Source organism: Silurus meridionalis, chromosome 26, assembly GCF_014805685.1.
Source record: "Silurus meridionalis isolate SWU-2019-XX chromosome 26, ASM1480568v1, whole genome shotgun sequence".
NCBI classification, from domain to species: Eukaryota; Metazoa; Chordata; class Actinopteri; order Siluriformes; family Siluridae; genus Silurus; species Silurus meridionalis.
In genome coordinates, this window is record NC_060909.1 from 8238975 (window position 1) to 8302560 (window position 63586).

Genomic DNA, 63586 nt, shown 5'->3' on the forward strand with positions numbered 1-63586 from the left:
TAGTGTTCTCTAATTGGTAATTTGTTTTCTGATTCGTTAATGTGTTTTGCACTTCTCGGCCACCGTACGAAACACACACAGGTCTCATTCCACATCTCGTGCTTTATTTGTCCCGGAAACAGTGTTACTTGCATAAAGAAGACAACTTAAATGAGCAACAGAAAAAAAATTAAATAAAAATAAATAAAACCAACATCGGACTCACACATGCAGTACTCGTGACATATGCAGCTGCAGACTGTTCCCAGAATGCCGCTCTATTCTTAAAGGAGCCACGATATAATTCCCCCGTTACGTCACCATTTTTCTCAATAAATATATTTAAGTTGCTATTGAAATTAAATTTACCAGATGTTAGCAACAACCCATGTGAAGAAATCAAACCACACATTTCTATCAATTAAGTTATGTGTAATAATGTGAAATGACACAGGGAAAAGTATTGAACACGCTTACTGAAATGTATTTAATAGTTTGTACAAAAGCTTTTGTTGGTAATGAGAACTTCAAGACACCTCCTGTATGGAGAAACTAGTTGCACACATTGCTCAGGTGTAATGTCCCATTCTTTCCATAGATCTTCAATAGGATTCAAGTCAGGTGATTTCTCTGAAAACCAATTGAAAGTTTCCTTGGCTGTGTTTTTGGGATCATTGGCTTGCTGAAATGTACACCCTCGTTTCATCGTCATCATCACCAGCCCTACAGCATGTTCCATGATGCATCTCCAAACTTCACTGTATGGTGTTTTTGGGGTGATGTGCAGTGCCATTTGTCCAAACATGGTGTGTATTATGGCATTCAAAGAGTTCAATTTTGGTCTCATCTGACCAGACTATATCCTCCCAGTATTTCACAGGCTTGTGCAAATGTTGTGCAGCAATCTTTAAACAAGCTTCAACATGCGTTTTCTTTAGAAATGAAGACACAGACACAGCCCATGGCAGTTGAGTGCATCACTTATTATTTTCTTTGAAACAATTGTACCTGCTAATTGCAGGTCTTTCTGAAGCTTTCCACAAGTGCTCCTTGGCTTTTAGAGATTCTTTTCACTCCTCTGTCAAAACTTTTGTGAGGAGCACCTGGTTGTGGCCGGTTTATGGTGAAATTATGTTCTTTCCACTTCTGTATTATGGCCCCAACAGTGCTCACTGGAACATGCAGACGTTTTTTTAAATCTTTCTGTAACCAATGGCATCAGTATGTTTTGCAACAATACAGTTGCAACGGTCTTGTGAGCGCTCTTTGTTTGTACCCATCATAAAATGTTTCTTGTGTGACGCCTTGGTAATGGAACACCTTTAAATAGGCCATTGGTTTGGACTGAACCAACAGATAATAATTTGCACTCATGAGGAGCAGGATTGCTTTCTAATTACTGAATGATTTCAGCTGGTGTCTTGGCTTTTCATGCCTTTTTTCACCTCTCTTTCTTTGTGTTTAATACTTTTTTATTGTCATTTCACGTTATTATACATAACTGTAACTGTTTCTTACAAACATCTGGTAAAAATATAATGTCAATAGCACCTTAAGAAAAATATTTACTGAGAAAAATGGTGACGTGTTCAATACTTATTTTACTTGCTGTATATGTTAGTTTAAATCAATATTGACTATTTCTGAGTAAATCTGTTAACACTGACATTTTGCTGTCTGAAAAAGTGAATATATCATGATCAGTATTGTTATTTAGCTCCTAACGAAACACACACTTTAATGGAAACATTGATGTTTTTCTCACTTTTTGTGCTTGAACATGCCAAGTGCAAAAATTATGTAATTCCAAGTTCAGACTTTGTGGATAAGACATGAAACACGTTTAGAAATAATGCTGCATGCCATTGTCTCAGCAAAAGTTTATTAATTGGCTGAGAAAAGCTGTATAAGAAAACCTTACACCTTTGAAAACCTGTGTGCCTTCTGGTCCAGAATTATGAACATGTAAGGGTTTGTGGGTTGGGTTAAAGGAGTGAAAAGAAAAACATTCATGTCATATGAGCCTACTGAACTTTATTTATCACACCATGCAATCAAGTTCTAAATTTGTACATAAAAGCTGCCACTGCATACAAGACAATTATCATGGCTTGTATGCACATTCTAATTTGATGTGCTTATGCACAGGCACACTCAACAACGCCCCCAACAACGCACAATATTTGGTAAACAACTCCCTTTTAACAAAGCAAAAAATTGGATGTTTAGTGTTGATAGATAGATAGATAGATAGATAGATAGATAGATAGATAGATAGATAGATAGATAGATAGATAGATAGATAGATAGATAGATAGATAGATAGATAGATAGATATTATTTGACTCAAAGCCACAGCGCCATCTGCTGGCAGAGCTCGTATGTTATTGTTTATCGTATAATTAAAAATATTCAGTGAAATTATACTTATCAAGCTAGATAGATCACGCAATGCATTTAAAATAAAATGAGTACAGTTTACTCTGTATACAAGTTTAAAGGTGCTAAGATCTCAACAGAAGATTGTATCAAATTGTAAGCTTTTTTGACTGATCTGGCTCTAAAGCGCTTAGTTAAAGTGGCTCCCTCTTGTGGACACATTAGAATATAGACAGCATGCGACACATTAAAGTTTTTATTTCATCACTTTCTCTCAGTAAGCACTTTATCATGATTACAATCTCAGTAAAATTGTTTGAATCGGGAATGCGGTGGCAAACAGACACAAACATACGTGCATGCACCTAGCGGCAATGTATTGCAGCAAATTCATCTTCCACCTTGTTTTTGGGAGGTATGAGGAACTGGAGAGCCCACAGCTCAGGATTGAACCAGGAACACTGGAATTGCAATTGATATGTTTTTTCTTTTTTGTTTAAACTTTATATAAATAGACCAGCTATAAAAATGCTAATATAAATCAGTTTATTTGTACAGAAACACTGCACACCAGACAGTATTTTTTTTTTAATGTTGATTTTATAAAATTTTAAACCTGTGTTGTATAAAATGGGACTCTGTGGCACCGATATAAAGTGTTTCTTCATTATTTTATTTTCTGGAGAGGTTGTGCCATGACGTGTTGTTTTCTCTGTCACACATCATTATCTGATAGGAATTTGCAATTTAGGTGTAGTCTCATGTGAAACTTAATCACACCAAACATGCATTTTTCTCTCCACTGTTTGTATACACATATGCCTCTTTTTAAACTCTTTTTTCCCATATAATTTGAAAAAAAAACCCCACAATTTCTCTTAATTTGAAATCCCCTAGATGTGAAATGTACAGTCCGCCACTGCATACGCTGAATTGGAGTCAGTGGAAAGAAAAGTGTAGCCTGTCTCCATCACAAAAAAGGTTTTTTTAATTTATTGTTGTAACAATGCTTGCAAAGTATAGAGAAGGTCAAAAGGAGTTGCATTGTGTGTTTGTGGGTTTAAAGAAAGCGTGTGACAGGGTGCAATGTAAAGAGTTGTGGTATTGTATGAGAAAGTCAATGTGGCAGAGAAGATTGTGAGACTGTTTGCAGTTGTAATGGACAGGTTAACGGATGAGGTCAGACAGGAGTCTCCATGGACTTGATGTTTGCAGATGATATTGTGATTTGTGGTGAGAGTAGGGGGTCAGGTTTAGAAGAGCCTGGAGAGGTGGAGATATGCGCTGGAGAGAAGGAGAATGAAAGTCAGTAGGAGTAAGACAGAGTACATGTGTGTGAATGAGAGGGAGGGCAGTGGAGGGGTGTGGTTGCAGGGAGAAGAGGTAGTGAAGGTGGAGGAGTTTAGGTACCTGGGTTCAACAGCACAAAGTAATGGAGAGTGTGTTAGAGAGGTGAAGAAAAGAGGAAAAGAGGGTGGAGTGGGTGGGGAAGACTGGCAGGAGTGATTTGGGATAAAAGGATATCTTCAAGATCTGAAGAAGCTGAGATTTTCATTAGGAGTGATGAAGATGGACAGGATTACAACGAGTTTATTAGAGGAACCGCACATGTAGGATGTTTTGGAGACAAGGTAAGGTAGGCTAGATTAAGATGGTTTGGACATGTGCAGAGGAGGGACATGGGGAATATCGGTAGAAGAATGCTGAGGAAGCAGCCACTAGGCAGTAGAAAAAGAGAAAGGACAAGGAGGAGGGTTTTTGGATGTGGTGAGGGAAGACAAGCTGAAAGAGGCAGATGTAGAGGACAGGGTAGTATGGAGACAGATGATCTGTGGCAGCCCCTAATGGGAGCAGCCAAAAGAAGAAGAATAAGTTGTAACAGTTCTTGCAAAAATACATTTTATGACATTGGTACAACTTGCAAATGACAAAGCACAAATATTATATATAATATACTGTTATATTGTAATATATTATTTTAGTTTGTGGTGCTTTGTCATTTGCAAGTTGTACATATATATATATATATATATATATATATATATATATATATATATATATATATATATATATATATATTACTCGAAGATTCAACTTGAATGTTGACAATGATGATGATGATGGAAAAGTGTGCAGTACTAATGATGACGAAGGTGATGACGATGGAATGAATGTACTGCATACACAAGAAGAGTATTACAGTTGTTCTGAAACCTTAATTTTTTAGACTAGAAATAAAATAACAAGTAACAATACTACCTATATACCGCAAAAAAAATTAAATACGCAATGTAAAAACCCGCGTTACAGTGAGACCGCGATGTGGCGAGGGATCACTTGTATATACAAATTACAAAATACAAAAATTAACACAAATAAACTAATTGTATTTTGTTTTCTAGTATATTTTCTAGTATATATATATATATATATATATATATATATATATATATATATATATATATATATATATATATATATATATACTAGAATTTTCTTTTTAGCTGTGTCCACCAGAGGGCGTCGAGGGCTCTATTTGAACTTTTCCTTAAAAGCTGCAGCGGTAAATAGAGCCACAGAACCGCACATTTGTTTGGCGACACAAGGATCCGCAACGCGCAGCGCTAACGCGGTGAGTACTTTCAGAAAAAAAACCGTTTTTTAAAACTATTGTTATATTTTGGTGATGTTTGTATTTTGTAACTGATTATAAATAAATAACTGGATTGAATTCTAGTTGCTACAAAAAGTTCATTTAGTTTCAGTTAAACCTTTTTTTTTTTTATTACAATTATTCATCAATAAGGTTGTTAGATTATGTAGACTACATTGTGTGGATGGTGATATTAGATACATTACACAAACTATCTTCTTTAATTGTGAATGAACACCTTTGCTAAATAAACAACTTACTATGTTTTTTTTTTTTTATATATATATATTTAAAACGGTAATTTCACTTAAACACAGTTTTTTAGTTTCACTCAGATTACATTGTTCATTTACTTATTCCTAATGCAGTATAAACCAGAACTGATCCGCAGTTATAGAAAAGAAAAAAAAGGAAATGGATATCTGACTTTCTATCAAATGGTTAGGTACATGGGAAACATAAAGATCTGAGATCCTTTGACAAATGATGATGGGGTAGACAATCCAGTGTGGGGTTTGCTAGTATGTCATGTTTAGTACATACCAAAAGTGGTCCAGAAAAGACAACGGGTAAACCAGCAACAAGGTCACATCCTGTAATGTAGCTGCCGGGTGGTCAGAGTGCTCATGCTGACCCCTGTCCTCTATCGAAAGCAGCGAAAGTGAGTATCAGAACTGGACCGGTCACGCTTGGGATTTTAATTTTCCAGTCATCATGGAAGCATCTAGTTATCTCTTTTTATATTTGACTCCAATAATGAATGAAATTGTATTGGCACACACTTTATCCTGTAGCACTGCAACCTTTAAGTCTCATGTCAAGTAGAAATTTTCTAGACTAGATTAAAAATCACCTACAAAATGGATAAACAGACCAAACTTAATGGGAATTAAATGTCAAACTTTAACTTGCTAACAAGGAATTTCATATCATTTGCATAATTTGGTTTGGCTCTGAGCTAATGCTTTATTTTGCCCCCTAATGGAATTATTGTTTACTTATAGCCCACAAGATGATTGTAAACATATTTGCTGGGCCGAAAATAAGAAGCTTTGTTGGACCTTATGTATAGAATGCTTGGTTTGTGCAATCCATGAAACATGTTGAAAATTATGAACATGACAGTGTATGAACCTTTTCATTTTTATATATTTAGAAATGTAAAAAGTACACTATTTAATAAGAAAAAGGTAAGAAACTTCTTCTTCTTCTTCTTTCGGCTGCTCCCGTTATCGGTTGCCACACCGGATAATCCGTTTCCATAGTACCCTGTCCTCTACATCTGCCTCTTTCAAACGGTCTACCTCCATGTCTTTCCTCACCACATCCATATACCTCTTTTTCTCTTTTCCTCCTTCCTGGTGGCTCTATCCTCAGCATTCTCCTACCGATATACCCCATGTCCCTGTTCTGCACATGTCCAAACCATCTCAATCTCGCCTCCCTCACCTTGTCTCCAAAACGTAATGCATGTGCTGTCCCTCTAATAAACTTGTTTCTAATGCTGTCCATCCTCATCACTCCCAACGAAAACCTCAACATCTTCAGCTCTGCTACCTCCAGCTCCACCTCCTGTCTTCTACTACCTCCACCTCTCCAGGATGTTCTCAACCTCAATCCTGTCCACTTTCTGCTTCACCATGTCCACATCATCCAACCGTCTCCCTCTCATTTTCCTATTCATCAGCTGGTCAGAATACTCTCTCCACCTTCTCAACACACTCTCCTCACTAGTCAACACATTTACATCTGCATCATTTATTGCTTTAACATCCTTCCTTGCTCGGTCCCTCTGTCTGGCCAGTTGGTACAAATACTTTTCTCCTTCCTTAGTGTCGAACTTCTCATACAGCTCCTCATATGCCTTTTCCTTTGCATTTGCCACATCTCTTTTCACCTGCTGCTGCATCTCCTTGTATTCTGCTTACTCTTCTCATCTCACTGTAAATCCCAATTCTTTTTGGCCAACCTCTTTCTCCTAATGCTTTCCTCATTCCACCACCATGTCTCCTTGTCTTTCTCCCTCTTTCCAGATGTCACACTAAGTACTTCCCTAACTGTCTCCCTTATCACTTCTGCAGTAGTTGCCCGATAATCCATCACCTCTTCACCACCTCTGAGCCCATGTCTGACCTCTTCCCCGAATCTCACTCTACAGTTTTCCTCCTTCAGTTTCCACCATCTTATTCTTTTTTCATTCTTTATTGTCTTTCTTTTCTTCTTCACCTCCACTAATGCAATGCTGTCTATCTACACTATCCCCTGTTATGACTGTAAGGTGATAACAGGGGATAGTGTAGCTAGACAGCATCGGCAATGGAGCATAGGCAATGATGACATTTATCTTTTACATTCATATTTACATTTATATTTACATTTGCGGCATTTAGCAGACGCCCTTGTACGACATACAAATGTGCTTCGAGTCTATATCTATAAATACATTTACACTGGCAGGCTAGATTACATTGTAAGATAAATCAGCCTACTCTGTTGAGAGTTTTGCTGTTTGAAATATGTTATCATCACCCCTTCAACTTCCAGCTTTACATTCGTCACCCTTTCAGAAACTCTCTTCACACAACTATACTCTTGCTGTACTCTTCCTTCAGAATGACATCTACACCATTTCTCTTTCCATCCACACCAAGATAGAACATTTAAACCCCCCCCCCTCTTCCATGTTCCTGGCCTTACTCCCTTTCCACTTGGTCTCCTGAACACACAACATATCTACCTTTCTCTGCTCCATCATATCAGCTATCGCTCTAACTTTACCAGTCATAGTGGCAACATTTAACAGGCCCACCCTAACCTCCACTCTCCTCCACTTCTCCTTTCCCTGCTGTCTCTGTAGACTTCTTCCCCTTCTCCTTCTCCTCCTTCGGCCAAAAGTAGCCCAATTTCCACCGGTACCCTGTTGGCTCTAAATACCTGTGTCGGTTGTTGGTAACCAGGTCCTCGACTGATCCGGTATGTAATTCAGGTTTGTAATGCACATTTGCATGGATGCTCTTCCCTCACCATTTTTACGGGGCTTGAGACCGGCACTAACGGTGCACTGGCTTGTAAACCCTAATGGCAGGGTTTTAAAAAAGGTAAGAAACTAAGAAACTAAAACTAAAAATTAAATACTGAAGGTTCTATCACCCATTTCTATTATTTTTTTCTATTTATTACATTTTAATATAAACCTGTGTAGTAATACTATTTATTTGTTCCAGATCTGTGTAAAAGTTAATACATAATGTGCAATTTTATTTGAAGTGCACACCATGTAATTATGTCTACATAATCTGTTTTGTGCTTATACAGTAGCTGTTAATGAGAACCAGACCATGTTAGCTCTAAAAGCACTGGGTGTATATCTCCTACTGTTTGGAGTGCAGTCTGCTTCCAGTTTGACCCACAAAACTTTGGAGCTGATGTCTAAATACAGACTGATAGATGGGTAATGATGACCTGCTCCTTTCTCTCACTTTAGACAATTCACAGGCAGCATAAATCAGTTTATTTACTCCAGTCTTGGAAATGTTTTTCTTCCAAAATGTCTTCCAAAATTGGAAAACGTAAACAAGAAAATCAAGAAGCCACATTATTTTTTCATTTATTTATTTGTGTATTTATTATTTTTAATGCTATTGTTGCTTATGAAAATTCATATACTTTATTGGAATGTTAAGCATTAATGAATTACTGCTCAATTAAAATCCACAAGATTTAGAAAACCTTTTGTTGCTAATTTTAAACTACAGTTTATACAATTGTAACAGTAGTTGAGAAACATTTTGGGCAAACTGGCTCAGCATTTTTAGTCTCCTTAAAGTGTAATTTTGTCATTTGCTGTTGATATTTTGCTGGGTTTCTGTTTTCTTTCTACTCTGCTAGTAACAAGAATATGTTTTATATACAGTATTTATAAAAAACTGAATTAAATAAATCCACGAAATCTCTTTAAACACATTATGCTTTCCTCTAAGGAGGAGTTGTGTTGCACATATGTATTGCGAGAAGTTGCTCAGAAATGAGAAATACAGAAGGGAACACTAGCTGGAAAAAACATGCTGTTAGGAATAAAATTATAAAAGTGTAGCATTCTTTACTTTAAATTCAGAATTTCTTTCCTTCCTGCTTACAGACACAATGACCTCCCTTTGCACATCCGCATGCTCAAGAATAACAGACTCAGCAAGTTTAATTTGTACAACAACCCAGAAACTGCTACGGATATTACCCGACTCAAAGCTGCACATGTTGGAGGACAGGTAGTGTCTGTTTTATGATGTTCCTCTTGAAAATATTCTACTGTGTTTTTCATCTACTGAGAGTTTAATATGACCAGAATGGTGGCAGCGGTTCCTTTCGAGGTTTATTATCGATTACGTATAGCAAAAAGATGCATTTGTGTCAGGAAGTTGTAGAGGAAGCATTAATGTAGCACTCAGAACAACAAAAAGCTACATCCAAAACTTTGGGTGCATCTCAGAGATCGATGTAGCTCTCTAGTTCATTAATCAGTAGATGATGTAGATGAGTACTGGAAAGGTTGATGGCTCACTAGACATCGACAGATAACTTACAACCCCAATTCCAAAAAAGTTGGGACACTGTCAAATGTAAATAAAAACAGAATGCAATGATTTGCAAATCTCTAGAGTGGGGCTGCAACAACTACTCGATAATAATCGATAACGAAATTTGTTGTCAACTAATGTCATTATCGATTAGTTGGGCTACACAAGTTATGAGTTAGCGTGACGGCAGGAGAACACAGCTGCTCGCAAAATGGCGGAAAGTACAGGGTCAACCTGCAGCAGGAAAAAGTGTGCCTCCCAAGATACGGATGAAGGTCGTCATCAGCATGGTAAGCAAAAACTGTATAATCCTTATCATGTGAAAATGTTATCGTTTAATAATGCTATTGTGTAAACTGTTTGTTTGCTAACTTCAGAACAGTCGCACTAGATCTGTTTTGCCGTGATTCGCGAGCATCGGGTTGCCCAGTCAGTTCGCTCAAGACATAGTGGTGCAAACAAACACTAAATCTAAAAGCAGCAAATAAGAGCAGCAGTAAACTATAACATTTTAGTCAATGTTCTGGTTTTCTGCGAATGCTTATGCATTTGTACACCAATGCATATTTTCTCCTTTTTTTAAATTAAGTCTGTTAGCTTGCTGCATTTCTCTGTTCCATTCTCTTTTTATAGCATTTGTCTGCTACAACAGTTAACTATCTGTTTTAAAACATGATTTACTGCGTCTTTATTATATGTTCAAATGCTTGTTTTCAATGTTTGTATATTTAATTTATGCATATAATTATTGAATTATTATAAAAAATGTAATTAATTATATATTTTAGATGCTTATATCTTCACAACTGAACAAAATATGTGTTATTTTAAACAAAAATTGCCAAAACAATGTTATATTTTTTTATTTTGATTTTTATAACAAAGTTGTCATCAGCAATTATCATTAAATACAAATGTTGATGTACATTGCTCAACCTTTCATACTGCAATGCTGAATTTTTTTTTGTTTTTACAGAAAGAAACAACCCAGCATGAGTGAATTCGATTCAAGGAGAAATCCCCCATGCACTCCTCAACAAGCAGCCACTATAAGCTTTATAAAATGTCAACTAACTAAAGATAGTTAAACTCAATATGTGGCTTTTGCATTTTTTGTCCACTTTTATACATAAATATATATATATATATATATATATATATATATATATATATATATATATATATATATAAAATATATAAAAACGATTACTCAAAAGAAGAAAAAAAGTCTAATTAAATGTTAGTTGCAGCCCTGCTCTAGAGATCTTTCTACAGAAAATAGAAAAAATGGCAAATGTTTAAACTAAGGAAATGTGCCATTTTAAGGGGGGGGATTGCCTACAAGAATATCTGTGAAAACTATTTTAAGTGTATTTTAACTTTAATTGCAAATGCAAATACTAAATAAAAAAAATAATCATAAATTAAAATATAAAAATCAATTGCAAATTACTTAAATAAACGGTAAACTCACTGTACAGTGTTTTCTTTATGTTTTAGTTTAAAATGAGCCCAAACGTTGGAAACCTTTTTTTTGTTTTCTTTGACCTGAATCTTCTTCTCACCCCAGCTGTTTTCTCCCTGTTCTTCCATTTTTCATTCTGCTGCGTATTCTGTGTTTACACCTGTCCAGAGCACCCCAGAGTTTAGAGTTGGGGCTAGAATAATTTGGGGCGTCTGTGGGGAAACACAGTGTGTAGTTACATGGACTAAACGAATCATCGAGGGAAATAACTTGCCTTGATGCATTTTTGTATTTTAATTACTCGAGTTACTCGAGGAATCGTTTCAGCCGTTCTGTGAACACAGTTTGACATCATCCACAAACGCTGGTTAAATCATTCAAAAAAGAAGGCATGCATGATTATGATCCAGAAACACTGCCATCCTCTCTGGGCCAATGCTTATTTAAAATGATTCAATGAGGTACTGAGGCAAACTGGAAAACATGAAAAAGTTTCATTTTAATTGGGTTGAGAGTTTGACTCTTTCAACGATTTTTGACTGGAAAAGTAAATTTTTCTTAAATATTATAAATTAATATGAAATATTTTGTGACTTTGAATGTATCTTTGGGCACCTATGTGTTCTTTTACAATTTTAATTAAAATCCTTCTAAGCATGAGCAGTACAGGTCTCGAGTCCTGGGTTTGCAGCATGATGGCCTAACATTTCCCAGAAATTACACTAACATGCACTTTGCATAAACAAATGCTTCCGCATGTTTGCTGATCAGAGTAGATTTAGATCTCCATGTACACAATCTAAAATTACACATTACACAACACAACACCTGCAAGTCCACACGTTATTATATTTCAAAATTCACTTTATTTTTAAAAACAATAAGAAATTTGATATAGATATTTTATCATTTTAAAAGTGTGACTAATTTTTCTTCTATCAGATGTTTGCCGCGTATGTTTTATGTACAGCTCAGGACAAAGATGCCGTTAGACTGGCATTGGAGCAGATTGATGTGATACGACGTATGTGCACTGAATACCCGGAGCTGGAGTTGGTGACCACTTCTACAGGTATGACCTTAGTGTCTAAGAAAACCAAAGAAAACTAATGCCTTTCACTTTACTAATAATGTAAATATGTTTATATCAATATACTTTATATCAATATATTATAACAACTTATCAAATATCATGTTGTATATTGTCATATATTCAGTAACCAGGAAGATAAGAGCCCCATTTCCTAATTACATAGAAAAGTTAGCGTACATTTAGATGCTGCACATTTGCATGTCATGCTTTTGCTGGTATTTTTGACATGAAGGAAGCATTCACATTTATTTCTTATTTTTTTGTATCCACTAAGGACAGACACAGTAGTATACACATAAATAGACTTTTTTTAACATATGTGAATGAGAAGAAAGAAAGTTTGCACTCATAAATTGCATTTGTGTGTGTGTGTTTTGAAGAAATGAATGCCACAAAGAAGATAGCTTGTTTAATCAGTATAGAAGGAGGCCATGCAATTGATAGCAGTCTAGCAGCTTTACGCATGTTCTACCAGTTAGGAGTGAGATCTTTGTCTCTCACGCACACCTGCAACACACCTTGGTAAGCACATTGATAATCAATCACATTTTTTACTATAATTTTCATGGACCATTGTAGTATTTCTCAGGCACAGAAGAATGAATGATGCAGTGTTTATGAATGTGCAATGAAGTCCCAATGTGGACATAATTTAAATAAATGTTTTCAAGTCCTAGCAATACTGCGATGTCTAATATAATCAGTATAACACACAGTCACATCTAAATGTCTTTGTTGTTTGGAGAATGATGCTCCATTCAGATAGCATCTTACAGGTTGGTTTTGGGTAGTGTGTGTTTGTCTGCTTGCATAGCAGGATAATTGAGCAGATATGTTTCATCCATTGTTTTTCTACAGGGCAGAAAGCTCTTCCCAACATTACTCTTACTACAAGAGAGACGACAATTCCTTGACAGATTTTGGCAAGGTTATAAAACAACATTTGCAATTACCAGAAATTTATGTAATAATAATAATAATAATAATAATAATAATAATAATACATTATTTTGTGGATGCCTCCTGCTCAATACTTCAGGCAGTGGTACATGAGATGAACCGGCTGGGAATGTTGATTGATCTGTCTCATACTTCCTGGGCTACAGCAAAAGCCGTGCTGCAACTTTCCAAAGCTCCGGTCATCTTCAGCCACTCCTCAGCCTACACCATCTGTAACAACCCACGCAATGTGCCTGATGACTTGCTTTTCATGCTGGTGAATCCAAGCTGCCTTGTTCTCATGTGCCAGAAGTGAGAGTTAATTAGATTTAGGGTCTTTTATAGCTTTCTGACTGAATTGGAGGAAATAATCAAAAAGCTATTGGATGTAAACAGGAGCACTTCCAAATTGTTTCTCTGGAGACTTTGTTTGTTATGCATCTTCGGTTATGTATTTGTATTAATAGACCTGTTACTAGAACCATTATAATTACTTCAATCTTTTTCCACATTTCTCACTTCTACACTAGAAAGCAAATGGAGGGCTCATTATGGTGAACTTCTACAGTGATTTTATAGCTTGTGGTGCTCATGCAAATGTCTCTCATGTAGCTGGTGAGTTCAGCACTTTTAATAAAGAATATAAAATAAATACAAACCACAAAAATTATAAAATAAAAAAAATATAATGGTCTTTTGTGAAATAAATAAAGTTCCACACATGTAATGCATTTAACACAAAAAGAAACCAATGGTTAACCTACAAAAACAAGCAAACAGATATAAAATATATAAGAATTTATAACTATCATTAAGCACAGTTATAAAAAAAAAAAAGGTCCACGCAATACAGCTTCATTACCTCAGCCATGATTATAATGCAGCACCTGAAGCATTAATGGAACTACAATTAGAATGGTGTGTTGTAGTGAGATGAAACAAAAATCTATTAAATCTAACTTTTTCTCCATGGACAACATATGTTGGATGATTTTACGGTTGAAGCTGTCTTGGAGCTAATCGCTACAAGACAGCTTCAGGACTATTGTAAAAAAAATATTTGCAACATGAATCCTTCCAGCACATTGGTGTTCAGTCTAATCTACTGGATCCAGGAGTTTGAAATGTAATCTTTCAAAATGGCCTGAGCTTAGAACATCTCAAACAATGAAGAAGCTTTAGGGTTCAAGATCACTTTAAAATGTTTTGACTATATTATATATTACACCGCAGTCTTTGAAAAAATCTAAATATTGTTCAAAATAAATCTACAGAATAAAGACCATATACATCATCTGTTTGCATCATATTGTTTTATATTCCTCTCTACATACATTTTAACCGTAAATATGCGCCCTGCAGACCATTTTGACCATCTGAAGCATGTGATAGGAGCCGAACACATTGGAATCGGTGGTGACTATGATGGGGCCAATAGGTAAGAGATCTTTCCTGCTTTCACATTTCCAATGTATTTAAATTCTAAGACAATGACTTACTTTGTTCCAGACAAACATCTGCCTTTGTGTGTGTGCTTATAGTTTTCCTCAGTTTCTGGAGGATGTGTCTAAATACCCTGCTCTGATTGGAGAACTGTGGAGTAGGAAATGGAGTGAGGAAGAACTGGCAGGTGTACTGAGGCTCAACTTCCTCAGAGTGTTCAAGAAAGTGGAAAAGGTGAGAGCCAGCCATAATTAAAACCTCAAACCTATACCTGCTCACATCTACTAAGCCCGCTAGCTTATAGATGAGATAAATCAGATATATGTATGCATATATATTGACGTTTTTCATTAAATCTGACTCTCCAGCAGGAATTAGGCAAAGTTTTAAGTTAATTGCAAAAGGCTCTTATGTATATATAGCAAAACTACTTTTGAGGCAGTAACATTTCAAAGCAGTTGCTATAAGCAAACCATGTGATCTAAGCAGATTTTGTGTAGAAGCCTTTAATCTTATAGTCCTGTATTTCCTACACAAAAAAATTGCTATCTGTTTCTGTTTCTACGGTTTTATTTAATTGCAATCCAAGAATGTGGGAATAACCTTTATTGTAGCACGTGTTTGCAAAGAATTGCATGTCTAAAAACTGCTGCTTTGTCTGTCTTTTTTTGTGTTGCTGTACAGATACGTGATGAACTGCACAACACTATTCCCAGTGAGGTGTTAATCCCTGTTGCAGAGGCCCAAAACGATTGCCGTTTGGTGTTGAGACATCCGAAAATCCCCGAAATGGTCAAGTCAACCGGGATGCGAGCATACATTTGTTTAAGATCTGATGCTCTGTTCTGGACTGTTCTTTTTGTCCATTTTATGCTGCTATGTAAACCAATATATTATAATTGATGCTAGTACAATCATTTATAAAAAAGTCTGAATGCCTTCTTTGTGTAAAGGGCATAGCTTGTTTGAGTACAACATTTAAGACATAGATTTAAAGCATTTAAGAATTAGAGGCCTTGTTTATACTCTGCTATTTCATGCATTTACAAATTCTCCTCCTTAGCATGTGGCATGATTCCAAGTGCAATAAGTACTGTAATAGTTTGTTTAGAGTTTTCTCCGTGCTTTTCTTATACATTGTGTATTTGTATTTTGGTTCTGTCTCTACCATCTCATTACTTGTCTGTTACCTAATGTATACACCTGTAATATCTGTAAGTCCATCCAATGATTAGTTTACCTTTATGTACCCCCATGTCTCATCACAAATCTATTAGGTAATCCTAGTGTAAAAGTGCATTACTGACCCTTGTTTTTTGATTATATGATTTTAATACTTAAAAGACACATTTGTTTCTTCCTTGTTTGTTGGTGCTTGAATGGGATTTGACATACTCTGGATTATGAAGATATTTTTTTGGACTATCCCTAGTAAACAACAGTTTATGAAGTTTATGGGGTATGTGTGTATATATATATATATATATATATATATATATATATATATACACACACACACACACCGACCAGGCATAACATTATGACAGGTGAGTGAATAACACTGATGATCTCTTAACACCTGTTTATTGGTGAGATATATTTGGCAGCTAGTAAACATTTTGTCCTCAAAGTTGATATGTTAGAAGCAGGAAAAATGGGCAAGCGTAAGGATTTGAGTGAGTTTGACATGGGACAAATTGTGATGTCTAGACGACTGGGTCAGAGCACCTCCACAACTGCAGCTGTTGTTGGTTGTTCCCAGTCTGCAGTGGTCAGTATCTATCAAAAGTGGTCCAAGAAAGGAATAGTGGTGAACTGGCAACAGGGTCATGGGCAGCCAAGGTTCATTGATGTATGTGGAGAGAGAAGGCTGGTCCTTGTGGTCCAATCCAACAGATGAGCTACTGTAAGAAGTTAATGGTGTTAATGCTCAATGGGTCAGGACTGTTTTGGCAGCAAAAGGGGGACAACAACAATATTAGGCATGGGGTGGCCTGGTAGGTCTGTGCGTGTGTGTGTAAATTTCATCTTTTTAAATATTGTTTTTTACACTAATGTTTATTCCGTATTCAATGCTTATCATTTATAGAAATGTATTTTTAATTTATATAGTTTTAAGAAATCAAGTTTTATGCTATCCAAACTTTGCTATATTTCACCTCTTTTTTTTTCCAGTTTGTTTTGTTTCTTGTCTTTAAAGGCTATGCCTTTCAATAAGAGTACTTACTGTATGTCTAAATACAGAGTTGTTAGATGGATAGATATCTTATTATGTGGACTATAAACCAGTATCAATATAAATTTATTAAGAGAGAATTCAAAGCAGTTTTGTAAGTCAATTTGGATAAGGGCATCTGCCAAACACCATGAATGTGAACAAGCAAATCATGCATTTGCACATGTTGATTTGAGTTTTTTATTTATTTTTTTCCACTCTGATCATTTTAAGTTTTACAGATTCATTTGCATGTATTGTGGCCACATAAATATCAATGTGTAATAATTACAGCTGTCACTGTGAGTTGTACTGATGCCTTAATTAAAAGTAAAAATATGTCCTTTTTTCATTTACAAAGTTTAACATCATATATTTAAAAAAAATTGTTCAAAAGTCCAGTATAAAAAGTCATAAGTTATAAAATCATTTCATGTTTTCCTCCAAAATCATGAATAAATTCAATGTTCTTTCTTTGACCATTATCTACAACTTGTTGCTTTCAAGCCAATGGGAGTAAAGGCCCATAAATTAGGAAATAAATAAAACAAAAACAACTTTTCCAACAACTCTAAGTATAATTTGTGTTTGGACTAAAGCTCTTCATGGAAAAATCTTACAGAAACACATGCACTGATGCATCTGTAGCTGTACTGAAATAGCTTAATGTTAAATAGCATTACTTGTTTGCAGATTTCAAAAGAACAGCAGATTTCTGTGAATGCATAATTTTTTTCTCTGTGCAGACTGATCTAACTTTCTGTTCACTGTGAATTCTTGCCCACATTTTTCAGACCACAAATGGTTGTTGATGGTGTTTTGCTTTCTTATTAGAATCAGATAAGCTAGCTGAGAACTAAATCTGAACAGCGGAAATATACTTTAGTGCAGCTTTTGTTCAGTCCCATGTGCTATGTCTGCTAATGCTTAATGCATTTAGTGTGTGTGTGTGTGTGTGTGTGTGTGTGTGTGTGTGTGTGTGTGTGTGTGTGTGTGTTTAAATACTTGTAAGGCTTAAACCACAGAATGAGTGCCATATGTGTGCATTCATATACAACGGATTGCAACTAAAATTCTGCATATGGGAAATAAATGAATCTTACTTTTTCTGCATTAAATACTATTGATACTGTTTATCAAAATTCATATTCAAATAATACGTTATCCTACCCTGATTTGCTTTGCAAGGGCAAATCTGGCAATGTGGTTATGAGTTATGAGTAGATAGTGATAACTTCACGACCTCCACCCCTAACAAGCAGCACTCTCTCAAGACCTTCTGTTAACACCTCCAGGAACTCCATATCTGAAATGGTTGAGTTAGGGGAAAAAAGTGGAAAAAAGCAAAAGTCTGATATTGCTGTCCGTAAGAAAGTATTAAAACTAGTAAATGCATTGTTCTATAATAAGATAAATAAAGGGGGTTTAATCCCCTACAATAAACGTGGACATACTGTCCACATGTAACAGTGGATAAAAAGCTTATCCTGCTAGGCATCCTTAGCTAGGCCTGTCTTTAAACTGAAATATGCATAAGATGATAAGATTGTGGAACACCATGAAACTCGAGCCCAAGCATTGCATTGCCATTGTGCAGGAATGAAGAACCATGAAGACATGGTTATCCAAGGTTGGTCTGGAAGATCTCGAACTTAAAAAACTGACCGAACCCAAGACATCCTCATCTGCCATCATTGTCTGACTACTAATTCTCTATATTAGCATCCATACCAAAATCTATTGGAAAGATTTCCCAGAAGAGTGAAGACTTTCATAACACCAAGGTGTGTCTAATCTGGACTGGGGTGTGCAGAAACACATATGGATGTGATAAGACAGGTGCCTATTATAGGCAATATACAGTTCAACTCTGAATATTATAATCCATATTCAGGACTACCCTGTATCACTTTTTTCCCCTCAAAGTAACATCTTTACTGGAGATTCTTTAGCTTTATTATGTCCTTAATGTCAAATGACACCTCAAAGGTGGCTAATACAGTGCTTAATTTGTTGCTGGCATTCCTGCTTCCTTAGTTTCCTTAGTGAACAGCATATAAGTATGATACATATTTGTGATAAATCTTCATTAAATAGCCATTAAGGACAAATTTGTTGGCTAGCTATCACCTGAGTTAGCACTTATTTCTGTTCCTTCATTCAAACCCACTGTGAGGGCAAACAACTAATGTGGTAGCTAGCTAAAGAGCTAGATCTAGCTAAAGAGCTAGACCTTCAGAGGTGCTACATCTTACAATTTTTGTAAGGTGGTATACTGATTGAACTTAAATTCAGATCTAGTCCTTATAGTTGCTAGAGCATTTAGTCAGTACAGTTGAGTCAGTGTACTGCAGTGTCTCTCAAGGATACAGTTCTCATCACCATCAGGATTACGAGGAGGCCCAGGCATGTTGAGCAGCACCAGCCGGGCTTCATGAGACTTGTTCACGATGACTTCATTGAGCTTTACTGCTGTGTGCATTCGTCTCACATTAGACTGATCTCTGTTCCATAGGTAAATATGGATAAAGCAAGAGAGAAATCGAGTAAAAAAGAATGAAGAATAAATAAAATAAACTTTCTTGGTGCTAAACTATCTTGATATAGTGTTTTATATGAATGCAGTTTTAATGTTATACAATTTATAAACAGGCTCCATTTTTTTTTTTTGCTACGATTTTGTGTGCTGTTTCCAACAAGAATTGTAAAGCAAATTGAAAACAAATGAAAGCACTATTGTGTTTAAAGCACTCACGGTTTAAGACTAATGAGTTCTCTGAAGTTCTCTGGAGCGTTGTTGCGGTTTCGTCTCTCCGAGTCCAATTTATCTTTGGTCCATGTCATCTGAATTTTCTCGGGTACTATATCTAAAGATTCCTCCTCTTCATCAGAGTACAAACTGCCCATTCGTACCAATGAGTGCCTGTCCTTAACTATCTGAGCCTATTAGGAACAAATCAATACATCAATACTAATACCAATACTTCAGATTTTAGTTATTTTAGTTCAGTGAAATGTTACAGTTACAAAAATGTGTAGTCATTGATAGTGTGAGAAGTTTCTCCAGGTTTTTGTGGTTTCTTAATTGCATAACAAGTTACAATAAACACTTTTCTTTTATGTCAGGCTACATCCAGTTCATGTCAGGTCGCATCACACTGCCTAATCATTGATTATTTGGTAAGAAACATGTTCTTTTGTGGTTTTACGCATTACTTTGACACATTGCTAAACAATACTGTATAACGCACATAATAATTTGGCACTAAAAAAGCACTATACACACACCTCTCTGTTAATCTCAGCTGTGGACAGTCTCATCTGCCTCAGCATCTGTGATCTCTGCTCCATCATTAGTGTCCTCTCATAGGTGTATGCAGAGATGTCACTATCATGCTACAAATAATTAACAGAATTCCAACATGATTATGGAATACTTCCAGGGACATATATACTTTCAAGTAAAAGGCAAAGCAAACAGCTAAATTTAAATTGTATAATTTTAAACAGGTTTGAAAAAATGAATTAGTTGTAGATGTTTGTTTTTTACCATTTCCACCACCTCCACCTCTGCTTCTAATCGGAGCTGGTATAGGAAGGTTGCCAGATCTTTCTTCATCTGAATACTGTTATCATCCAACTGAGCCACGGTGAAAATGCGCATCTTACACTTGCGCCATACCTAAACAGCAAAAAGATCACAAGATACATTAGGAATTGGTAGTAATTGTAGAAAACAGTTTTTTTTTTATTGAGGACACACATTATGGTGTGCCACAAAACATTAAATTAACTCTTGTTTACAACAAAATAGAGCATTACAATGAACAAGAAGACTGGGGATAAACATACAGGTTTAAACTGAATTTTTAATGACAAATAAAAATGATCAAACATTTTTCACTAGTTCATCATTTATTAATTAATTAAACCCAAAGTTGTATTCAATGTTTGTGTATAGTTTTACAAGGCCAAATTTGAACCTTGTGCTGTTTGAGAAGGAAGGGTAGCAGCATGAGCATTCCTCCATCATGGACTATCCACCACACGTCAATGTGTCCGTCAGTAAAGCGCTCATGGTTGCTGGGATAGAACGGCACATTTTTTGGTACCATCAGAGCCAGGTGGGCAGCAGTGGTACAACGAACTGTATCTGTTTAATGTAAAAAACAAAACAAACAACAGTAAGATATTTGTCCAGAAAATGACATCAATGATACATTTACTTCATAGGACAAACAATATCATTTGACCGTGTATATATATATATATATATATATATATATATATATATATATATATATATATATATATATATATATATATATATAAAAGCTGTTTCAGTAATCAGCTATCCTTTCATATCAAAGATATCAAATCTATTCTACACATCACTGCCACCACACTGTAATTTTAATAATAAAATATATATAAATAATAAAAAAATGCATGAATAAAATAATAAATATATAATTAAAATACAAATGATAAATAATTTTATCCAAATGCAAAACATGGTATGCGTCACGTTTCAAATTTATCATAAAGTTTTGCATATTTTTTGAAGGAAGCTGAGCTAAGAAATGAATGGACTTACTAATAAAAGTTTTCCATGCTCGAGGATCCTCACTTTGTCTCCAGCCATAAGGCCAACCCATAACCACTGTGTTGTGCTTCATCCCACCCAAGCCACATGACTGAATAAGATGGGCAATTCCTTCACGCACCTTTGAGGCCACTACAACTTGGCAGAATCCCTTTACTCTCTCTATTTCCATCATGTTCTTAATGGCCTAAAATAGACACAGTAATTTTGTTGTGATTATAAATCACCAGGTCATGTTAACAGGCTTTCATTTTAAAAAGGAAATAGAAATTCACTGACTCATATCATTACCTGTTCTGAGGCCTGAGCTTCCCCATAGGTGTCAAGGAAGTTCCCCTGGATTACTGATCCGACAATGGTCAGGCCCTTTCCTGCTTTTAGTTGTGAAGCAAAGGTAAGCATTCTGGGATATTTGACATGCAAATCTTCATCGAGCTTCAGCAGCACAAGCAACTGTGGCCTGTAAACATGGTTAGAACAAACCTGTTAATTCAGTGCAATGTTATGTTATTCAGACATCTTAACCAGAAATGTTTTATTAGATAATAGATAGATAATATCTAGAATAGATAAAATTGTTAGTTAACACAAACATGTAGTGATTTGGCAACTGAAACCAATAGTCAAAGAAGCAGGACGTGAGAGAGAGAGTGTGTGTGTGTGTGTGTGTGTGTGTGTGTTGAGGCAGTAATAATATTAAAAGCTCAGTAAACTTGTTAGCACTTGGCCCAAATTTCGTCAAAATGTTTTTAGATCCTCCCCAATCACTAGATGGTTATTTGTGCTGCAATACGCATGCCAGCCAGAAAAGGTAAAGCTAGTCTGTGTACCTTTGGTGATTGGGACTGTAAAAACATTTTCTTATAAGAGCTTAAAATTCTCATGCTTAAAATCCATTGCAACATCCAAGGTCACAATGTGGTTTGTGAAAAAAAGATTGAAAATCAAGCAAGATATAGATTATAAGATACTGTTCACACATTTGTTGGAGATGATAAAAGATCAAACCTCCAGTTTTTGGTGTGAGGAGGTCCAGCTTCCAAACGAAGCAAAGAATATCGTGCGGCACTAAGAGACAGACCCCGGATTCCATCTCCCCATTCCTTTTCCGCTCTGAGATACAGGCACAGATAAATTGTGAAAAAGTGTACATAGTGTATGAGTGTATTCCTTAGTGCATCTCCAGCTGATTCAGTGAATTAAGTGTTTAAGCCACCACTCACCCTTGGTATTCAATGTATTTGTAGATCATGCCAGCAATGCACATGGCTACCATGGCATAATACCAGGATGAGATGAACATTAGAGCCAGACACATACTCATGCCTAGGAAAGACAGGGCCCTGGGAAATAGACAGATAAGGCACTGGATTCATGTTTTTTTTTTAATGTAAAGGCTAAAATGCTGTCCATTATTGCATTGTATATTAAAAAGATCTTCGGCCCTTCATTGTAACATACCCTAATGCGGCTGGTAAAGCAAAACCAAAATAAAGGTCATGACTATTGCACACTGCATGCACACTCACCAGTGATAGTATTTGAAACGTGGCCTCCAGTTTGGGGTTCTCAAGAGGGTTTGAACAGCACAAGCCAAATTTACAAACAGGTAACACATCAGGAAAAACCTGTTAGGAGGACAAAACATTGACAATTTATAGAAAACAAGCAGGTGCAAGAACAAGAGAAGTTTTGAGGATAACAGGCACAAAACAAAAAAACAACTGACTGACATGTCCATAGTTTTGTACCTGTTGTGTGGTAACTCTATGCTGATACACAGTAACCAGAGTACTACAAAAAGACTTGATGCCTTCATATAATCATTCTATCTATGTACTTTTAGAAGGTAAACCAGAGAATGTCTACTTACTGGGTGACCATAAACCAGACACTCCACAAAGCTTATTAAAAAAATTCAAAAGCCTTACCAAATCCATTTTGGAGGCTCACCATGGAAAAATCGTGGAACAAGTATCCTTGGCTTTGGCACAAAGTGCTATGTTTGCCAGAAATCAAACACTTCTCATAACCCTGAATAAACACCTTTCCACTTTAAAAATGTAGTGGTGGAGGAGTCTATGTCCATAGACTCAGAACTCATGGAATGATAAACCCTGGGTTTGGCACGAAGTGCTACATTTGCTGGGAACCCAAAACCACTCATGACTCTGAGAACACTACTGCCATGAGGAGCATGGTGGTGAAAGAATTATGTTTTAAGAACTGGTAAACTGGTTAAAGTAATCCTGAAGCAAACCCTTCTCCAGAGATTGGAGACTGAGCTTTCTCTGCCAACACAGCAATGGCCTTAAACATCCAGGAAAGTAAACAAAGCAGTGACTAAAAATCAACAGACTGAATTAGTTAGAATGACCTGGTCAAAGTCTGTGACAAAATGATTTTGCCAAAGATCTAATACAAATGTAAATAATCACTGTTTGCAAACACATGCTGATCCATTGGTGTTTAGAATATTAGGAAGAATTAGCAGGAAGTATCCGGTGGGCGTGTGTGTGTGTGCGTGCGTGTGTGCATGTAGGATTCAATGCAGTGTGTGTTATGTCCTTACATAGAGAGAATGGGGGCCACCATATCCAGTGATGCAATTAAAATGCCCAGCTCTGCTATGAGTCCAGTGAGCAGCAGGGCCCATGTAGGCTCCCCATTGGCTTTACCATGTCCAAACACCTAGAGGTTGTAAATATATGAACACACACACAATACTTACTACAATTACAATGCAATTTTTTTATTTACAATTTACATATAAACATGCAAATACATCTATATCTGTTCATTACTTCCCAGAACAGCAGACCATCATAATTTTCAGATTAACCTCAGTCCTACTTACTGTTGGGTTATTTTAAAGTACATTATTTAAAAACTACTATGAATTATTTAGACATTACTATTAAAGTTTATATGAAAAGTATGTAGTTGTAAAAGTCTGCTGTAAATTGGACAGATAACAATATTGAAAAATATGACACTGCTGTGTATTGAACAAAACATATGCCTTGGGATATTTACTAAATTATTAGAAACAGCCTAGGCCTTACTCTGAGGAAAGGAATGATGTTGTCTTTAGCGATGGCTTGCAGCAGACGAGGTGCTCCAGTTAGTGACTGCAGCCCTGCCCCTACTGTAGAGAAGAACGAGCCAATCACAATGACCCATGGTGAGGGCCAGGAGAGTGTTCCAACTACAAGGTTTTTGCTAACTGCATCTCCAAATCTGTAAATGCACATAAGAAATATTCTTGTGAAGACAGTCAAATGCATTTGACCTCATAAAAATATATGAAATGCTAGATCATAATTCATCTAGATGAGTACTTACTTGTCTCTAAGAACCACTCCTTCAATACAGGCTCCGAACAAAACAACTGAACTGAAATCTGGAATTTATAATTCAGGTACAAACTGATTTCTTAGGGTGTTTTAAAAAAAAAGGTAAATAAACATAATTAATAGCAGTAAGGATACAGACAAGGGATGTTGTGGTGATGGCTAATATTGTCCCTACAGGAATAGACTTCTGAGCATCCCTCAAGTCTCCTGATCTGTTTGATCCAGCCATAATGCCTGAAAGAATACAATCAAGAAATTATCATTAAGAATTAAGAATAATTTTTAATAAATGCAGACTTAAAAAATTATCTTTAAAACATGATAATGCTTTTAAACATTAATCATATATAAATATTAATATTACTTTTCTAATATGACAATAAGTGAATGGAAGCTGAAAGTAATTCAAATAAATAAAATAAAATAAAGCACTCATGCAGTTTAAAATAATATTAATTAATTACTTTACAGGTAAGTAACAGTTTTTAACATAACAGTAAAACTATATAATATGTAGATATTATATAGCTCTATTTGATAATCTGTTTAAATAGTTGGAAAAGGGGAGCTAAGTGGATATGACATTGGACTTCTGACCGAAAGGTCATGAGTTCAAAATTCCAGCACCACCAAGTTGCCACTGTTGGACCCTTAGCAAGACCCTTAACCCTCAAGTGCTTAGTTGTATTAATGAGATAATTGTAAGTGGCTCTGAATAAGGGTGTCTGCCAAATGTCATTATTGTAATGTTAATGCAGTTGCATTTATAATAAAAACCCAAATGGGCCAGAGAGAGTTCAGTAGTAGACCGTATTGAATACTGTAATTTGTTGGAAGTCGCTTTACCTGTGGCTGAGGGAAAAAATATTCCCACAAGGAGGGTGAAGGATGTGGCTATGTCTGCAGATACATAATATCTGAAGGACTCCATAGAACCATGGACATCTTCAGAGGACAGACTAGGTTTTTCCAGTATCTGCCCTTTCTCCATGTAATCTCCCCACATGCTCTCTGCATAAAAGACACACTCACTTTAAAACATTGACATCATGGGGACACATTTTTACATCAGGGAAACTCTCTAGTGGTCAAGAGACCAATATTATGCAATTATAAAAACATCACTGCACAATGGCCTAACATTTTTAAATATTTGGAATAATATCCACATACTTTTCATAGTAGACCTTCTTACCTCGGATAATTCCGCTAGCCAGCCCAGGAATTCCCTGAATTTCGGTCACATTGTTCTGGGCAAAGTATTCATCGCAGTGAAAACTGCTGCCATTCTCTGAACTGCAGAAGTTCATCCACAGCTTACTGGGTACTGTCTCATTTCCTACAAGTACCGTCTTTGCACATACATCAAAAAGATCACGCACCAGTGTTCTGTTTCCCAACATACAAATCCTGAACAAGAACAAACATTTTATTATAGCATTTACACTGCTTAGGTCACTGCATTTATAATTTGTTCATATTAGGTTGAAATTCAAAACAATCATGTCTATAATCCTGTTTTGCTTAGACTTACGGGAACTCTGGTGGCTGGAAGATGGATTTCACTGCCCCAGCATAGATGGAAACAATGGAAATGATAACACAGGCGAGGAAGAGTGATGCAAACTTGTTGACATATTTTACTCCTACAAACACCACGACAGCCATGAGACTGAGGCAGATGGTGCCGTAAACTCTCATGTTGTTCAGCATGACGCTGTTCTCCGAATGGACATCAGTAGCATGAAATATGGCTGCTTGTGGCACCAAATATTTCTGTGGATTTCAAAACAGAGTGAAACAATATCTTAATGGAGCACAATGAGTAGATAATTTTCTTAATCTCAAAGTCTCAAATTATAATTTGATTATTCAAATACTTCTATGAATTATTTCAAAACAGCAAAGTAACCATGATGAGTAACCACAATATAACCTTGGAACAGTAATTGACTTACAAGAAATATTTCTATGGCACCCAGGATGTACATAGCAGCAGCAAAGGTTGTTCCCAAATAGAAGCAAAGCCCCACTGCACCCCCAAACTCAGGTCCCAGAGAACGTGAAATCATAAAATATGCTCCACCAGCTGGAAACAGACCACACACATTCGCACAAACATCAGTACTGATACAGATACAATAATCAAACACAATTCAATACACTTAAAAAGGTACATTTTAAGATAACTTAAAGCTTTTTGTTTAGATGCATGATATGCAAACAAACTAAATAAAACAGCAAAAATATTATCTTGTCTGTTCATCCAAAGAAAAAGCAATGCTTGTATAATGAGGATGTTTTACCTGGGACAACACCGTTGGTAGCAATGGCACTCATTGATATTGCTGTGAGCATTGTCTGAAAAAAATATAAAAGTGGTTAATCATTATCGTTTCCATGTACTCTCAATGGTCAATTAGAAAGCTAGCAACTATAACCTTGATATAAGGAAAAATCGTTTATTGTTATGACTTCTATAGTAATTACTAATTCACAGAATGGTAGTAGTTCAAGTGAAAAAAAAGGAATATGAGGAGAAGAGTCTCTAGTCTCAGGACGTAACAGGTGCTCCACAATATTAAATGTAGTGTAATTATAAATAGTAAAAAAGAATTATAATAATTACATAATTTAATAATTCATACAGTACATCTTACTCTCATCATACACACAAATACATATATATATATATATATATATATATATATATATATATATATATATATATATATATGTGTGTGTGTGTGTGTGTGTGTGTGTGTGTGTGTGTGTGTGTGTGTGTGTGTGTGAGGTATGCATCAACTCACACAAGAACAACACATAAAGACTATGAGGAAAGACTGTACAACTCCGGCTGTGCCGACAATCCAGGTGAGACGCAGGAAAAGAATAACACCAAATATATTCTGCAAACACGGCAAGTAAACTCCCATCAGCGTACCCATGTTTGGAGACTGTAGCAACAAGGAAACAGAAAAACACAAGCAATGTGGGTCAAAATTTTAACCAGACACAATATCTAACAACATTCACAAATTGATTTTTTTTTTCTAATAATTTTTTTTCTTAATTATTCCTAGATTTTTTTTTTTTTTTTTTTTAAATCCAAAAATGTTTCATTTGATTGGATCTAGGATGCAAGCAGATTTTTAAAAGAATATTTATTTTAATAACTAAATAATCTAATGATTTTTCGTTGTAAGTCAAATATTGATGTTAAAAGTAAAAGCAGCTTATTTTTTTAAATGTATTTTTATAATCTATTGTCCTATATGCTTGTGTGAAGTCATGTGTTTTTCGAACCTTTGGCATTTTCCTCTTCGAAGCATCAGCACTTTCTTCCTCTTCATGCTCCTTTGCCCCTTGAGTAATGTTGGTATAGTTGACCAGGCGACTGAGGAGGGAAGAAACCTTGGGCCGAATGTCCAGTTCCTCCTGTTGATAAAAATTCCTCATTTGTGAGAAAACTGACATATCAAAATACATTATTGTAGTTATTTTTACCTGATGATGTTTTATCCATAATGAGTAATTACAGATACTCAGCATTGGGTTTTTTTTAAATACAAAATTGTGTTATGGATTTGGAACTTGGTCCTTAATAGGTTAAAATAAAAAGCAATAACCTCAAACAATGCCAAGTTCTTATCATAGTAGTCATTCTTCTTTGCTGCTGAATCTGCATTGTTGAGGAAGGGAACATCTTCTTTATGATTGCTATGTCCTAAAAGATGAAAGACAAGAACGAAAAGTTATTATAACTATATATCAGTGCATAGTATTTATTTATATCACAATTTCTAGTAATAACATGCAACATGCTTCTGATGCCTAACATAATAAAACAAACAATAATTATCATTTATATAAACGTAAATGATGCATTTGGTTGTATGAAAATGGGCCAATTTATGTCATCCTAAAGATTTTTATATATATATATATTTACCTCTTATATATCTACAGAAAGCAAATAATTACATTTTTCACATTCATTGGAAAGCTGAATGTCCAAAACAACATAAAAGAAAAAGAAAGAAACAAGTAAAAAGAAATACTACTACTACTACTAACATTAATAATAAACATTGAAATACAGGTATGAGATTAATACTCTCTCACACAAACTTTTTCAGGTCACTGATTACATGTCAGTTCAGCTCTTCCATGGTTTTTAAATAACCATTGCAAAACAATGAAATTATTATGTTCAGGTTGGCAAAGCAAGGATATGCATTCAAGCAATTTTGCATCAAAATGACTATATTACCGTTTTATTACATTGTATTACATTTAGTTTTTTTTTTATTCAACCTATTTAACACAGGTATAAATGATAATTTTAAAATAAATAATAATTTAGAAAATAACTCATAATTAACACTTGCATTTGTTGCATGCTGAAATAAATGAAGTTCCAGACGTGCGTGATTTGATGGGTTCGTTTATTATCTCTTAATTTTTCTCTCTCTGCTTACAAATGGAAGCGCTAATTCCAAGCTTTTTCACACACCCAAAACTCTCCGCCTTTTTTTCCTATTAACTCTTTGTTTTCAGTCTTCGCTTGCACCTTTTTTCCCCTACTAGAGCCCCCTACAGTTAGATTGCTAGCACAACATGCCTTCTTGAGCATTCATCACAGCAGTTTGAGCAGTTTCATGCATTTACACAAACATTTCTCCAAACCAGACTTTAGTCATTAAACCCATCATAAATCCAAAACACAACCATCAAAATGAACTACATAATGTAAAACAAAAAAACATCTGGGGGGGTTATTATTTTCCTTCAAAAACAGAAACATCACATTACATAAGCCCCACACTCTCCCCTCCAAAATGAATGTCGACTCGACATACCCTAGTTCCAGGTAACAATGTGTTAACATTAGAGCAAGATAGCATATAAGGAGTCAGTTACTATACTCAATGCTATTTTGTCTTGCAACTGCCTTAGTATGACATCTATCTCCCATTTAATGTCATCCACTGGCGAGACACCACTGGCCACATGATGTCTTAAGGATTACCTCATCATAAGACGGGTCACGCATCAAGTACTGAGGGTTGTTCACCTGCGACATGCCCTATGCTCTATATACAGACCCACATATAGCTTTTTGCATGTTTCATCAAATTTTAGCAGTCTATGTGTCAATGTCTGTTTACTGGTACTTTATTTGCATTAACTAAAACATAAGTCTATAACCTGTTCTCCATGAACTGTTTCTTACTTAAGAACAATTAACTGTGCTAACAATACTTCACACAACAACTATGAAATTAAATAACTCTCTGTGCAATAGAAGGTTTGCCTAATGTATCATACGTAAATATCATGGGTGGATGTCTTTGTCTGAAAGGATACTTTCTCTGTGACAGATGTGTTACAGCTGGGCTACCCTCATCTACCTCGTCCGATGATGTCTCTTCTCCCGCTTCTGTCATTTCATTTTCATCCCCCATTACATCTGCAATTTTTCCTGAGTTTCTTTTCCCTTCATCACATTCCTCCTCTATGGGCAGTGCCTGCTCATCATCCAGCTCCTGGCCTAGATCTCCACCCATACCTCTTAACTGGAGCTCATTCTCCTCTGGACCCAACTGGCTTGTGCCTCTGCAAGCTGCTTTGTCGACAGTGTCCTTAAGCATCTCCAGTCATTCTCATCTACTGAATCCTCTTCAGCCACCATATTTAATTGACGTGTGTGTCTTTTTCTTTGGTTGCAATTTGTTTTCCTTCTGGTCGCTATTGTCTATGGGTAGGAAATCACAGGGCAGCAACAAGTTTCTGTGCAGGACTCTCGCTACTCCTGAGCCACGCTCTGGCTTCACTGCATACACTGGGCCATCTTCATACTTTCTTTCTGTCACAACATAAACTTGATCCTCCCAATAAGAACGTAGTTTTCCCGGCCCACCCCTTTCTCCACAATTTCTCACCAGTACTCTGTTTCCGGGCTGGAGATCCGCTCCATATATTTTCTTATCATAGCCGTGCTTTGCTCTACTCTGTTCTTTCTGGACCGTTCTTGATGCCAATTCATACACTTCCTCCATGCGTTTTTTCCACTTGGCAACATAATCATCGTGTGAAGTTCCACACTCTCCGGCTTCCGCCAAACATTAAATCAATGGGCAGCCTTGGGTTTCTCCCATACAGAAGGTAGTATGGAGCATACCCAGTTACTTCACTTCGTGTGCAGTTATATGCATGGACTACCTTATTTAAGGAGCTCTTCCAATCAGACTTCGCTTGACTCGGCAGGGATCTGAGCATTGACAGCAATGTTCGATTGAACCTTTCCACCTGTCCATTTCCAGCAGGGTGGTATGGGGTTGTGTGGGAGTGTTGGATACCACAAAATTCCTTCATCTGGGCGAACAACTTGTTCTCAAATTCCTTCCCCTGATCATGGTGAAGTTTGGTGGGAAATCCGTGCCTGAGAACAAAATCGCCAAAGATCTTTTCTGCTGCAGTTTTTGCTGACTTATTTTTACAGGCATATGCTTGGGCATAGCGTGTGAAGTGATCCATTAACACCAGGATGTATTCGTAGCCACCCTTACAGCCCTCTAAATGCAGAAAATCTACTGACACCAGTTCAAAAGGGTAAGTAGTTACTATATTCACCAATGGTGCTCTCGTCATCCTGTTTGGACGTTTCCGTTTCAAACAGCTACACACTTTGGTAACGTAATGTTCCACATAACCCTGCATGTGAGGCCAATAAAATCTTTCTCGGATGAGGCTCAGTGTGCGCTCCACCCCTTGGTGTCCCATTTCCTCATGAAGCTCCTTAAGCACAAACTGGAGGTATTTGCTGGGCAGCACTATCTGAGTTCGCCCTGCTGATTGCCGACATAGTATTCCTTCCTCGTCCAGGTATAACTTGCTTCTCTGTCTGTACAGTACAGTCACCTCATTGCCACGGTCTCGTCTCATCAACTCTGGCCAGTGGTCTGCCATCACATACTCTCGTACCCTTTTAGCACTGGATCTTTTCTTGAGCCTCTTTCAGTTCCTCAGTTGTCACTTTAGCCATCTGTTTTTCCCCTTGTTCCTGCTCTACTAAAGAACAAACTTTTGCTAGGGTTATAGGGCACATCCAGGGTCCCTCTTCCTCTGACTTCACAAGAAGACCATCTGTGACAGCAGCTACAACTCTTGGACTGGCCTCTTGTGAACAGGCCTGCATATAACTCTCCATATCCAGCGGCATTCTTGATAGCACATCAGCATCTCTGTGTATGCGACCTGGTCTATATTTGATGGTAAAATTGTAGTCAGCCAACTCTGCTATCCATCGGTGAGTGGTGGCATTGAGCTTGGCCGTGGACAAAACATATGTCAATGGGTTATTGTCTGTATAGACCACGAAGGAGGTGGCGTAATATAGGTATTCACGGAATCGCTCACAAATGGCCCATTTCATTGCCAGGAATTCCAGTTTCCCAGAGTGTAAATGATAATTCTTTTCTGGAGCCGTTAGTGTCCGTGACCCATAGCTAATGACTACCAGTTTCCCTTGCTGCCTTTGATACAGTACAGCACCAAGTCCATCTTGTGATGCATCACAATGCAATACAAAGGGCTCTTCAAAATCAGGGTAGCCTAAGATTGGAGGGTTCAGCAAGAACTCAAGAAGTTGACTGAGGACATTTTGGTGGTGTTCTGTCCATGATATCGGCTGACTGGCATGAAGTTGAGCTGTTTTTCGCCTTTCCTCCTTCCTTCTTACTACCATGACTTTTATGGCTTGCTTTATTTTCTGGAAGCTTTTCCACTGACAAAAGTTCATACAGAGGTTTGGCAATCTGAGAGAATCCAGGAATATATGCGGTAGTAGGACAGAAACCCCAGCAGTTGTCTTAGGTCACCCACAGTTTTAGGTTTACGGTCCCTTAGTGCTTGCACAGGTGCAATCTCTTTGGAGTCCATCGTGTAGCCCCTTCGACACTATTTTTCCCAAGAACTTAACCTCAGACTTAAAAGCTCGCACTTTTAGCTGTAAGCTTTACCCCATGACTCTGGTAACGGCGTAGTACTTCTCTGACATCATTGAGATGCTCCTCGAATGTCTTACTATGTACAAGGTTATCATCTAAGTATGGAAGACAGGTGTTGTCTCTGAGTCCCAGCAAGCATTCCTCCATACTGCGCTGAAACTCAGCAGGAGCCGAGGACAAGCCAAATGGGATCCGGACCCATTCGTAAAGGCCCCAAGGTGTTATGAAAGCTGTAAAGGGTCGGCTGCCCTCTTCCACAAACCCCTGATGATACGCCTTCCCCTGATCCAGGACTGAGAACCATGTACTCCCACTTAAACTGTTCAGCATGTCTTGCACCCTAGGAATGGGATGACGGTCTGGGATGGATTTGCGATTGAGCTCGGTAGTCTATACAGAGACGAAGACTGCCATCCTTCTTGCGCACACAGACTACTGGGGATGCATAAGGAGAGCGAGACTTCTGAATCCATTTTTTATTTAAGAGGTCTTCCAGATATGCTTTTACCTCATTGTGCAGTGGTTTTGGCACAGAGACATACGACGTTTTACTGGAGACGTGTCACTCAGCCTGATTTTCAGTTGGAGTGATGGGATGCACCCCACATCATCCTCATCCTTTGCAAATGCTTCACATTCTTCTTTCAGCATTTGCTGAACTTTCCTTTGTTGTTCAGGTGTCAGGTGATCTATCGACACTGGTGGGTCCCACCTCTCTTTGTTAACATCTTGGCCTGTGTTGACAACATGGTGTACACCTGTCCCCTCTCTACTTTCTGTGACTACTCGCGCCACCCCATCACCACTACTGACATTCCAGTCTGCTGTTACAACGACGGGTTGGGTGTCTGCTGGGTATATGGCTCTGACTTGCTGTACTCGTCCCAGGACCGTACGGGAGCGAGTAATATCCCATTTGGTGTTGTTGGTAACTGGGATCTGTACTTTTGTTAAGTTCCACTTCTGAAGACTAACTACCATCCTGGCTACATTTAGCCCCTCAGGCCACTGTGGAATATCTTCTGGTTCAAACAGGACTTCCTGTTTTGCAGCAAGCTGACCAGTCCTAACATTACAACTTACTGTTGTCGTCTGTCCTGCTGCCACTATTATGTTTATCCTTCCCACCTTTACTATTCCCTCTCTTTCCGCTTGGTCCCCGTTCTGCATCATTTGGATCAGTGCAACAGATTTTCTGCCGTTGAATGAGAAAGCTTCCTTTACCACTTCTGAGACAACATCAGGGTGCTGCTCCATTCCCTTTGACACCAGATGCTGTATCACATTGTAGCCAATGATTGAGGCTGCCCCACGCCTTGCTCCTTTGAAACAAGCACTGGCACCGGCAGTTCTACCTGAGCCCCTCTTTTTGGCCCTAGTTGGAGTTTCAGCTCCACCCATCCAGAGAAGGAATGTCGGTTTGGTTTGCTGCTTGACCAATGAGTGTTTCACCTTCACTCAATAGTTCACTCAGGCTCCGTGTCTGTAGATGGGGAAGGCAAGTATTTTTAAACTCGTCATTGATGATGGTCACCTGCGATCCAGTGTCCCAGAGCGCCTTCACCGGCACACCTTCAAAGAAACAGTCAACCATACATCTTGGACCAATGAGTTTATCCAGTTTAGCTTGACGCTGCAAAGGAATGTGACTGATGTAGGTGGTAGCTCTGGCATGCTCAGCCTTTCCTTTTTGTTCAAGTTCTGCTTCCAGTTGTTTAATTCTTTGCCGCAGGAGCTCTTGGGTTTTCTCTTGTGGATCAATGTAGTTCAGAATGGAGGTGGAGCTTTCTGGTTTCATTGAATGGACAGATATCTTTACATCGCTTCTCCCCTCAGCTGGATTCTTTATTGCTCTACAACCGCGGGCAGCATGGCCCACAGCTCCACATCTGAAGCAGTGCTCACATCGATCCTCCTCACCTTTCTCCTGACAAGCTCTGCACCCCTTCCGGTAGCGGCCTCTTTCCTTGGTTATGTGTTCAGGAGGCGATTTTGAATCCTCCTGAGTTCTGCAACTTCCTCTATCAGGAGTTTAACCATCTCATATAGCTCTGATTCTTTCTGTCCCTCCATTGCTGGTGCCTCTTTGCCTCTTCGCCTAAAGATGTCACTTGGCTGCTTATTAACCAGATCTTTGGTGGTCATATCAGCCTGCTTGCCAGAATGGGACTGCATTTCTGAACACAGCTGGTGTACTTTTGCCACTTTGCTCCCTGTGTTCTTCTTTTGTTTATTTAGTCTCTCCGTCTCGTCACCAGCTGCTTCATTTGTTTTGTTTATCAGCATTTCATCCGAGATCTCTGAATCATCCAGATACGGCCTCAGCTGAAATTTTATATGATCACTGCTCAAACCTGTCCCCACTGAGCGTAAGAACTTTTTCTGAATATGCTCTGTACTAAAATATTCACCACCTTCTTCACACGTGCGCAGCAACCTCTCTTTTAACTCAATAGCTCTAAATAGGAAGGCTTGTGGAGACTCGTTTGCATTTTGTGTAATGTTCAACAATTTGTAGTACAAGTCAGTAGAACTGTCCTCCTTGAAATGTCCCTTTAATATTACTTTCAGCTGTGAGAGTGAGATCTCTTTTGATTTCAAGCATATTGCGTAAGCTTAGTCCTGGGCTAATGGCTTTTATTACAGCTTCAATAATTTCTGCCTCATCATGGCCCCTTCTCAATCCTTTATCCACCTGATGCATTAAATTAGTGAATGACAGCTTGTCCTTTGTCCGACCTCTCCAATCTGTCCGCTGATTTTGAAATCTCTCCTCACAGTGACTTCAGGGGCAAGACCAATAAATGATTGCTGTTCAATGGGTCTACTCCGTCCTGCTCCAGCATCTTTTACTTTAATTTTTCCCATTACTGTATTTCCAGAATGCAAATCCACCTCATTCAGTAAATCGTTTGCTGTCGGAGAGATATCTGTCACGGTTTTATCGTTGGCGCCATTTTCCACTTTCTCCTCTCTAGCTGCGCCTCCATAAAAGTTAGCATTGAACACATGTAGCGCTTTGCTACATCTTCTTCCTCGCTATCCATGATAGCATCGACAGACTCTGTGACTATATTAATAAGTGCGCGTTTAGTAATGACATGCCCGGTAGGGATTTTGTTACACTCACATACCTCCTTCACTTGGTCTAGCCGCAACAACCACAACCTTCCTGTCACGCTGCTCGCTAGCGTTTCTAGATCCATCGAGAGCCGGTATGCTAGCTTACTCAACCGTGAATCTCTGCTCTTCAATTCACTTGCTCCGTTCCCACCGGTGATCCCTTAAACTCGCACTTCTTAGAAATCCCAGCGGTGCCTCCAAGTTTGTTGCATGCTGAAATAAATGAAGTTCCAGACGTGCGTGATTTGATGGGTTCGTTTATTATCTCTTAATTTTTCTCTCTCTGCTTACAAATGGAAGCGCTAATTCCAAGCTTTTTCACACACCCAAAACTCTCCGCCTTTTTTTCCTATTAACTCTTTGTTTTCAGTCTTCGCTTGCACCTTTTTTCCCCTACTAGAGCCCCCTACAGTTAGATTGCTAGCACAACATGCCTTCTTGAGCATTCATCACAGCAGTTTGAGCAGTTTCATGCATTTACACAAACATTTCTCCAAACCAGACTTTAGTCATTAAACCCATCATAAATCCAAAACACAACCATCAAAATGAACTACATAATGTAAAACAAAAAAACATCTGGGGGGGTTATTATTTTCCTTCAAAAACAGAAACATCACATTACATAAGCCCCACACATTACTATTCGATAAGTAAACTGAAATCCACAATAAACAACATGAACGTTTGTTAACTTGCAAAATCCAGGGCTGAGATTGAAATAATTTATAATATTTAAACTAGCAAATCAGATTCCTTTGTGTAATCAGTGCAGGAGTGTCTTATTTACATTTAAACAGATACCCATTTAACATGTATTCCAAATTACTTTGTTACTTTGCTACCAATACCGATAATTTATAAGGGCAGTTTAGTCAATGTTAAATAATAAAGTAGGTAATATTAGCTGAGGCTTTTTAATGCACATTTAAACATATTTCACATAAGTTATTAATTTTACATAATGACCACTTTATAAAACTATGAATATTCAGTTATACTAAAACACATTTCAACATTCATACAAACTCATACAATATTCATGCAAATTTAAATGCTTGCCAGAAAAAGCAGTAAAAATAACTTTAATAAACAAAAATTAACACAGAGCAAAAAAGAAATGCTACGCCCTTTTTGTTTCTCTTTGGATTATGTATGCTGAATAACTCACCCTTGTCCTGTGTGAGTGTGCCGTTAGTTTTAAGGTTACAATTTGCATTGTTGTGAGTCAGCATGTCTCTCTGATATCAGAAATGTTATAAGCTCTGGACACAGTCACCCTCAATTCAGGTCACTGTGACCTCACATTGAGAGTGCAGCAGAGAATTAAAACACACACACACACACACACACACACACACACACACACACACACACACACACACATTTGGATGTGTTTATTGTAATTATACATGATCATGAAACACACACTACTAACTTCCTAGCACCATGGTCCTGGGGTAACGTTGTTTCGTTTCCCTGTGTACTGCACTGTATATGATTAAAATGACAATAAAGCCTACTTGACTTGACTTGATATCACAAACTTACATTTTTACATTTCACACAGAAATTGAGCTAAATTTTATCTGATCCAATTACATTTACTTACATGGTCCTCTTTCTTTCTTTCTTTCTTTCTTTCTTTCTTTCTTTCTTTCTTTCTTTCTTTCTTTCTTCCACTTTCTTTCTTATATTTTCTGCTCAGTTATTCATTAAACTTTGTCCTTTTAGAGATTACCAGAAGTTCTTATATTTCAGATTTTATATCATTTTTACATTTGACACAAAACAGGCAGAAAAAAATACTAGACATTGAGTAAAAACTGGTTTAATGCTACCACCTAGTGTCAAGCAGCATGGCAGAATTTTTATGATCACGTGACAATGTGTTTCTTAATGACCTCATTCACATTGGGTTGATCTTATATTTGTTTACGGGTTTAATCAATATAGCCAAACTAAAGAAACCACTTTAGAAACCTAGTGAAATCTGGATGATTAATAATGTAATGTCCTATTTGGGATTGCCGCTATTTTATTATGTGTGTATTCTACCGATTATTCCTTCAGTTAATCAAGTAATCGGATAAGAAAGTACTTCTTTATTAAAGAGCAATACTAAATATACAAGAGAAAAAAGGACATCTCTTAAAATGAACCTGTAATTTGTTTACATTTTTGAAAAATGTATTTAAATTGCATACTAGAATATCTGTGAAAATTAAACCCATTTAATTGAAATATTACATCTTTATGTTTTAGTTTAAAATTATCCCATACTTTAAAAAACGTTCTGTTGTTGTCTCTGGCCGGACTCTCCTCCTCGCTGTTTCCTCCATTTTTCATTCTGCAGTGTCTTCTGTGTATACCTGTTTAGAGTGGTCTAGAGCTTAGCTGGTGGTGCATCAGTAATAATGGTCCGTGGGGAAACACAGTGCTCCGTATAGAGTAAAATTGACTAAACGAATCATTGAGGCAAATTATTTTTATGCATTTTTGTATCCAAATTACCTGAGCTACTCTAGGAATCGTTTCAGCCCCAGTCCTAATGTCCTAATGCTTGCACTTGGTATCTGATATATTACAATTTGATCTACACTTTGCCAAAGATATTCTGCCGAATGTGTTGTGTGGGTCTCTACTGTTCCCACCAGTGATCATTATATTTTCCATTTAAATCAATACATTAAAATAATCAAACTCTTTACATGGTTTATTAAGTCTTCTATTGTGCTTTTTTCAGTAGGGGGTAAACAAAGTATATTTGACTAAAATGAACAGTATATTCTAAAAACGTAAAAGAAAAACCCTATATAGTATGCAATATAAGTCTTTTCAATTAGGTACTAGTGCCTCTAAAGTCACTGAATTTTAAAATTGACGTGCATGATCTTGCTACAAACTGAAAACATTATACAGCACTGTGCTGTATTGTCCTGAAAATCTCATTATTCATGATATTCTTATTCCCATTATAATTAAAGAGATTAAAGCCTCTGAAATGTTAAGAGCACACACCGAGCCCTCCGCTGTGCAGCTGCAGGAGAGAACGGAAGTTTGAACACATTAACAACGCTACGTGAAAAAAATCCACATAGTTGTGGAGATCAAAGAACAGCAACAAAGCCAGGGTTCTGGTCTCACCACATGGAGAACAGGCTTTACACTGACCTGTTAAGTTAATAGTGGTCTATAGCTTACTTGTGACATGCAGTATGCATGCTTTTTAGAAGGTACATATTATCGAGATGCCACTGAACCAGTATTTAAGATCAGTATTGGTCCAATATCAACAAAACATAATGAATTGGATATCAGAAAGTAGAAAGAGAACAGTAAAAGAGAAACTAAATTAATTTGATCCAGTCCTGTGAAACATAATCTGGATTTCACTTAAGCTTTTTTTTTTTTTTAACAGCAAAACACTGTAGGTATTGATTCTTAAACCTATGTGTTATTCTGTCATTTTAAGTTATAAAATTGTCTCTTTTTAATACCAGATGGAAACTGATATTAACTGATATTCTCAGCACCACTTTGTCACCCACATGCTCACTCCTATATCATTTTTATCCTAATTCTCTCACCACCCAGGGGATAAAAGTTTACTTGTTAAAGAGCACAAACCCGATTAACCACAGAAAACATTGTTCAAACTTAATACCGGATTTTGTGTGAAATCCTATTTTCCAAAAAGTTTTCATTTAATGGATATTTAAAGATTGCATTAGGAGAGGAAGTCATGCTGCTTAGGAATGATTATCCAATGAATTACCCACTGACGTTTGGCACCCAAGGCCTGTGTTTTTGCTGCACACTGTGTTGCTTGACGTAATAGTCCAGATTATGAATAGTGCATTTTTGTTTATATATGTGTATGTTGTGTCTAAAGGGTTTCTCTCCAATGGCAAGTTGGTCTCTATGGCTAACCAAAGAAAATCCATTACTTGTTTATGTTTATTATGTCGAGAACACCTGATCAAACCAGCTGTATGTGTTTTCTATCTGCAGTTACCACTAAACTACCACCTCACAGGTGCCTTTCTAATCCTGTCTGCTTCTGCGACAGGTGGAACAGTGATTCACCATTTAAAGACAGATGGCAGAGATCCTCTGGACACAAAGGTGAGTAATATAAGACATGTACAGAGTACCAATAGAGATATTTGTCAGTCTTTTTATATTATTTCAAAACCTAATTCTAATGTAAATGATTTGAGTCATGCTTACAAATGTATGACTATTTACTGTAAAGTGTAAGTTTTGTTTCATATAGAAATCCTGAACTGCAAGCTGCAAGAAATTATAACATAACTCATTATTTTGATTGAATAACTAAGATCTAAGGTATTACAGTTTACTGAAAGTACCTTCAGGTAAATATTTTATCCCTCTAATCATTTTACATTTTAATAATATTAGTAAATATTGCACAATGGCAATTAAAATCCATTCTCTATTGTTTACATTTTTTATTTCGTAACAAATTACCACAAACCTGTCATTATTCTGATTACATAGTAGTTAGTTTCTATATCAGGGTTTTGTAAATTAAGATATCGTTTAATAATTCGAATTTTGGCCCTCATTCAATTCTTGAATGAAGTCAACAATAAAGTGCACAAGGATTTAAGAGAGATTTAGGAGAGATTTTCTTCCTTCAGCAAAAACTAAAAATGCTTTTATTTCAGACAGAAAGAAGCAGAAGAAAAAAATTGCTTTTTTTCCCCTCTAGCCAGGTGGATGCTCAGTCATGAAAATTTGTTTCTGTACTAGAATGCCACATCACACAGGGTTTGCGGTAAATTTTTTGCTACTTCTAGTCAGTTCTGTTACAACGAAATCATTACGCGGACACGGAAAATCACACACAGTATAGTTATAATAACAAGATACAATTAAATACACTTTCTAATTAAAAAAAGCCCTGTCAGCATGTTCCCATATGCATCCTTTTTTTATATTTACATTTTTATAGGCAGTTCTTACTTATATCAAACATTGTGGAACATTCATTAAACATGCTAGCCTGTTTTAACTTTATAAAGTAATGGGTGTACTTTTGACCGATATAAAGAGTTGACACTGGAGACTTCTTCTAAAAACAGTTCCAACCACTTTAAATAAATATCAACTTACAGAAAACATCACCTATGATTAGATTTTGCAGGATCCACAATACATGTCACTGCGTTACCAGTCAAATAATAAGAGATTAAAAGGTGCATCAATATAAACCTGTTATTTAAATTTTAGCCAGAACAACTGTCAAAGCTAGTGTTACTGTATAAAAAAGCACCACCTTCTGATCAATACAATGTATTTTATGTGGGTAAATTACGCCACAAATTATTCTCATTATTTATTTCATACCAAAATGTAGTTCTTTTTTAATTTTAAAAAAGTTTGTTTTCTTTATGTTTATCTTGTAAAAAGCTTGTTCATTTGTGGAATCAGCTGTCTGACACAAAACACTCGTTTTTTCATCTGTTCCTTGTCTTCCTTCCTGGTATGTGTTTATTTCTGCTTGGCTAATACTGCTTTTGAGGTATGCAGCAGGGTTTTATACTCGGGCAAGGAATGGATTTAATACATGCTTATTTGTTCTAATCATCTTCTTATGAATTTCTTGAGTAAACAAAAAAGTGTGCAGAGGTTTATATTAGGACATCACACAGTGCGAATTTGAGAAGGAAATTCACATTTGGACAAAATCTTCTGTCACAATGCAAGCACGCATACATCTGCAAGTCTGTATTAAAAAGGGACTTTGGGAAAAGCTATGGTGATAAACAGACAATATTAACAAGGGTAGGCATGAGCAAGAAGAAAATGAAAACTTGATGCCAGAAAGGCAATGAGCAAGTGTAAATGGCTGGCTATCAACTGAAACAAAAGGCAAGAGCATGTACTTGATGAATGCATGCAGAGTGAGTCTTTAAATACTTTGATGGTGACTGAGACCAAGTTTGTGTATCAGTAATCAAGAGAATGTGAATGGGAGTGTGTTTGTTGTGACTGTTTTTGTTCTTGAGTTCTTGGCCGGCATGTTTTTAAGCACTGTATCGTAGCTGGACACTGATTATGGTGTAGACATGACAAGTACTCAAATAAAAGAAAATGTTAAAAACGTTGTTATATTAATGACAATAATATGATTTTAACCTAATATGGGATGTGATTAACATTGCAAGGAATTAAGTGTAACTTAATACTATAAAACTTTTGCACAATTTTGAGGGGAATGTGTAAGGAAAATGGTTGTAAAATGTACAGGTTGTAAATGAAGACTCTACACCTAAACCTGACTTGAACGAATCAATAATAGTTATGCTCTGGGATAAATTAACACTTCATACGTTCTATGTAATAGATATATCATTAGTTGTAAAATGTATATATGCTCCTGTGTCACTTCTGTAGATGTTTTAGCCTTACTAGTGCACAATGTGTGCACTGTGTACTGCTGGCCAGTATAACACTCAGCTCACACTAAAACAAAGTCATCACTGTGCCCAATCAAATGCCCACCCATTCCAGTTCGTTCATAAAAATCCCTTATATGAAACATATACTTTAACCATTCAACTCACACATTAAGATAACCCTGACATCAATGTGTGCATATACACAGAGAAACTAGCCATTGTTATTTTATTAGTTATTTTCACTTTGTGATAAATTTTCTATCCTTATCCTGAGTCCTCCTGTGTGACTGATGGTCCAGATAATATACTGTGTATAATTTTTTTGTACTCATAAAAAGGCTCAAGAAATCACTGATACCATTAGTTCAGGTCAAATCCTGTGTACAAGTATGCTAATATTACTATATTTAATGTGACCAGAGGACATTTGGAATAATGTAAAAGCCTCATGAATGGTCAGTTTGAGAACCCACACCTTAGCATCTAAATATGTTTCAAAATAATTTACTGAACAACAGAACACATCAATAATTAGAAATGTATCAGCAAAATTTACCAGATTGTTTTACTTTTATTTGTTTAGACATTCATGAAAATATTTTTGACTCTATAACACCTTAAACTCAAATATAAAAATTACTGAAAATGTGTAAAATTGTTTCAAAAAGATTACAAATAATATAATAACCCCACACTTTCATTTTCACACAAATTGTAGATCATTATGTATATGTATTTAAATATAAGGTTTACTTAATTAGTATTAAACCATATCCAAACATATCATCCTAATGTATTTACATTTGGTTAAGCCAGGATAGTTTTATAAGCAAATTTCATACAAATTAGATTTCCTTTAACCATTATTCTTTTTGACCAGACTTTCTCTTTCCCAGGGTGGCACTGCCTGCTTGTAGTGGCATCCAGAAAACCTGCTAGTTCATTACAGGCATGCACAATTCATGCAAACACTGATCTAAAACCCAGCCCTTATGACCTGGAACTAAAACTTATGCCCTTGAGCGATGCTTCACTCGGTTCCCTTCTCGCTTTTGCAGTGACTCCTGCCTAGCATACATGAAAAAGAAAAAAGAAAAACAGCAACAAAAGACAGACAGAAAGAGGCTGAGAATGCTGCAGATGAAGTGATTGAGGGTGTGAGACTAACTTGTACAGCTGTCATGAGAAAAGAGAGATGTTTGGCAGCATTAGGGAAAAGAAAATCTGTGGGACCTCCATCTTTTTTTGCGTGGGAGCACTTGAGGCCTGTCTGACTACTAATATACTTCTCGCCCTGTCATCCACCTCTCGTTTTCTCCCACACTCCAATTGTTTTCTATTTGTCAACACAGTCATGTGTGGTATGAAAGCTCATTGATGTGAATATTTTCTGCTAAAAAATATCACTCTCCCTTTCAACAGGCAAGTTTGGAAAAACTTGGAAAAGATAGCTGTCAAAAAAAACAACACCTTTTCCATGACTGGAAAATTGCTGTAATCCCACATGGATACTCCCAAGTGTCAGAAAAGTAGCACTCTTAGCAGTTGGGAGAATATTCACAAAAAAACAGAGACTTGTATAAATAGTTTAGCACTTGTTTAAAACTTACCATCAGAGCTGACGGTGTCTCCATGTCCAGGATACCCATCTTGTCCTGTGTCTCTGTAATCCACACAGTTAATTCCTTCCAGGCTGTCATAGTTGGTTTGTGAGTTATCGTCTACTGGTACCACAGTGAAATGAGGCATGTTTTCATTCGCCCAGCAGATTTATCTAGGCCTGTCTTGTCTTTTGGGAAAGATAACGCTGGGATTTCAGCTCTCAGCTGAAGCTTGCAACTTCCAAGTGCATTCCTCTGCTCTTTGCTCACTTCCTCCCATTTCACTCCATTACCATAATCTCCTCCCTTAGTTCCCCTTGGCCCTGCCCCTGCTTGGAAAGACATTCAATAGAGCCAGCCCTGCCCCCGTTACACACTGCAGAGTCTCCATTCGGCCATAGCACATTTCCCCCTTTTGAAAGGGGCCTCCTAAAACATGATTCAGGCCCAGCAACAGCTTGGGAACAAATGACGTGGCCAGGACGGAATAATAGCTCCACACACTCCTGAAAACATACAATTCAGAAAAGAAGAAGGTTTGCAGTGAGATCTCTGAAGGCATGTGTCATCTATTAGCTGCTTTAAAGTTACTTCCAGTAATGGTAAACAAGTTGTTTAGCAACTTTTGGGTTTCACTGCTATTGGAAATGGCATCTATCATTCATATCAATGTTCTAATGCAAATAAAGTCTGCTGTGGAACTCTGAAATTTATATTTAGTTAAAAATGTGAACTGACTAGGTTTCGAGTACTTTTATAATACTAAATGGAAAGAAAAGGGAAACAAATGATTAATTTAGTTCACTCATTACCACATCACAAATAATATGTAGCCAATACATTGTCCCATAGTAGGGGCCATAAATTCATTATATTAAAGTATAAAACATGAATCAGCATTAACAAATGCAGCATCAGCTAAGTAAATGTGAATGTTATTGGATAGTTTGTTTAGTAGTAATGTTTTACATGTTTAACTAGATGATTGTTTATACTTGCCATCATATTTAAATGCCCACTTTCCTATTCATGGTGGTACCTTTCTTTAATTTGGGAAAGTTATTTTGGAATATGATAGAATATTAGTGTCTTAAATACTTTCTTGGACAATTTAAAGCAATTTCTAAATCGTAAGCCTGTAATATGGTCACCTAATGCAGTGTCCTTTTCATTTTATATATTAGGTGCTAGCTTAGTAATGCCTAACCAACAGATGAACAATAGATATTCATATGTATTTATTTATTATTATTATTAGTCGACGTTGTAGTAGTAATAGAAGTAATATATTTGCAGATTTGAATGTTCATTTATACTACTGACCTTTCTCCCTGTTAGTTAAGAATGTTTTCCAACAAGTTAATAGTTTACAGCAAATACACAAGAAGAAGCATTTGGTTCATTGTACTAGGTGTATTTTAGAAATTGGAGACAACTAATGACCAATGTCTATATACAGACATTAAACACAGGCTCTTTTTCTTCATGTAGCTTTTTTCAACACATTGAATTTACTCTGAATTTAGCTTGTATGTTCCCTTAAGCCAAAACAATGTAAAAATTTTTTTTTTGGTATTAGAAGGACTGGAAAAAGCAGATCATTTGCAGTAACTGTAAATGCTAGTAGTCTGTAATTACTGTAGCGCTTTCTATTTTAAGACACTACACCCAGTTCTTGCTGAAAGTTGTATTTTGTTCTTCCTACATAAACTGTGTTTTTAGTTTTCCACTGGACAGGCAGACAAAATCAACTGAAAAATCCTATTATCAGACACTTAAATATCTCACCTGTCCAATACACATCTATTCCTTTTCACATAGACTTATCTTCTATTCATAATTGTAAACACTTCTCTGTCCTGTTTTTGCAGAGGCTGTAAAAATAGACTGGCTCCAGGGCTCATCCATGTGTCATGTTGTTATGGTCACTATTGTTGTTATTGCCACTGCTTGTGCTGACTAACACTGTCTAATAAAAAATTGCTTTTTCAATGCTTGGACAGACTGTGAGGATTATGAGCAATGTCTAAGTGTGATATTACATTAATTATCAGATTAGCCGACAGTAAACAAAGGTTGCGAATGTACAAATAGCTATACTTCCTGAATGGCTAATGTATATAGATGACCTGTGTAGTGGCCTGGGAAAACCTTCTACAGTGAAATACTGATATTCTTCACAAATATACAGTGCCCTCCACAATTATTGGCACCCCTGTTTAAGATGTGGTCGTGGACTTCTAAAAATTCTCCTTTTTTTTAAAACAACATAGAACCCAAATGCAAAAAAAGAGAAAAACTCCAACCTTTCATTTAAGTAAATAACTTTGGTGGTAAAAAAAATCATACATTTAGAAAAAAAAAAAACTTGAAATCATGTGTCCCACAATTATTGGCACCCCTAACAATTCCTCTGAAAAATTTAATTTATTTTTTTTTTTTTATATATTTTCTGTAGTTGCTAAGGTTGGTCAGGGTATCTAGGGACTTTTAATTAGTAATTCATGATTTCCTGTTTCCCTGGGGTATAAATATGACGTGACACAGAGGCCTAATTCTCTTACCCATTTGTCAACATGGCAAAGACAAGAGAACACACCATTCAAGTAAGGCAAATGTGTGTCGACCTTCATAAGTCAGGCAATGGCTACAAGAAAATAGCCTCTCGCCTTAACTTGCCGGTATCTACAGTCAGAGGAATCATTAAGAAGTTTAAAACAACTGGAACAGTGACAAACAAGGCTGGAAGAGGTCCCAAGTTTATCTTGCCACAACGCACAGTGAGGAGGATGGTAAGAGAAGTAAAAAAATTTCCCAAGCTCACCGTCACAGAATTGCATCAAAGAGTGGCATCTTGGGGTCACAGAGTCTCCAAAACAACCATCAGACGCTCTCTACATGCCAACAAGCTGTTTGGGAGGCATGCAAGGAAAAAGCCTTTTCTCACTAACACTCACAAACGTAAACGTCTGGAGTTTGCTAAGCGGTACTGGGACTTCAACTGGGATCGTGTGCTTTGGTCAGATGAGACTAAGATTGAGCTTTTTGGCAACAAACACTCTAAGTGGGTCTGGTGTAAAACAAAAGATGAGTACAGTGGAACCTCGGGTTACGAATTTAATTCGTTCCGGTACTTTATTCGTAACCTGAAAAGTTCGTATCCCGATACAAATTTCCCCATAATAACAGAAACTTCGGTAATTCGTTCTGGACAACCAAAAATATTACTTAAATAAAAATAAAGCCAATATTCACTAATATTATTTACTTTTAACATGTTATATTAAAATCATACCACATAAAAACATACAAAAGAGGAAAACATCTTTACCGGTACTTTCCTTTGAGAAGACTCGCTGCAGGAGACGACGTCAGAGAAGGGGAGGAGGGAGAGTTATTGTTTGAAGGAGAATCTTATTATATTATATTATTATATATTATTATATATTATATTATAGAATATTAAAGACAGTGTTATTAACACGAACGCTGAGACAATTGTTGCATTAGAGGGAAAATGAGAGTTGTTTCTTTAAGGCTACTATCAGTTGGTATTGAAGTCCAGAGTGAAATTCATTATGGGTATTGTACTGGAAAAGACTGTAACCCTGCTAATCTATCTTCATAAAAACAAGTAAAGAGGTTATGCATCGGCTAATGTTGTCCATCTCATCATTCCACGAGCATCAACTAACGAGTTGTTACGCTGCCGCCGGGAAAAGTTCAAGCGGATATGTAACACGATGCTCTCGCTAGGGACACAGGACGCTAACTGATGTGATGAGCTGCGTGGATAGAGCAAAAACAACCAACTTGCCTGCGATTTTTTGGTGAGCGACGTTCGTATCTCGATATATTGTTCGTAACCAGGGGCAAAAATTTTGATAAACTGCGATTCGTAACCTGAATTATACGTATGCCGGGTCGTTCGTAACCCAAGGTTTCACTGTATGCCGAAAAGCACCTCATGCCCACCGTGAAGTATGGTGGAGGATCTGTGATGCTGTGGGCCTGTTTCTCTTCCAAAGGCCCTGGGAACCTTGTTAGGGTGCATGGCATTATGAATGCTTTGAAATACCAGGATATTTTAAATAAAAACCTGATGGCCTCTGCCAGAAAGCTGAAGATGGGTCGTCATTGGGTCTTTCAGCAGGATAATGATCCAAAACATGTGGCAAAATCTACACAAAAGTGGTTCAGCAGTCACAAACTCAAGGTCCTCCCATGGCCATCTCAGTCCCCAGACCTCAACCCAATCGAAAACCTGTGGGGCGAGCTAAAGAGAAGAGTGCATAAGAGAGGACCCAGGACACTGGATGATCTAGAAAGATTGTGCAAAGAAGAATGGTCAAAAATCCCTCTCTCTGTGTTCTCCAATCTTGTGAAATGTTATAGGAGGAGATTAGGTTGTACAAAGTATTAACATCAGGGGTGCCAATAATTGTGGCACACATGATTTCAAGTTTTTTTTTTTTCTAAATGTTTGATTTTTTTTACCACCAAAGTAATGTACTTAAATAAAAGGTTGGATTTTTCTCTTTTTTTGCATTTGGGTTCTATGTTGTTTTAAAAAAAGGAGAATTTTTTGAAGTCCACGACCACATCTTAAACAGGGGTGCCAATAATTGTGGAGGGCACTGTAGACATAAAATTGAGAGGGGATCAGGCATTTTATAACAAATGAAATAAGCTACACCAAAACTGTTGAAATAAAGTTCAAAGATATAAACTGAAGATTTACTTGATTTCTCTGACTTTTAATTTGTTGAATATACTTATTATTGTACAGTACTTTGGTCAAATTTAAGTTGTGATAAATTGTGCTTCAGAGAAATGTATTTGAATTTTACATATATTTTCATATGCCATATAAAAAACAAACAAACAAAAAAAAAACTGAATTAAAATACAACAAACAAGATAACAACAAAAAAGTCCTGCATTTTTTGTCCTACATGAAGGAGAAAAAAGCTGTGAATGAAATGACTGTAACCAATCAAAAAAAAGTTATAGAACAAATTAGGTAACAGTGACTCCGCTGATGTGTTTGATTGTTTTCCTTGAGTGTTTTATTACTGAAATAAAATTGTATATGAAAAAGAGACAGAGAGAGAAAGTGTTTAAAGGACAATACAGAGCGTATTTCTCAAAATAAATGAATGAATTTGTCCTTTGAGGTCAGCTCTTTTGCTGTATAACAGGAAGTGGTGAATATTTTCTGCTGCTTGAATTTGTTGGTCATTCATGTTTGGAGCTGCTGTGAAACATTTCCTCTCAGGGTGGAGGACATCGAGTGGACTCTATGAATTAGTCAATAGTTGTTTTTGTTCATAATTCTTAAGAGGAGGAATCTTTTTTTAAACTATGTTCTGAGTTATATAATAGTGTGAAATGTAATGTAGAATTGTGAGTATGAGTCCTGTGGGTGGGTACAGAAATGACACGTTATATTTATAAATATTGTATGTTAATATTCAAATCTAAATATGCCTCGTGCGATTTATTGTGATTGAGGACCATCAGGGCCATAAGCAAGATTTTTCCCTGAAATTTACACACAGCACATCATTAAAACTAATATTAGATTTAAATTAGGTCACTTGTAGATTAATAACGTTTAAAACTCATCAACATACAAATAAACACCTGAAACACCTTGGCTACACTTTATAGACCGATTTGGGGTCACATGGCTACATTAAAAAGTACTTATATTCAAATTAATTATACAGTACTCATAATTCCTACCAAACTGTTGCAGCCAAACTTCTACTAGTTTGAAAAATTTATTTACCAATGTTTTAAATAAATGTTATAAACAATGTTCCTCCAGGTACCACAAGGAGGCAGTATCTATTCATGTCTCAATGTATTTCGCATGCAGGATTATATCAGGCCTAATTTTGTCTTGTTCAGTTAGATATTATATCCTAGAAAATGTGTATACATACATTTTAAGTTCATTGTATATAAATATATTAGAATATACATAATAATCCTTGTCCATTGTGACTCAGAAAAGTGCTTTGTAAGCTACATAAAACTCATGCAATTAAGAAAAATTGCTGGTATAGAGATAATCAGTTTTCATTTAAAAAATTCTGTTGTTCAGACATTCAGGGAAGAAGTTTTACTGGAAGTTCTACTAGGTGCTTGTGCAAAGAAAACTTGACACATATGTTTCTTGTATTCTGAGGAACAGCAGGTTTAGTTGTGGTTGTGGTTTGAAGGGAACACTCCTACAGAATGGGGATGATAAAAGCTTTCTTGCCATGCACTGCTTGATTTTACAGTGTTTTTGCTTCGCATTGTTGTACGTATGCAGTCATGGTTTCCACTATTATAAGTGTGGCCATGTGTAACGCGTTCGCTTTTTCTTGGGCAGGAGAAGAAGTCGAGGGTTATGATCAACTTTCATGTGCAATATGCAATAATTATCCAAACAAACATTTTGCTTACATGGTTGACATGATCCTATTTTAAGAATGGCTACTATAGACAGATTATGGATGTGAAGGCCTGGAATAACAGTTCATATGGTGAATTCTGACATTTTCTATCATTTTGAACAGAAGTGTGTTTCTCTTGTTTGACCTTAACCACAAAAACAATTGTAGTCCATTCACCATGAAGGATTAATCAACAACAAAACCTGAACTATCCTTGATCTATGCATATTATGGTGATTCGACTTATGAGCATTTGACTACTGAATCTTGCAAAAACTAATGCAGCCATCTGCTGTGTGTGTGTGTTTGTAATGAGTAATGAATAATGACTTTGTGTGTTAATATTGGATTAAATTCTGTGACATACATTCCTCATTGCGACTGTGCATATGTGCACATATATACTATTTGGCAAATTCATTTAACGTTAAAAGAAAAAGGCAGGGATTGCTAAAAATTAATAAAAATAAATTCAATAAGCCAAATTTGGGTCATTGTTAATGTTGTTTATTTAACGTAGTTCAGTGTATACTTTTGTTGGAAATGTAACACAGATAAACTGTTATTCTAGAATCAAAAAGGCTTCTTGAAATTTGGCCCAAAATAAAACTGTATGAGTTACCCACTAATTCAAATCACTTAAAAAGGCCTCAACTAAACTGCCTGATCCTTTATGTCTTTGATTCATTCTTTGAGAGCCCATTGAAGTTAGAATCAATCCGATTACTAAAGTTCTTTCCTCTTGAGAAGTTTGAGCAGAAACAATAGCAGTCCTGTACTGAGAAAGAACCATAAAGAAGAGGCTTAGTGGTTTTCTAAACTGAATTAAGATTTTAAGAGTGTTAAGGGAAAACATAGAACTTTATCTAAGCAAAGTTTAAAACAAACAAACAAAACATACAAACTCTCAGATTCTCGTTAACTTAATACTTTAGCTTACTGGATGTGTGGCAAAAGTACTACCTGATGCTTTGTACACTATTACGGTATAGTGCAATCGAATTTTTGATGCCCTGCAATAAACAGCCAATCACAGGGTGTAATATTGTGCTCAGTATTCCTAGAATGGATTTTATGTATATTGCACTGGCCAGGTAAGGTAGTTAATTATATGTAATTCAAAATGCTTGTTCATTTTATCATGATGCCACCATGATGCAGACCTGATTCAAAACACCAGCAATTTTCACACAGCTGAACAAAGTAGATATTGAAAATAAATGTAAGAAATATGTCTATAAAAATTTGTAAGCAATAAATCATTTAAAATTTACAAAATAAATTTGTTTTACATTTGTTTCAGTCAAATAATCCAAACTGACAGACTATGCCATACTTATATTCCAATAGTTTATATTATATCTAGTTTATATTAAAACAAATGTGATCTTTATTACATAAAATGTATTAAAGAAAATGCTAATGCTCCTAAAACAACTGGCAACTGTCACATTTAGCTTTTACTTTGCCTCATGTGGAGTATGTTGTGTAAATCTAATAACATCTTTTGCAATTACAGATTTGAAAATAGAAGCGTACACACTGGGAAAATGTATCAGAAACAATATATCCACAACAGAGTAAGGACTAGACCTTTGATAAAATCACTAGACCACTCATTTCATATCCCATCATCGTTTATTAATGTCTAGCAAAAGAGAATTATGTTTATAATAGTGAGAACAATAATTATGCCTTTAATGTTTTATTCCCAAGCTCCTCAGAGGTTAAAGCTTTCTGTTGAGATTATAAAGCATCTAAAAGCTATTGGGGAATGTTATGATATAATTATGGTCATTAAGCACTACAATTCCTCCATTCAATTACATATTAGCAGTGCTTTACTCAAGTATTTTACTAAAGCACAAAAATTGTGGAAGGAAGGTGATTATTATCTTTGTTATCTATCGTTGTCTTACCTAGGTGGTTCTATGTTCTCCTATCAGCTACTTGCTATTTTCAAATGCAAATTCACATATTAAAAGTCTAATGATCTTAATGGGTGGATGTACAGTAGTGTTTATAGTTATATGAAATCCAAGAAAGATTTTATTTCACTTAGCTTGTGATTGTCATCCATTTGCTCTTATAAACTGTAACTAACAAAAACAATATTGTGTATATTTTCTTTTAAATACATTTTACATCCCATTCTTTAGTCTGACCATCAATATTGATTGTATTTCCTTGATGATCTTGTAGATAGTGTGCAATTCAACCAAATGAGTAACAATTATTATCTGTGATTTTGGAGTATTTTTGCCTGTTGTGGACCAAACAGCATATAGATAAGAAATGGCCATTTATTTGTATACAGATAGACTTTCAGGCATATGACACACACAAAAAAAAGACCACCAAGGACCATCACCACAACCCACAGGCACACACATTATCTCCAAGATTATCATCACCAACTTGGGCCTCTAGATTCCAACCTACCTGTGTTTGTTTTTATTTAATGTTGACCAAATAATTGTGGTTGTTGATGAAAGTTTTACACATAGGAAATGGAAAAATACACTCTTTGGTGCCACCACCATGATTGCTTTATTTATGATTATGCAATGCAATGCAATCCTGACCAGAACATCTGATAACACTGCGTACATTCTCAAATAAATCCCTGTAGATATTATTATTTAATGTTAAAAAAACAGATATAGTCATACTGTGTTTGCTATAGAGGAGAGACCAAATAACCGCTTCTAATTCTTTCAACAAGTGATGCTATGATGTTAAATGAGGTTCTGTTTGAGTTTGCAAATCATCTGGAAATGCAGGAGTTTGGTTTAATTTACCTTTGGAAACTTCAAAGGCTGGGTCTAAGAGAGACCTGTTCTGCATCTGGAGTCTTGAAGGGTCTTGAAAGCATTGCAAACTTAAATAAATATGGGCTAGGACAATATAATGTGAGCCTCGTAAGATATGTCTTAGATTTGAAATAATGTGAAATAATATGTCTTAGATATGAAATAATTCTAGATTCTGGTTCTGGTCTGGTTGTGGTTAAAGGCTTTGGGGTTGGGTCAAAGATCATTCTTGAGGTGGTCTGTTTTGTAGTTTGGTTTTGTGTCTGGGACCAGAACATCTGAGCCTGGAGGTTTTTGCCCTCTGGTATGGGTTTAGGCTTTGTGGAACCAGGTTTTTGATCCTGGAGTTTCTGGTTGCTAGAGAAAACATGAAATTAACAAGTAGATCTACAGCAGCATTGTTGCAGTCACTGTACCCTTCAATTTTATGTTCACCTGTCAACAGATATACCTATCCTTAATATAGATTAAGATATGGAAAACAACTGAGGATTCAAAGCAGCCATAAATGGAATGTTTGTAGCTGCACCAACAAAATACATGTTCCATACATGTTCCATACATGTTCCATATGTGCGGTGATCCTTTGAACCACTTTAGTTTACTTTAGAGTCTTTATTTCCTTTGCCTATTATGTGTGTTTAAAATGCTAATGTCTCACACCTTCAATTCAAATAACATAAGAATGAACTTGGTACCTCTAGGTATTTCCTTATTCCCAAACAAATTGTCATATGCATATGGTATGATAAACAGTTGGTAATTGACATTTTTTCTTCTCATTTATTTAAAAATGAAACTGTGGGGATAGTCAATGCTTTTTTTGTACTTCATAACTCTCCAAAACATCAAGAAGATGCTACAGGAAACTTAATAGCATGCTGTGACTCATCAGTGATGGGATGGAATTTGTTGATGTTGGAGAGCACTTAGAGAAACACATAAAGAGATATTTCAACACTCATGACTCAACAACCTTCTGCTTATCTATAACACCAACATGGTTTCTTTTATGTGATGGCACACACAAGCTATGGGGGAGAAAGTTTATAGTCAGAGAGGAAAGAAAATATTAGTCATTTAAAGTTAAAGCTGTTTTTAACACTATATTTTCCAAAAGGGACATCTTTGGTCTACCTACTTTTAAAACCTTTGATACTATTAAATTAATACAAATATCACAATTGCATTGGCTTCTCTGTGAACCCTGACACACACCAACACGCCCTCAGAGCAGACAAAACAAGACATAAAAGTGCAAACACAAAACATCTGCACAGGAAACAGGCACAGGACCGGAATAACCAAGACCCTGCAGAAAAATCAGTACATGCTGTTTTCCAGGACTTACTCAAGCCATGGGTGGGTGAGTGCACCTCTGACATTGAACTTTCTATCAAAAAGCAAAAAGTGATTTCATCTTTATCAGGTGAAACCTGCACCATTTGCATAAACAGTCACTACTCTTTTTTATTAAATTAGTGTACTTTGTTTAAAACCTTATATTATTATTATCTATTCATTCATTTGCCTTTACTGATTATCCTTATCAGGTATGTGGTGGATCCCTGGAACAGTGGACATGAGCTTGAACAATTCATCCCAGATGGGAAAAGAACAGAATACACCAATGATTTTTTTGTGCAGATCAATTTCTCGTCATTTGATTACATTGTATCATATTTGCATCTACAATCTGTGGAATAAAACAAAGCAGAAATGTTGATGTGTGCGGTATGGGGCTGACTTTTTTTAAGACCTCTGCATCAGTTGTGAAATCATTGAAAACTCTGCACAGTAGGATTGTAGCTGTCTCTGAAAACAAACTCAATCAAACAGGCATCAGTGTATGCTTATCCTTTGAATTTACTCATAAAATGCACATCATGCTTTAGTCTTGTACTAAGTGTATAATATTTAATTAAGATTAAATAAAATCCTGAAAATATGATCAAATATATAATTAGTAACATAGAAAATAAATAAAACCACACTTTTAGGTATATGCATATAGAAAAAACTATTGGAAATCGGAATGCTTGAATTTTTTATCTATGTGTATTGTACTTACCTAAATTTTAAATCATATCCATTACTGAGTAAAAAAAACAACAACAATAATGCAAGGGACAAAAATCACACCCAAACTACTGCACTGATTGATTGAAGGGAGGAGAGCAAATATGCTAAACTCACTAGAAAGAAAGATGGAGATGGACCAAACAGATGCCAATGATGAAAGCGAAATGCCATTAGAACGAAAGTTGTTCAGTCTGAATACTGGATCTGCATTTGCAATTTCTCCCATATCATAAACATAATATTTTTTTTGCTGTGAAAATGCATAACTCATTAGAATCAAGTCATGGACTAGTGTTCTGGACTCGTGTTTTTTTTATTGCACTTACATTTATAAAGGTGTTTATAAATTGACCACCCCACCCCCCGAATGTTAAAACTCATTAAATTTTACTCTAAATAAATTCTAAATGTTAATTTTTAATTTAACTTCAGTAGACTTTTAGACTGGTAAATTGACTTGCACTTAAGTAAAATTTAATTAATATAACAGTACTTTTACTTGAGTAGCATATTGTATTACTCTTTCCATCTCTGGTTGTATGTGACTTTAGTTTTTCACTTTTTTCAGTTTTCACTTTGTTTAAACTAGGAGACTCAAACCTGTTTCAGCATGACAGTGCTTCTGTTCACAAAAACGTCAAAAAAAAGTCAAGAATTTTGGAATCAGGTGGTTGATAATGTCAACGGTTCACACTTTTTTTGCTGCAGTTTATTGCTCCTATTCATCATGTTTATGTATGCTTGACAGGTACGTATATCTTGTATTAGAGCATTTAAAATTTGTGCTTTGAATACATACTGGCCACTGGATGTTCAACATGGCACCTCAATGGAAAAAACTCTCTCAAGATTTGAGAATTAGAATTGTTGCTCTCCACAAAGATGGCCTAGTCTAAAAGAAGATTGGTAATACCCTTAAACTGATTTACAGTGCAGTGGCCAGGTTCATACAAAGGTTTTCCGAAACAGGTTCCTTTCAAGGAACAGGCCTTCAAAGGGTCAATCAAAGAAGTCGAGTCCTTGTGCTGTGCATCAGAAGCTGGCTTTAAAAAACAGACACGAGTGCTGCCAGCATTGCTTTAGAGGTTGCAGAACTGAATGGGCTGCTCATCAGTGCTCAGACCATACACTGCATACTGCAACAAGTCGGTTTGCATGGCCGTTATCCCAAATAGAAACCTCTTCTGAAGCTGGCTCACAAGAAGTCCTGCAAACAGTTTGATGGAGACAACCTTTCCAATAGCATGAATCAATGGAACCATGTCCTGTGTTCTGATGAGACTAAGATAAAGTTGTTTGATTCAGATGTTGTCCAGCCTGGTGAGGAGTATCAAGAAAATTGTGTCTTGCCTACAGTCAGGCATGGTGGTGGTAGCATCATGGTCTGGGACTACATGAGTGCTGCTGGTACTGGAGAGCTGCGGTTCATTGAGAGAAACATGGATTCCAACATGTACTGTGACATTCGAATGGCAGTTTTCCAACATAAATGACACCAAACACACTGCCAAGATGACAACTGCCTTGCTGAGGAAGCTGAGGGTGGCCAAGTATGTCCCCAGACCTGAAACCTATTGAGCACCTGTGGGGCATCCTCAAGAGAAAGGTGGAGAAACGCCATGTGTCTAACATCCAACAGCTCTCTGATGTCATTATGGAGGACTGGAAGAGGATCCCAGCAACAACCTGTGCAGCTCTGGTGAATTCCATGCCCAGCAGGATTAAGGCAGTGCACATTGACTACTTTAAAATATATCCAATTTTAATTCCTTTAGTACTGTCCCTTGAGATCATATAATAAAATGGTTGCCGAAATGTGAGGGGTGTACTCACTTTTGTGAGATTCTGCATTTGTATTTGTGTCCCATCTCTGTCTTTCCTTGGTCTTGACCCTGTTAAGATTGGTCTTGTTCATTTTGAGCGAGTCTTGAAATTATTCTTGACTGGGCACTATCCATGTACATTCCTATACATGTTCAACTGAATGCAATACTTTTTCAGTAAAACAGCAAAACTGCTGCTTTGCACGATTTATCTTTGTACCTTTGTGATACTTATATAAAACATTTCACTGCAGAATATAGTCTGATGAGAACAATGTCTGGATTCAGGCCAATGAGTGTGTGGTCTGAGATATCAAAATGTTTTTGTATAACTTTACTGATACACAGTCAAACATTTTAAGGAATGTGAGTTACTGGGAAAAAAAAAACCAGGAAGGACATGTATACTCCTGTAACTATGAATTTCTTTAAGCAGTTTAGCAGTGTTTCTTGTAACCTTTGACAGACATTGTGCTAATATTCCAATGCTTCTATTGGTTCTGTGTGAAATAAACAAATACTTTATTTTTAAATAGACTTCCTGTGTGTGCCCAATGTGGAGGAGGAAACAGGAAATTTTGACCCACACTGTGCTCAAAGAAAGAAAAAACATAAATAACAATATCACGAACCATCATAAGAGATAGCTGTGGTTTAAGTTGTGAATGCCAGGGATGAGCTAATGTCCTGTCTTGTTTGACTACATTTTCTTTGTTAGTTAAGCTTGGACATGTGTACTGGCCATGATTAGCATTTTATTTTATTTTTTTTTAGCTTGTGTTTTTTCCCACTGTTCTGTTCGGTTTTTCCTTCTTTACTACACCAAGCTACCATTAACCACTTGGCTTGCTAAATGTGCTTGTGAATATGAGATTGGGCTTAGACGCCAAAGCTTTGTCATATCTGTCAAACGTCTTGTCTTATATTTTCCAGGGAATGTTGGCTGGAAAGTTTGCCAGCATTATCTGTGTGAATGGCTTCAGAGTCCTGAACTCTCCCTTTTGTGTTTGTAGCTAGCTAGCTAAGGTTAGCTAACTGCTAACATTCTCAAGACTTAGCTGTCTGTCATAGCATGTGTTGAACAAAGCAAAAGTTTTTCCCCTTTCAAATAACAAGGCTGGTATTTGTTTTCATCAGTTAGCTGGAATTTCTGGATTGTTTTAATCTGGGTTACATTATACAATAAGAGAAACTGACATTTGGCAACTGGTCTCACTACATGATTGTTTTCTTGAAGTGAATCTGAAAATGATATTACACATCAGCATGCAGGTGCCCACACATTACAGCCAAATTAAAACATAAACAAAAATATAACAACATCAACAAAATTGTACAAAATTGTTAGTCATAGATTTGTAAACCAGATTTAGCTAAGGTTTTTAGCCACTTAGCTAAATCTAGTTTGCTAGTGGATGGTTAATTTTTGTGCTTTGTAGTTGGCTACATACTGCAAATGCAAATACTTACTATTCTATACTATACAATACTATACTATACTATACTATACTATACTATACTATACTATACTTCATTGTACTGTAGTTCATCCATATATGATACAGTAACTGTGTATAAACACAAACACAGTATAATATATCTTTATATTGTGTTTTAGTCCTATATTACCCACTGGTTTTGCTAAATATAGTGTTATTTGTAATAGGATGACATAAGCTATTCTTGACTTTTGAGTAATAATGTTACACCATAAATATGGCCTCTTGAGAGCTATTATGAATTCAGAGATCCTGCAGCTTTTATTGACAATATAACTTCAGACTTCAGACAAAAAGAAAGTGAAGGAGTAAAGTAAGCCACAGACATGCTCTATATTCTTATTGCACCTGAATAAATAGAATAACAAGTTGATGGAAAATGATCAAACTAATAGAATCCAAATAAAATAAAACTAACTATATGTTTAAATATGTGAAAATCCTTTATGATTATTTTTTTGACAGTCTGAATTTGAACTTACTGTCTAGCAGAAATTGAGCTTTGTTGTGAATAATACAGCCTGCTTGAGAATATTTATTATAAACACAATCAAATGGCTTTTTCCTTATAACCTATTAAGAGAATGTTTTCTAAGTAAACGTGTTCTTATCTTGGAAATTGAGTATAAATGTGACGTGTCGCGTTTGGCTCAGCTCAGTGGAAAACCGAATGGCACATTAAATATACATCGAAAACTTGGTGCTATGACCCAGAATTAGCCAACTGCATTCAACCTTTTGAACCACATCAGACACACTCTGGTTCACCTTAGCATAAGTTTCCTCAGTTAAGAATGTCCATCCTTCATTATTATTATCATCATTTTGCCATGTGGTGCAGTCCAACAAAAGCAAAGGGGAGTATTTACAGTACGGAATAAAAAAACCATAGATGCCTGACTTCCTTGGTCCCACCCTAAATATTCTCTGTTTAGGGAGGAATTGTCCCATTATGACCCTCCACTCTCTTATATTAGACTGATGGTGGAGATACACTCTGACTTTATACGGAGGAGCTTGAATTACATTAATACTGTTGGAAAACAAGACAGGAAAAATTGCTAACACATCACATTTATACAAACACACTGTTCTTTTATCTTTTAAAAAAAGACAGGATTAATGGTCAATGTTAACTTAGATTACAAAGAATGTCTATATTTTATAGTCATGCATGGTGATTTTTTTGAAGAGTAAGTAAATACAAATCCAAGAACAAATAGAAAACCTGTTAATGCGGCAGGCAATGGCAGCTCTTGTTACCACTCTCACTGTTCCCAATAGTATTTACTTATTTTTACTTTCTGTTGCACATTGTTTCTGCACAATGGTGATATATATACATATGAGATTTATGCAATTTCATATTGGTTCAAAGCTGATCAAATCTAATGAGTGAGTCATTGATAGAGCTCCCAAATGTTCTTTTTTTCAGTAATACAGTTTATTTGGTCACTAATATAATATTTCTTATTTCCGCTATACAATTTCTATTTATAAAATTACTAATTACTTTTATAGGTTTTTTGTTTTATTTCTCCTCATCCCCTGATAACATAGCAATAGTTTAGTAACCCCAAAAACATCAGATGATCTTAACTGGCACAACCAATCCATCAGTCTTATTTCTTGGGAACTCCTTTTTTTCCCAGGCTGTATTATAGCCTAGGATGTTATGTTCCACAGTAAGTAATCACATCAGTAATGGTTTGTTTACAAGTTTATGAAAGTATGCCAGTGATGAAAATCTACTAAACCACTTAAAATTCTTTTGGTAAACCCAACAGGATACAATTATTATTTTATTTTGGATGGTGTTCCCTGTTACTCAGGCCTTTTAATTTGCAGTTTCATTGCAGCCCATGTCCAAGATATGATATAATAGCTCTGCTTGATAACAACTGATGACAGAAGTTCTTTATCTATAAATAATTAATTATTGTCAATGCTGGAGATTTTATTTATTTAAACTTTAAATTAATAGTTTAATAATATCAGCAGTCCCTTTCTTAGTGCATTTTATTTTGTGTCCCAGTGCCATCCATTGACAGAACAAAGATTTTATCGATGTGGTCACATGGATTAATCTTCAACAATTGGATTTTGAGCAAAGGACAAGGCCTTCAATATGCACTGACTGGCTTAAAAAGTCCTCGAGCTTCTCAATCGCATTATGGTTGAACAGGGATTGCAATTAGACCTCAGTCTCTGAAGAGATTAGCTTTTATTTTATTTGCTAAACAAATTTAGCAACTTTGACCTTTTTTGGTGTGTTAGGTTGAATAACACCAAAGGGGAACAAATGAGACAGGAAAGGAGATGTCGAGGAAAACCAGAGAGATGACAGCCTGAGAAATGGGGAACAGGACAGAGGTGGATGTAAGCGGAAATGAGAGCAGGAGGCAGAAAGAGAAATTCTGTCACTTATCAGTGCCGAAAATCTCTCTTGAGTGGGAGCATTGGAAAACAACAGAGTTTAACAGAATGGATTCTTGTCTTGTTTTCTCATAACCAAATAATATATATAACAAAATGATAAGATGGATAAACATGATCCTGATATAGACATTTTTATGTTGTTTTATTCACAGAAGATCGGGTTCTAAACTTAGAAACTATACCAATTTAAGTAACAAATAGTTATTTTAATAACAGATCTACACTGTAAATATTGTAGTAAAATACAGTCAGTAAAATAAATAAATAAATAAAAATATAATAAATATTATTGATGGTTTTGGCTCATTAATGTTAAGAGTAACATTATATTATGTAAAGGTATGCAATGTAAAAAGTTAATAGAGTTGACAGAGCTATGACTCTCTGCTGAAAATATCATACTTACAACTCTTAATGTAAGTCACCATGGATGGAACCGCATTTGATTATCAGTTATGTGTTTATGTGCAGGAATAGGACCACTGTGTAATATTAGCCTTGCCTCCAGGTGTCCATCAAGCATGGGCTATTTTGAATGCATCTTTCCTTTTGAGAACATAATCAATTTAAATGATTTGAATTTGAATGGCAATGTTTATAGATTGTAATGGAACAAACCTGATTTTTACCCTTAATATGGCAAAGATTTTACTTATTTCAATACTTTGTGGTCACAAAAATCCAATTTGTTCAATTTAGACCTGAGACACTTCTGAATCTGGTGCTAGAATGACTACATGTCCAATATGTAGTCATGCGACAGAAATAAAAACACTTAAATCTGAATGCAATAATATTTTCTTTAATGTGCATGCAGATATTACTTTTTATCTGATTATCCAAGTGTCAAAAAAAAAGAAAAAAGAAGAATGGAGAAGAATAATAGCAGTGATTATATTTAGTGGAAGAATCTATCTAAGAAATCTATCCAAGATTACTGTCAATATAAACAGATCTATTCTGAGGAGAATTTGGAATTGCAGAAAGAAGCTCAGAATAAAATACAAATATTTTGTTACTGTACTTTAGTAGCTCTTTCTGGTATCAGTAATTTACTTCACTATTTATTTTTAGGACAATTTTTTTACTTTTACTCGTTATAGTTTTACACAAATATCTGTACTTTCTACTTCTTATATTTTCACTTTCACTTTTATTTTACTTTAGTTTGAATCTATTCAGTGAAATGTCAATATATTTTCTTCCCACTTTTCAGCCCAACCTATTTCTACTCAGGCTTTTTTAACCTGCCACTAGTGTATCTTTTGCAGGCTCTCACACACCACAGACGCAGGCTAGTTTAAAAAGCAAACAATGAGCAAGGCAGAAGGCAACAAGAAGTATGGGGTTAACGTGGATGAGATGTTAACGTGTCAGCGATGTAAACATGACTGAGAACAGAGATATTCCTGATCACCCTCATCTTTGCTTTTCTTGTGTGGTAGAAATTTGCTTTGTATTAATATATTAATTAGTGCTGTCAAAATGAACGTGTTATTAACGCGTTAAGACAAATTCATTTTAATGGCATTAATTATATTAACATGCGTATTTCTGTTTGACCATTTTTATAAAAAATATAAATAAATACATATAAAAGAGATGAAATTAAAATCTTACAGGAGGTACAGTTTCTACTGTATTACCTCATTAACCGTCAGTGTGGAAACATAGCAAAGGTTCCGTTTGGTGTCCTGATAATTTACGTAATTTAAAACACCATAATTACTTTAAAACATTTACAAGATTATTTTGTCTTTATGCTCTAAATTGAGTATGGTTTCACTAATAATAAACATACATTTGAATAAAGTATCATTTGTCCATGCCCATGTTGATTAAAGTATTAAAAACTTGAAAGTATTAATTTAAGCTACATTTAGAACAGATAAAAATGTATGATTCATTGTTGTTGAATGTTGAGTTAACTCATGACAAGCATGCCATTAATCATGATTAAATATTTTAATTGATTGACACCCCTAATATTGTAGTTTCTGTAGTTCTACTTAAGTGAAGGATGTGTGTACTTTTGCCACCTCTGACATAGACTATATGCTATCTACAGTTAACCTCTGTGAGATGCCCAGGAGAATACTATGTACACCCAGAATTTGTGGATCTGAAAGTGTTTTAGCATAGTACTGATGGACCTCTTCAGCAATTGCCAAGTGTAGTTTAACCTGAAGGAGCTGCAAAGACCACTGGGAAAAGATGTTCTGGCTACTCACTGGCCACGCAGTCAATTCAATTCAGTTAATTTAACAATGTCTCAAAGCAGCTTTACAGAGATAAAGTGATGATAAGGTATTGAACAAGAATGTATAAGTTTAGTGCCTATAAGTTTGTTCCTTATACATGTAAGTTTATTGGTATTAAGCAAGCAACTTTATAACTTCCATCAGTTACTAATAATTTGTGGCACTTTAAAAAACAACAACAACTAGGACCTGCTCATTGTAATAAATTGCCAGCTGAGTGCTATCATCTAACAGTTCAGAAAACAGTTTTGAAAATGGAACTTGTATTTTCTTATGCCAGATATCCCAAATACTAACCTTTCTTCAGGGACTATTGTCTTGAATATAACAAGACAATTTTATGATTCTTAA

General features: G+C 36.1%; 2 protein-coding genes and 1 long non-coding RNA gene across 3 annotated transcripts; 2 read left to right on the forward strand and 1 right to left on the reverse strand.

Annotated features, from left to right (window-relative positions):
* The first annotated feature begins 4934 nt into the window (after positions 1–4934).
* On the forward strand, positions 4935–17028 carry dpep2 (dipeptidase 2). The gene is made up of 11 exons (XM_046840139.1): positions 4935–4990; positions 8327–8462; positions 9150–9276; positions 11993–12122; positions 12524–12665; positions 13002–13071; positions 13183–13359; positions 13613–13697; positions 14445–14520; positions 14624–14759; positions 15210–17028. The coding sequence occupies exons 2-11, from the start codon at positions 8350–8352 to the stop codon at positions 15426–15428; spliced, it is 1275 nt and encodes a 424-aa protein (XP_046696095.1). The 5' UTR covers positions 4935–4990; positions 8327–8349; the 3' UTR covers positions 15429–17028.
* slc12a4 (solute carrier family 12 member 4) lies at positions 16928–44147 on the reverse strand. Its single transcript, XM_046840137.1, has 24 exons — positions 43879–44147; positions 28332–28429; positions 28009–28140; positions 27513–27659; positions 27009–27063; positions 26661–26791; positions 26237–26478; positions 25898–26112; positions 25549–25713; positions 24838–24936; positions 24692–24749; positions 24412–24586; positions 23919–24037; positions 22876–22974; positions 22570–22689; positions 22355–22459; positions 21638–21806; positions 21338–21533; positions 20724–20893; positions 20291–20422; positions 20029–20136; positions 19496–19683; positions 19111–19244; positions 16928–18046 (listed from the first exon to the last, which is right to left on the reverse strand). The coding sequence occupies exons 1-24, from the start codon at positions 44015–44017 to the stop codon at positions 17955–17957; spliced, it is 3288 nt and encodes a 1095-aa protein (XP_046696093.1). The 5' UTR covers positions 44018–44147; the 3' UTR covers positions 16928–17954.
* On the forward strand, positions 39749–54855 carry LOC124379674. Its single transcript, XR_006924474.1, has 3 exons — positions 39749–39830; positions 39910–39965; positions 54412–54855. It is a non-coding gene; the product is annotated as an uncharacterized LOC124379674 (long non-coding RNA).
* Positions 54856–63586: the final 8731 nt, after the last annotated feature.

Bases quoted from the DNA above. Each gene is read 5' to 3' on its own strand.
- dpep2 (XM_046840139.1), top strand. From the start codon at position 8,350: ATGTTAGCTCTAAAAGCACTGGGTGTATATCTCCTACTGTTTGGAGTG. The intron at 8,463-9,149 runs GTAATGATGACC...TCCTGCTTACAG, and splicing joins AAATACAGACTGATAGATGG to ACACAATGACCTCCCTTTGC. The intron at 13,360-13,612 runs GTGAATCCAAGC...CTTCTACACTAG, and splicing joins ATGACTTGCTTTTCATGCTG to AAAGCAAATGGAGGGCTCAT.
- slc12a4 (XM_046840137.1), bottom strand. From the start codon at position 44,017: ATGCCTCATTTCACTGTGGTACCAGTAGACGATAACTCACAAACCAAC. The intron at 27,660-28,008 runs GTTCGAAAAACA...TTGTTGCTACAG, and splicing joins CGAAGAGGAAAATGCCAAAG to TCTCCAAACATGGGTACGCT. The intron at 25,714-25,897 runs GTAAGAAGGTCT...TCTTTTATGCAG, and splicing joins GGCTAGCGGAATTATCCGAG to AGAGCATGTGGGGAGATTAC.